Here is a 72,089-nt window from a genome sequence, read left to right on the forward strand (position 1 = left end):
TTATTAATTGAGTATTACGCTTTTGATTGTATTTTTAATTTTTCGCAAATAAACTTTTTAATTTAATATATATTTATTGTATTTGATTGTTTTAAATTCTATGCTTATTTGACATTTTACTTTCAGCTTTTTGGTGGCTTTAGTTACTAGAGGAAACTTGGTTAGCCTATGTGTTATTTGTTATTTTAGTATTATCATACTGTTTGTTACCGGAATATAAAAATGTAAAAATAGAATTATCAAAATATAATAAAAACAACTAGACCATCATACGAAAAATGTTTCTTAAATAAACTAACGAATCATTACAAGAATAAAAAACATCATCATCTTCCTGCCCTTATCCCACTTATGTAGGGTCGGCACAACGTGTTTTCCTCTTCCATTCCTCTCTATTATTCGTCACTTCAGTGCTTACTCCTTTCTTTCTCATATCCTCACTCACACAATCCATCCATCGCTTTTTCGGTCTGCCGATCGCTCTTCGTCCTTCGACATTAATCTCTAACATTTTTTTACCAACATAGCGTTCATCCCTCCTCATTACATGCCCATACTACGCTAACCTATTGCTCCTCATTTTCTTTGTCACGGGTGCTACTTTCAAACATCCCCTTATATACTCATTTCTAATCCGATCTTTCCTCGTTACTCCACACATCCATCTTAGCATTCTCATCTCGGCTGCGTGCACTCTTCTTTCATCCGTCACTTTTGTTGCCCAACATTCCGATCCATACATTACGACAGGACTTATGATCGTTTTATAGATTTTCCCCTTAAGTTTAAGGGGCATTCGTTGATCACAAGCTGTTCCAGAGACCTGTCGCCATTTCATCTATCCCGCATTTATTCTATTTTTCATGTCACGGTCTATGTTGCCGTCATTTTGTATTAATGACCCAAGGTAGTGGAAGTCGGAGCAGACTGGTAGGGGTACACCATCCAAGGCAATATGGGAAAAACCGGACGAACCGCTGAAATCGCAGAATAAGTGCTCGGTTTTAGACCTACTTATTCTCAATCCCGCGCCCTCCAGTCTTTCCTGCCATTTTCCCAGTTTGCTCTGTACCTCAAGAACATTATCTCCGACAAGATCAACGTCGTCAGCAAACAGCATACACCAGGGTGCTTCCTCCTGTATGTCTGATGTTAGAACATCCATTACTAGAAAGAATAAATATGAGCTTAAAGCCGACCCCTGGTGCAAACCTACAGCCACACTGAATTTGCCAGTTACCCCGGCTTCGGACCGGACGTGGGTGCTAGCTCTATCATACATCGCCTGAACAAGTCGTACATACTTCCCTGGCACTCCTTTCCTTTTCATAGCCCACTACAGAACCTTACGGGGGACCCTATCGTATGCCTTTTCCAGATTTACGAACACCATATTTTTCGCAGAGTTGGCGGAGCGCAAATATGGCGTCCGTAGTTCCCCGGCCCGACATAAATCCAAATTGGTTCTGTGTGACCTCACATTCTTCTCTCATTCGTCGCGATACAAGAATAAAAAACAGATGCTCGTTAAATTTTAGAACAAAAAACCAGAATGAGATTTTGTATGTTACAATCAGTAAATATACATTTTAAATTGTTGAGCAAGTCTTTTGACACTTGAAAATTCTGAGGATTTATACCAAACTTTTTCATGTGATATTACGAATGCTAACCGCACCATCTCGTTAATATAAAAGAATAGCTGTCACTTGCGGCTTCGATCCCGTAGAAATTGATAATATTTAGTAAGAGGGATTAAGATAGTGTGAAGTAATTTTTTATATAAAAAATATATAACCTCTTTATATATGACATTTACGATTTACCTTTTGTACGCTAGACTTACCAGACTACTCCCAGATCTCCTTTTCGATCACACTTCATGGAACCGTCGTTCAAAAAAGGTTTTCCTTTAGGTCTTCTCAAGCAAAGGTAATTTCAGTAATAAAAACGAATCGAATTTACTTGCCATTATTGGTGTTTATAAAAAAATTTCATTTTCTCATTATCTCTTATTTTACCACACAGAATTTCCGCAAATGCTTATTAATATTGCAAAACAAAAAATCGCGCTTCTAAAATTACAGACAGTAAGAAATTTAAAATAATTGAGTTGTTAAATTTGCGTGAAGACTAAACTAATTATTTATTTATTTATCTTTAATCAATACCTAAACGGTTCTAAGAATAAATGTTCAAAAATTATTTATAATTTCAAAAGCAGTTCAGGAATAAAGGTTTATATAAAAATAAGACACAACCATTTTATGTTATAAATACAAGTATTTATAAATTATTTTTATACAAAAGTCCGTATTCAAGTTTTACCAGTATCGGATTTAAAGTCTAGATGTAATAAATCTGAAAGCTTTTCATTTGTACGATGTTCACGTACAAGACCCTTTCTTGACATGATTTGAAATAATGAACCCCGGAGCATGTTAGACGTTGCAGGACGTTCATTGTTGAAAATGACAAATTTTATAAACACCAATAATGGCAAGTAAATTCGATTCGTCATAAAAATAAAAAGTATATTTTTAAAAGTACATACAATAATTCTATTTCATATGAAAATATTGCTATTATAGTGGCATGCATGATATGAAATTAGAAATGGAACAGATTAAAAAAAAAATTAAAATTATAAAAATACATTTACAGCGTCAGACTTATTGAGCATCATAATTTATTAAATATCATGTAATCTCTATACAACAATGAATAAAAAAAGTTTGAAAAAAGAACATATATAGTTGTGACACATATATTTACGAGTATCTATATAGACACATTCCTATATATGGAAGAAGTGGCTTAAAGCCATAAGAGCCTCTGTACAATGTCTGCAATTTTCTTAAAACTGTCTCTTTTTTTTGTGATAACCAATAAAGTCTGAATAAAATAAAGAAATAAAGACAGAATGACAGCACGAATTTCAGAATATTGGAAGACAAATTATTCGCAATCAAAACAGTAAACAACTTGATAGCGAAAAAGTAAATATAACATTGACAGTAAAAGGTTCAAAGCATTTTAGATTAATTGGTTTCATTTGTAGGCCTCGGAATCTTTACAATAAATGTATCATTAATATCTTCCAAGTTGTGCACCTGTCTAAGTACCGCCTGTTGCTTAAGATCTGTTTACATACGAAATTTTCAATTTTATTTAAAATTTCAACATTTTTATAATATTTTGCTGCTTAAGTAACTCCTACAATATTTATTTTTAAATAACTATGTCGGCAAACAAGTGTACGACTCACCTGATGGTAAGCTCTAGATGTGTTTAGCGTAGCTTGTAGATGCCTGCAACCACCAGAAGCATCGCAAGCGTGCTGTCTACCTTATGCCCAAAATCAGCGATAAATTTATAAAATAAATAAAATTGGGTGTCTGTTTGTAATATTAAAATAACCGATCTTTATTTACTAAACGCATATGGATGTATACACGGTACATATACCAAAATAACATTTTTTTACAATTTTTGACTGTCTGTCTGTCTGTCTGTTTGTTCCGACTAATCTCCGAAACGGCTGAACCGATTTTCACGGGATTTTCACTGGCAGATAGCTGATGTAGTGACGAGTAATTTTAGCTACTTTTATTTTAGAAATTTATTTATTTTATAACTCTGCGAACTGAAAAATAACCTTTAAAATCCACCATTTGTTAAATTCCACGCGGACGAAGTCGCAGGTACAGCTAGTCTATATGAATTGCTTATGACTTGTAAATATGAGTTATTCGAAAAAAAAAACTTATTATTTCTCTTTTGTACGAAATACAAATGAATAAATTAATTTAAAATCTTACTGGATTATTTGACTATTTTTACAATAATATTTTATAATATATAATTCTATTCTATCGTAAAAAACAATAAAACATGTAACTATTTGATACAATGATAGAAATATCTTAAACATGATACATTAATTAATAAGGAAATGCTTGACGATACACGCTACATCGGTAAGCCTGAACGTTCTCTTGCTAAACAATACCAAGTACAGCAAACTAAATTCATTTAACTTGGCCCCGAAACTGAGAGGCACAAGCCTCAAACACTCGTTAATCGCACTATCGAATAATTTCATTTGTTAGTTACCGAATTTTCGATTGTTCTGTCAACATTGCTCTGTCATGAGAACAACACTAAACCTCTAATTATTCAACAGTTCACGATCAAAAATTAATTTTCCTTTAAATGTTATAATCGTATTATTTTGAGTTTTTCACGTTTGGAACTTACCTATGGTAACTATTTCTAATTTTAAATGCACATATTTGTATAAAAATAATCTTATGTAGAATCCATAATTATATTCAGAGTTCATAAGTAACACGTATGATATTTATGCCAAATTTATGAACTGTAAAACTAATTGAATTACTAAATTTAATTATAAAAAAAAGTATGAAAAATATATGTTAGCTGTAAATTTATGTATGCTTCTAGTTTAATATTTTGCAACACTTAAAAATTATATGAAAATTATTACTGATCGCTGACTTACTGTCACCACTACCTTCAGACTAGTCCTTTACTATGTGCAAAGGACTAGTCTGAAGGTAGTGGTAACTCTTTTCACTCTTTTACAAAATGTTGACTAAATTTTCAAATGTGTAATTCTTTATTTTCATCCAGACTCAGCATATTGACTTCCGTTTCAAGCCTATAAGATCGTTCGGAAGAGATTGTTACTTAGCGATATCACTTACGAGTAAATAAATATTCAACTAATGTTAGGTTCATTTTTCAAGCAAAAGCGCTTTATACGTATTTTTATTCATGATGTAGAATGGAAAGTATGTCAAATATATGCATCAACTACGTATATAAAAGCTATTAAAATAATGATTCATCAGTATAACAAAACCTATAAATCGTGACAGTGACTGACGGCGACATTAATCAGAACCGACCTAGTCACATTCGCTTCGGACATTTGTTCTACTATGAGTTTAGTACAACTTTGAAACAAAGCGACGTAGGTATTATAGGCACATATTTCATACATCATTCCTATTAACATGGATTTGTGTCTGTAATAAAACTGTAACAGTAAATGATATTTCACAAAATTACGAAACTTCTTATAAGTATGCGAGCAGTAGATCACAAAAATGCAGATGAAACATCTTATACGTTGAGTCGAAGAATGAAATTATCACATAACTCTTATATGCTACATGTATATGAGATGCTAAATCACCCAACATAAATAATTTGATTCGAATTCGTAGTGTCATCATTGCCTTAGAGTATTCCTACAACAATATACCTACACCTTTCTAGACATTTAATGTGTACAACGATATCTATTTTTTTATAACTAATATTGTAATAGTTGAAGAAAAAATGCCTCTTAAAAATCTGAAATATACAATTTAAAAATAATAATCATTACTTCGTTAAGAGCTACACTACCTAGAAATAGAATAGCTTATAACGTGGCTCTTCGTAGCAACAATAGCTATAAATATCAAACACGGGCTAAGCCGCGAAATACATCTCTGGCAGTAAATGTCGATGATCATGATTTAGACGATTACTGTGATAGAGTAATAGACCAGTTCTTTTAACTTTTGAAACCAAAAAAAAATTATAATAGGCTGACACCCATTGGAAAAGAAAGAGCATACAACGAAAATGAAAGGAAAAATAAATTACGGGCAATCTGAGGTTGGGAAGTGGTAGGGAGTTTTAGGGAGGTTTATGGATAAAAAACAGTTTATCTTTCCAGCTAAACTACAAGACCTATGGCAAAAGGTTAGTAGCAAAATTGTAGGTAGTAAAAAGGTCTACAAAATTTGTATCTATTATACTTTTTTCACATAACCTCAAAAATCATGTGAAAAATTCAAAAAACCCAAGTTTTGGATTTTTTATTTTTACCTTTTACAAAAAAAAAATTACGAAATTTGGTGAAAACTTACCTTTTTATGTCTCAAATGTACAGCGTATTTGTGTTTAATAAGTGTACATATTTAGCATTTTTTTTTAAATACTTTATTAGCCGGTCATCTAGTAAAATATAAAGCAGTAAACATAATATTATATCTATTCGTTTGATATACAAATAAAGTAGATATAGATATATAATTATATAGGTGTATTTATTTAAATAATATGGTAAATAATATGAACCAAGTTTCGAAAAAGAACAAAACGCAAATTACAGCATTTATGCAACCAAAAACAGGTTTCGAAAAACACTAAAACTCTATGAACACTAACAATCAAACTTTTACATCAAGCATTTAGCCATGCTACGTGTTAAAAATTGTTTGCTGGGTTAGAGAGACACCCACAACTCCTAACACGAGACACAAGAGAGAGAGTAAAAAAAAAATCCTACAAAATCTTAATCTTCTTTTTCAAAAACTCACAAAATCAACTTCCACTTAAGCAAATCTTATACCATAAGAAACTACAATGACTCACCCACAATTAATTGCACTCAGATCTTAAGACGGCGAGAGAAACCAACCCAAAAAAGAAAAGAGCAAAGAGAGCCGCAAACACTCGCCCTGAGGCTTATATACAGCAAACCCAGCGCGTCGCGACACAACTACCCCCTAAGGTGAACCGCAACGTAATACGATACGAGGGTATTCCAAAAAATTAAATCAGTCGCCTAGAAAAAGTAAATAGCAACGCTAATGCATAACTGTGCTATTATACATCAGCAGGAACGAAACTACGTGCTATTAAAAATATATGATACAGCCACCAACGGGCCTATATAAATGGAGGAGGCCTTTACCCTATAGAGGCGTTCTCATTTATTTTAATCTAATTATTTTAATTTATTAATCAATTTTTTTTCAATATTTTCTACTCATTATATCTTGCAATTATCAATCAATTTAAGTGCATATTATATCGTAATTTCAATTTTTTACAAGAATGCAATTTTGAATGTAACTTTTTAACATTAATTTTAAAAAATTTAAACATTTTATTGCAAATATGATTTAAATTTAATTGATAGAGATTATTTTTAGTGAATTTGCTTAAATGAAATACAATGAAATAAATTATATGATAATAATTATATACTTTGTCAACGATAATGTATGCTCAATGAAATGAGAAATAAAAGGCTTATTTATTTATTTATGTAAGTATGCAATGTAGTGAAATGTAAGTAAATAACAGAAATAAATAAATAATAAATAGATAAATATTAATAATAGCTATATATAATGATGATGATGATGATAATGATAGACGTAGATAAGAAAAGTAATAATGATCAGAAATTACGAATGAATGAACGATGTGTATACGTTTCCATAAAAAAAGCCGTCAGCGTCGGACCACGTCCTTCTTTTACTAGGCAAGTAGGCAGTCACAGGACTGTAGATTTGTAGTTGTAATAAAAAATCGCCTGTGGTAGTAATAAATGCATGCATGTTAACAAAAGGCATGGGTATTTTGAGCCCGTGGATGTAAATATTTAAGTAATATATATATATATACATATATGTTATTAACCGCCTTAACCCCCCCCCCCTGTAACTTAGGTGGATGAAAAATAGATGTTGTTCGATTCTCAGACCTACCCAATATGCACAGAAAATTTCATGAGAATCGGTCAAGCCGTTTCGGAGGAGTTTAACTACAAACACCGCGACACGAGAATTTTTTATATTCGATATTATATGTATGTGGCTGATCAAGGCCAGACTGTATTCCTATTTTAAGTAAAGCTTGCGACCAACACTGGCACCAGCATGCTGTTATCTTCAAAAATGTTTTAAATTGTTTTTATACTGTAAGCAATTTCTAAGTTGCTCATCATAGTTTCCGTAGTTGAGCGGTTATCACGCGTGCTTCACACGCACAAGGTCCCCTATTCGATCCCGGGCAGAAACATTTCAACTAAATATTTATGACTAAATAATCGAAGCTAGAAGATGAAGAAAGATCGGATTATAATAATATTGGATTAATTTAACTAAAATGATTACTTTTTTGACCATAGTATAACGTTTTAATATTTTGTAATTCAATTTAAGACTTAGTTCGTTTTTACAATAAATTATAAAACAATAACATTCTTATATTAAAACTACCAATGAAAAAAAAATAAAAACATTATGATGAAATACAATCAGACTTTGTAAAAAATGTTCTATTATATGTTTAATATATATCGTATCAGGCGAGTAAATTACCTCGCTTAGAAGATATCTCAACAATAAACTATTACTTCAAGCCTCGAGTTCATATAACATCGTATTACGCCGCTCTTCCGACAGGAGTCGAACAAAGGGGATGCCTTTTATTTAGTATCACTATGTTTGGCAAACGTTTATAGAAGCTAAGCACGCAAAATCACATGTCATATAAAATGTATTGTGGTCAGTAAAGTACAGCTGATTTTAAGTACTACTAGCTGTTCCCTCGACTTTTTCCGCGTGGAATTTAACAAAAAAATTTATTATTTAGTTTGCAGAATTATAAAATAAATTTTGTAAAATAAAAGTAGCCTAAGTCACTCCTTACTACATCAGTTATCTGCCAGTGAAATTGCCATCAAATTGGTTCAGCCGTTTCAGAGAGTAGCCGGAACAAACAGACAAACTGACAGACAGACAGACAAAAATTGTAAAAAATGTTATTTTCGTATATATACTATGTATACATACATATGAATTCAGTTGAAAGCAGTTATTTTAATATTACAAACAGACACTACAATTTTATTCATTTGTATAGATAACTTTTTTTATGTCAGGTATTTAGATAATGAATTTTAATTAAGTTTTTACAATTTACTTACTACCATTTACATTACGATTATAATGTTTAATCAATCAATCAAAAATCATTGTTTCATGTATTTTTTTACAAGTAATTAAATATATATATTTTTTTTTGTATTGAATTTTCGAGTTTTGGTTTTAGTCTATACAATCAAAATTAAAATTTTAGTTAAATTTTAATTATTTTAATACAAATTTGTGCCTTTTTTAGAAAATAATATAATAGTGATGTATGCAGTGATTACCAATACAATTATATAATAATTGTGTTTGCTAGTAGATCGACGAAAAAATAGTCAAGTAACGACGCGTTATCAAAGATTACTCAAAAAGTAGTTATCAGATCTCAATAAAATTTATATGTGACCATATGACAAACATCAGCTTTCGATTAAATTAAAAATTATTAAAATCGGTACACCCAATAAACAGTTATTGCGGATTTTCAAAAAGTTCCCTCGATTTCTCTGGGATTCCATCATCAGATCCTGGTTTCCTTATCATGGTACTAAACTAAGGATATCTTCTTTCCAACAAAAAAAGAATTATCAAAATCCGTATATCCGGTAGAAAGTTATGCGGTATAATACATCGCAGGTCGACGAAAAAAGCGTCAAGTAAAAACGCATTATTAGATATAGCTCGAAAAGTAGTTGTTAGATCTCAAATAAATTTAAATGGGACCAATTGGCACACACCACCTTTCGATTAAAAGAAAATTTCTCGAAATCGCTCCACCCAATCAAAAGTTCTGATGTAACATACATAAAAAAAAGAAAATACAGTCGAATTGAGAACCTCCTCCTTTTTTGGAAGTCGGTTAAAAAAACTACGATTGTTCTTGATGAAGCAACCATGTATAAAATATTAATACTGCATATTCTGGAGATAATACCCTCATAATACATATATTCTGTATAAAAAATATATGTCGGTACTTTGCTTCGATTACATTTTTAGTCTATTGTTTTAATCAAAAAAAATAAATATGAATAAAAAAAAATTTTTACTTCAAAATTCAAATCTTTGACTTTAAATTGAAAACAAAACCGATATCGTAAAATATAATTTAAAAGTATATTTTGTCCTAAATTCACAATTTGTAATAAATATTAAACGAATGAATGTTGACAAAAAAAAAAAAAAATTAAGATCATAGGTATACAGTTTTCTAATTTTAGCGCGAATTTCACTCATTATAATGAAACAACTTTTGCTAAGTTGCTGTAAAGTATCCGAAACGTCGGCCATTTAAAAAACTTAATAAACCGCGATAAAATCCGAAAAAGTTGTTTCATTACAAAGAATATATACAGCTAAAAAGAAATAGCAGACACGCGAGTTCAAGATAACCTTGTCAAATTTTTAAGATTAAAATATTCTAAAATATGTAATTAATATTTTATCCTTCTTTCGAATGTAACTATAATACTGTTGGTCGAAGATTATAAAGTGCAGTTCTTTTAATATTCCTATTTTTACCAAGAGCGCTATTGATAGCGAAATTTTCATTTCCTATTGGTTGACAAAATTTATACTTATTGCTAAATATAGATATATTTTTTTATGATTTTTAAAGTCAGTTCCATCGCCAAAAACATTGACTTGAAAACTATAAATAATTCTCTCACGTACGTATTTGGGTAACTGCAGATTGTAACGCTGCCAAATTTCAAGAAAACCTCAACTATGTAAAACCTAAGATAAAAATTGTTGCCAAAGGAAATGGACGGGTAGCTGGTTCGCAGAACGAAATTTTAAAAGACGACAAATTAAAATCAATGTAAATCGACATACTTTTGTAAAAATGAGAATTAATTCTTACAAACTTTGAACAGGGAATTTAATACAGAATAAGTTGTTAGAATTAGTTTGACTTTAATCTTCTCTCTTAAGTAAATCGTTTCATTTCCTTAACTTGTATTTTCAACTAAAGTGAAATGTTCACATTCAGACTGCAACGTGCTGAAATACTTAAGGCACATTTTGAGTAACTTCGCCAGATGTCGGCTACGTGATATTTCTTCTTAGCGCTTGCTCTTGGAAAATAACTGAGTGACATACGCGTTGCAATGGACTATGGTGTTATTTATTAAAGTTTTGTAAGAATATATTATGCGTTTAATTATAATGTATTTTCTTCAAAATAATTTAAGAGCCATATGGTTGTCTACTGTGTTATTTTGCTGATACACAAGTAAACAATACTTATTTCATAATGTTAGTTTTTTTTTTGTATTATTTTATATAACTTTTTGTATTATTCGATGTATTTTTAGAGATTGATTCAAATGTTATTTTAATGGTTTGTTGAATAATGACAGCTTTAGTTTTATTTTTATTTAGTGTAAAAAAATTGTTTAATGTGATTTTTTCGTCGTCAGTAAAGAATTTGATTTAAAAAAAAATATACATATATTTTTTTAAAGTATAAATTTTGAAATAAAATTAAATTTAATTGGAAAGCTATGAGCTATTGACGCTTAACAATAAAATACACAGAAGTTTTTGTTCTTCTCATTAAATTTTATGTAAACTCAAAAAATATTTGATTCCCGTACCGGGAATCGAACCCGAGCCTCCTGGGTGAAAGCCAGGTATCCTAGCCACTAGACCATACGGGAGATACATAGAAAATAAATTTTAGAAACATTTATTAATCATTCATAATATTATACTCGGTAAAGCAATATAGTCATGCCTTACTAACATTTTTTTATGTTGTTTTGCTCAAAAAGATTAAGACACAGAGACTATTCTGATCATCATATGATATTATCAAATACCTATAAGTCTTTTTATTATCACAGTTATTATGTCAGGTTATCGCTTTCTGTATTTATCGCTTTTATTGTTGACATTCCTCGCAATGACACATGGCGGAAGAACATTTATCTAAGTATCTTAACATGAGATTCTTAAAAGAACCTCATGATTACTGTATAGAGATATATAATCCTTATATTTTGTTCGTAACCCTAATATTGTCAATTATTAAATACCTATTACAATCTACATCTATCCTGCAATACCAGTGATATTGCAAGTAAATTGCTGTAAATCTCTCGACATTCCCGATACGGTACGGCTCACCAGATGGTAAGCGATTACCGTAGCTTATAGACGTCTGCAACACCAGAAGTATCGCAAGCGCATTTTCAACCCTATCCCCAATTCCCCCCAGGAGCTCTGGTCACCTTACTCACCAACAGAAATACAACACTGCTTAAAAACAGTATTATCTTGCTGTGATCTTTTGTAAGGTCGCGGCACTACTTGCTTCCTTAAAGTTCCTGCTGTGCCTTACCTCAGTTATTACACATACGCAACACTGCTTAGTAGTATTACTTGAAGGTAGTTTTGTACAAGATCGAGGTACTTCTCGTGTAGCTACTCCGGGTTTTGAGAAGGAAATTCCTTGCTTTGCTATTATTCTAGAGATTCTCTTAATCTAAGATGAAACAAAGCGTACATTTAAATGTCAAGATTGTCAAGGTAACGTAGATTTTGTTGTAGCCTCTGCGTGCACTGCCAATTTTAAGACATTTTTTGTTATTTATAAAACAAATTCTTCTTTCGTTTCTACGTTAAACGGTGAGATTTGCATTTCAATTTTATTGCCTAATCATTACTCAAATTATAAATATGTAAAAAGTGCTAAAAAATTTTGTTTTGCCCTTATTTTATCCCTAAAATATTATTGTCTTACATGATGAATGGTACAAATGTGTGAAATTGTTTTTGCGCTAAATGTTGCACTAATTGAAATAGATTGTACGTTAAAATTTTAAAAAATTATTACGCTACGCAACTTGAAAACAGACAAAAGCGTGAATAAATAATGTTAAAAATTATACAGTGTTCAAAAATTATTACTATTGGCCATGATAGTATTAGAATATAAATATGAAAATTATTATCATATTTTCCTCTGTCATCTGTATAAATTGAATTATTTATACCTGTAAACCTGTAAACGGTCACCAACCCGCCTGCCCAGCGTGGTGACTATGGGCAAAACACATGAGTTCACGTTATTTTTGGCGTAAACTTGTGGAGGCCTATGTCCAGCAGTGGACTGTATAGGCTGTAATGATGATACCTGTAAAAAGCTTTATTCTCTATATATTAGCTGTGGAGCCTAAGTCATTATGCTGAAGAGCCCACCGAGACCAACCATTCCCATACAATAAGACCAGAAGCAAATATTTATACAAATGCAAATATGTGCACTGAGCGATCGTTAAAGACGCCATCGCTAACATAAAGGTGAAATGAAATGATACTATTTATTTTACCATTAGGTGATTACACGCAATTAATCTCAAAATAATCTAAGTTCTCAAAAAATATGCCAACAAATCTATACGCCATAAATATAAACAGCTGAATTAGCAAAAACATTAATCAGTTAAGAAATTTTCTACGTCTAAACACTGTACCTACTTATTGTTATCCAGCAACATAAACTTAGTCACAATATTTAATGAACATCTACATTCTAGTGCCTCGGTTTACATTACCTTCTTATTATATCCTCGGCTCTATTACATACTAGCTGTGCTCTTTCACACACATTAACTTGGGAAAAATAGCCCATAGTCTACCTTGGTAAATGAGCTATACAACAATAAAATACAATATAAAACAATAATTTATCAATTCGAATCTTTAGTTCCTGAAATAAACTTTTTAGCTTCTTAATATTATAGTATAGGTTACAATAAATAATTTAAAATAATGTCCCTTGTATAGGGCCGAGAGATATAAATTCTGGAGGAAAAAACTCTCGGTGACTACACACACCATTAAACCAAGCGGTTATTTGAGAGAAAACTTAAACCTTATTGCCTGTTAAATTATTATTCACCAGAACACATTCAATTTACTCTAAAATGCCCACAATCAGATTTACGAAAACATCATTCATATATTTTGGAAATTGTATTGTTGTAATTTGTAAATGTAATAAAAATAAAAATTTTAAGATACCAACATACAGTTTCGTTTGACGAAAGGTGTTAGCAAATTGTCTTTATTGTAATTTACATTAAGATTACATTTAGATAAAGATTTCTTTACAGAAAGAAGGAGATATAAGGTAGTAAAAATAGAAAGAGTGATCGGGTGAGGCGAACGGAAGTTGAGATTGAGATATAAGATGGTGAAGATAGAGAAAGAGAGTTACGTTTCGTATATAACACTAGAGATAACTAAAAAGTTTTACCAGTCGTGTTCAGGTCTAAAGCACACTCGTATTTTTTTAATATCAACAATGAATTTAATGTTTTTTATGTGTTTATATAATTATGTTCATAGGATCGGCAGAAGTCAATTTATCAGAAAATAGTATATACTTTATTAATTACTTTTACTTTACTCGTTCGATTACTATTGATTACCATTTTTTGTAGTTTCCGCCCACATTTAAATTAATGTTTATCTTTCATTATCGTCATCTTTATTTTTAATTTAGTCTTATTAAAAAGTAACATTTTATAGAGAATACTAACGAATTTGAAGACAATACAGTAGAAATTAAACACGATAAGCTGTTTAAACAAGTTTGACTTTAATCTTCACTCTTAAATGTAAAGTAAATCGTATTATTTCTCCAATACCTTGTACTTTCAACTAAAGTGAAATGTTAACATTCCGAATACAGCGCGCTAAAAGACTTTAAGGAATATTGTAAGCGCCTTAACGTTTTCTGTTTGTGAATAGCAATAGGTATTTAGTGTTTTCGATGAAATTTTTTGTTATGTATTATGGAAATTTTCAAAGATTACTGTCGTAAATTGTAGAGATCATACTCTGCTAGCATGTAGACTATTAAAGTCTAGGTTCTCATTTCGACTGTATTTTTTATGTGTGTTAACTTTTTTCTGGGTGTACCGATTTCTTACATAAAAATATATTATTACAAGGAAATAGTAAAATTTAAATTACTCATAATTTTAATTATTTAGCAGTAAAACAATACTTTGAATTGTAATTAATAATTAAAATGTATAATAAAGCTACTATAAAATCAATGTAGAGAAAATTAAGATAAAGAAAGAAATTAAATTAAATACAGGCTTATTTCACTTAGCAACACTCAAAAACATAAGTTCACGTTTTTAATTCTTGAAAAAAAAAACAATAGTTTCCCGTACCGGGAATCGAACCCGAGCCTCCTGGGTGAAAGCCAGGTATCCTAGCCACTAGACCATACGGGAGATACACTTTGTATCGAATATAATATACAAATACAAAAATACATAATTATATTATTAATAATATCATGAAATCATATTTATTTTATTCTCTAACTATAGATTAAGGTAAGAAAAAAATTATCAGCAACGAGTGATGCTATCGAGATCTATGGACCGGTTTTATTACCGTTATTATTTTATCAGATTATCCCTAATGCTATTTGTCCTTCAAATATTATCTTTAACTGCCTTCGATATAATAAGTTATTCACAGAAAAACATTAGTGTCAGATAACAAATCCTAAAAAAAATATATTTAAAGTCTAATTTATATGAAGACTAGCTGACTATGTTATTAACACCCTTAATCCCCCCCTCCCCTTATAACATAGGGGTATGAAAAATAGATGTTTACCGATTCTCAGACCTACCCGATATCCACACAAAATTTTATAAAAATCGGTCCAGCTGTTTAGGAGTGCTGTAACTAACATTGTGACACGAGAATTTTATATAAGATTTAACTTTTAAAAGTTTTAAAATCTACATTTTATCTTCCTTAGTATATTATGTATTTTTAACCGACTTTAAAAAAAGGAGATGGCTCTCAATTCGACTATTTTTTTATGTATGTTACCTCAGAACTTTTGATTGGGTGGACTGATTTCGATGATTTTTTTGTAATCGAAAGGTGTTGCGTGTCATATGGTCCGGTCCATTAATTGAGATCTGATGAGTAATTTTTGAGTAATCTTTGATAACGTTTATTTACTAGACTATTATGTCATCTACCTACGTTGTATTACTTGTCGACGTAACTGAAGTCAGTTTTCTTTTGCGAGCAAACACTATTTTTATACACCACAAAGGTAAGAAACAAGTTTATACCACTACTTTATAATTATTTTACCTTCACGCGTTTGGCAGTTTGGGTCATTTAGTAGATAAATAAAAAACATATATTAAATACGTAAAAAATTGTCATAATAAAAAAGTTTTTGAAGTAAAGTTAGGCTAGTCGCTAGTCTCTAAAGCCTCGGTATACCATTGTTCTGGATATTCTCTAAATCTAAGTTTAAACGAAGCGTAGGTACATTTATTTGTTGCGGCAGCAATGGTTTTATTACCGCCAGTTTACACCGTGATGTTAAATAACAAAAAAACATATTGTTCGTAAAAAGTTTATGAGTTATACAATTTATTTATTTATTTTTTAAAATTACTTGTTTCTGTTAAAAAACAAATGAATAAAAGTGTATTCAGGAAAATAATAGATACCTTATGTTGTATGTATGTGTAATGATTTTATTGTTTAAAGTTTAAACATTACTAAAAAACCAAATAAAAAAATATATATGATGACTTCGTCAATATATGGGAGCAACTGGTACGTTTCCCGCTCGGGATGGATATTTGTATTTGTAAAAATATTTCTTTATAGTTTGGATGTCTGCCCTTGTGGGTCTTCCCACCATGCCTCGGACACCACGTTAAGCTATCGGTTCCATAAGTTATCATAATTATATACTTGATAGCGGTCGTTACTCGTAGTAGAGAACATATCCGCCAACCCGCAGTGGAACTGCGTGTTGGATTAAGCTCTAATCCTTCTCCTACATGAAGAAAGAGGCCTATACCCAGCAGTGGTATTATTTAGACTGGATCGGATGCAACGGACATGACGTGATCAATGATGAAGCATTAGTGCGCAGACGTCAACGTATATGGTTGCCGGACGACCATATACGTTTTACAAATGTTCGAATCAAATGTAAAATTTAATAAGAATTGGAATTGAAATAATAATAGTAAAAGGGCTCTGAAGTAAAGCAATTTCAATGTATTATTTAGTAATGTCTGTTCTTGATTCCAAATCTTACAATATTATACATATTTACAATTCACAACCTAAGAACTAAATACATATTTAATTGCGTTTAAATGATCCCTAAATTATAATAAATATGAATATAGTTTTATAGTAAATAATGCCTTAGAGGCGAGTTAATTTTAATTTGTTAAAAAACAAAAATGTTAAATTGTTTTACTATCAAATGTGGTTGTACATTCTTTGGTCATATATATGCACATACGGTGTATATATACTAGAGATGCCACGAATATTCGGCAATTATTCGGTATTCGGCTATTCGGCCTCTTTTTTTCGCTATTCGGTATTCGGCCGAATATGGTTAACCATTTGGCCGAATACCGAATAGCAATTTTTTTATTACTAACTAACTGTTTTTCCGCGACTTCGCGTAAATTATAGCCCATGTCCTTTCTAAGGCTCTAGAGTATTTGTGTACCAAATTTCATTTAAATCGGTTCAGCAATTTGGGCGTGAAATCATGATAAACAGATTTACTTCCTTATTTATGATAAAATACAGTAAATATTACCAAATAAATTATGAAAAAACTCAAAATATTACTCACAAAGATATTTATTTAACCAAAAAAAACTAACAAATTAATATTTAAAATCTACCAGTGGTAAGAAACAAACACAACAAACAAACTGCCAGTTTATTTGTCTTCACTATAAATTGCATAATAGTTCCAAATAGGCGATTTCTTATTAAATTGATTCATTTTGCTTTTTTCGAACAAACGGTGATATTTCTTATGGTAATCAATCAAAGTTAATGTTATATTTTAGTATACAGTACGTACGATGCACTAACGATCAACAAATTAAGCAGGTTGTGTCACGACCGTGACCTAATCACAATCACAAATGAAATTATGAAACAAAACCGCCCGCGCCTACCAAACGTATTAGGTACTTCAGCGATGCAAGTTTAAACTCGTACGGTGACGAGTTGTGTTTTGTCGCCCACGAAAAGTACTAAGTGTGGCCGAATATTCGGTTGCCGAATGTTCGGCGCTTCGGCCAAGAGCCTCGCCGAACATTCGGTATTCGGTATTCGGCCAAATTACTATCTGTGGCATCTCTAATATATACATTCTTTACAATTAATATTTACTTTTTTTTTCTTTTTTTTTTTATGTCACTAGGTCGGCAAACAAGCGTACGGCTCACGTGATGGTAAGCGATTACCGTAGCTTATAGACGCCTGCAACACCAGAAGCATCGCAAGCGCGTTACCGACCCAATCCCCAATCCCCCCAGGAGCTCTGGTCACCTTACTCACCAACAGGAACACAATACTGCTTGAAAACAGTATTATTTTGCTGTGATCTTCTGTAAGGTCGAGGTACTACCCCAGTCGGGCTGCTCCATATTTTGAGCAGGAAATTCCTGCTGTGCCCTACCTCAGTTAAAACTGAGTTTGAACTGTTTACTTATAACTTTTCACTTTAATAATCCTAGTTTTAATTTTCGTACAAAAAAAAACCGAAACTTCCCGTACCGGGAATCGAACCCGAGCCTCCTGGGTGAAAGCCAGGTATCCTAGCCACTAGACCATACGGGAGACAGAAAGAGTCTCAAAATTTACAATCTAATAACACTCAGTACTAGATTATCGCGTTTTATAATATAACTAGTGACCCGACCCGGCTTCGCGAGGGTACTGCTGATACAAAATATAAAATAAATATACTATATAATATATGCACAAAAAAAGTATTTATTTACGACATCACGGTAGAAACCTCTAAAACTATCAGTGTTCCTCTACTATATTATGCATGTTATTATACAAATAAACCTTCCTATGGAATAACACCAGAAAAATACATACAGCCCTAAATTTTCACCCTTCTACCACCAACCATTATTTTGCCGTTTAGTGGCAAGACAGCGTTTGCCGGGTCAGCTAATTTTATTTTAATATTCTAAAATTCGGTAATCGTTGTGTGTCCCGTATGGTCTAGTGGCTAGGATACCTGGCTTTCACCCAGGAGGCTCGGGTTCGATTCCCGGTACGGGAAAATATATATTTTTTTAATTTTTATATGAATCGAATTAAAAAAATAGATTTTAGAAAGTGAAATCGCATAAGTAAAATTAATACGAAATATCTATTATTTGAATCATTGGGTTGATTGTTGATCTCTCTCTTAGTTGATTAAAGTTGAGTTGTTGTATGATAATGATTAATCATTTATTACACAACACAACTTAGCCTAGACGGTCTCGACGTTAAGTTTTCCTTTTTGTGTTTCGGTTTTCTGAAAGGAATGCCTAAATAGTATAAACTCTGTCCATTGTACCTCATGATTTAAAAAATTTAATGTTTCGGTAACCCCTAAAGATAATTAATAAAATTATCTAATTTAAGAGCAATGTCACATAACTGATATTTAAAGATGCTCAAAATGTGCGCTTATAGTATATTTTAGCACATTTTAGTTTATAGTATATTATAGTAGAAATAATATATAATATCTTTGATAACAATAAAACTAATTTGGAAACTTATTCAGGAATAGCTGTGCCCGCGGTTTCACACGCGTAAAATTAAAAAATATTTCCTCCTAAATAACTCCTCGTTAAATAGGCTATCTAACACTGAAAGAATTTTTCAAATTGGACCAATAGTTCCTGGGATTAGCGCGTTCAAAAAACAAACAAACTAATTCTTCAGCTTTATAATATTTGTATAGACTTTAATTAAAAGTTATTTAATATTAAGTATTTTAGTTTTATATTTTAAATACGTATTTCTATCGCACGTTTATCTTTTTCCGTATCCAGATATTTTTCTCTGAGGTTTCGCATAAATTATTAAATTTGGCACAGTCCAAATGCGCATTACACAAACATGTACCCACATGCCTGGAGTAAATAAGTTTTGTGTATTTTAAAAAGTTACTTTTGATCTCAGTTTGTCTTCATAACTGCATTTTCTGTTCGTAATATTTTGTTACAATTTATATGATTCACATACGCTACTTATTCTAATAAAATTTTAAATTTCACATAAAAATAAAATTCTTCGCGGACGAATTTGTGAGCACAGTTAGTCTAACAATAAGTCTTTACTTACGATTCTATAGTTCTACAAAACATACCTTAATTTTCTCTACTTGGATATCGTTTCCGTAGTGTAGCGGTTATCACGTGTGCTTCACACGCACAAGGTCCCCGATTCGATCCCGGGCGGAAACATATTTTTACAATAAAATATGTGTGTTTTTCAATTACTAAGAAGTACTATATTACGAGTATTACTATTTCAAAAGCAGCCTGCAAATACATTTGCATTTAGGACCAATTTTTTTTTTTTTTTTTTAAATTTGAAATTATTAATAAAAGATTTTTCTCATAACAATTTATGTAAACCATATTGTAAACCAAACAACTACAAAGTTTCTTGAAGTATCATATCAGATTGACACAAAAAAAACTTTATAGATCTTCAAGAAATCTTTCTTTTCTACGAAAATACATAATATAACTCCTATATATTGACAGTACACATGGCTGACATTTTACTGATTTTTGTTTTGAAGGAATGACGATATGACATGATTCCAGAACATTAGCAACTTGCCAGATATATGTATCTTATTTCTCATATTGTGTCACTCAAATTTGGCAAATAAGATACTAAGAATTACAATGTGAGATATATTATTATTATTTTTTATTTCAACGGTTCAAAATTATGCGCGACAAAAAATCGTTGACAATGAAATGCTGGGGTCGCACGTCGACACCGTGGTTTTCCTGTAATATAATTTATTGCCACCCATTTGGAACTAGAGTTGTCGGTTGAATAGTCCCTACTTAAATAAAGGATAACGTATATACGTTGGGTCGCTACCCATGACGGTTTTTTTTTGCATCCTTAAAGTCTCTTTACGAAGTAAGTAAGACATGAGATATTTTTAATTTATATTGTAGTTCGAAAATTATGAGATCGGGGTAACTTTGATTGACTTTGACAATCAAATCGCAAAATTATTTTTTATTTTTTACGTTGTCCACATTTAGTGCGTAACATTATATTTACAAAATTTGTTTACTTAAGAAACTGCTTAAATGAACTCTCTCCAAAAAAGAAACTTTTAAACGAAGTTTATGTCAAAAACTTTGCTAAGAGTTCGGCGCGCAATTTTTGTATTTTTTTCCGTGGTAAACTTTTTTGATAACTCGACAATTTTGCTACTATCAAGATATGTAAAAATATAATACACCCTTTCATATTTCCTACGTGACATTAGCGAAATCATCTGTACTTATTTGGCACTATTGAAAGCCATTTACCCTAAAGAGGAAGAAGCAGAACCTTTAATATGTCTATTTTAAAATCTCATCTGTGTCAAAGCTACCCATAAAGGGGTTGTATCTTTGACACACAACAAAATTGCCATTTTTTTATACATTTAATGTTTTTTTTTTTTACGTTAAATAACTTGAGAGTAGGAAAACCAACCTGAGAGCACATATTAAGTTAACTCTTGTGTCTCATATTTAACATTGTCAAAGTTAGGTTAAAAAAAATATAGTAATGATCTGTCAAAGTTACCCCGATTGACTGTGCACGCAACAGACAATTTTTATCAATGAAGATTAACAGCCATTATCATTAAGCTATCTGTCTCTGTGGTTACGGCATTAAGAATATAGCCACCCCCTCTCTTCCCGTGGGTGTCGTAAGAGGCGACTAAGGGATAACACAGTTCCACTACAATCTTGGAACTTAAAAAGCCGTCCGATGGCGGATAACCATCTAACTTCTAGGTTTGAAATACACAGACCGAAGACGGGCAGCAGCGTCTTCGGTGCGACAAAGCCAGCCATGCGGTCACCATCCCGCCTGCCCAGCGTGGTGACTATGGACAAAACACGTGAGTTCACTCCATTTTTGGCGCGAACTTGTGGACGCCTATGTCCAGCAGTGGACTGTATTAGACTGAAGTGATGATGATGATAATAATCTGTCTCTGGCTTACGTCAAAATTTCATCTCCAGTAAGTAAATTCAGAGATAGAATATTAAAACTGGGCGTAAAACACTCATAGTCTATATAGATATAAATTGTCTGTGGTTCGAAATCAATATATCCAATCAAAGCAACAGTACAATATTAAATGTCTCTGTAAATACATCTGTGACGCAAATTGAGCGGTAATTCTCTACGTGATTCGTTCTCGATTCAGAGTTATAAGAATTATTACGAATAAATTTAGAGAGTATAATTAATGTATTAATGTAATTAGTAGAGACCAATATTGTAAAACCTCAAGTTTGTTTGGTTGAATACGCTAAATTTATTTGAAAAAAAAAAAATCGAGAAAGTAATGCTTCTCATTGAAAAATCCTTTGTTCTTGGATAGCCCATTAGTCCAGGCTGTAGGCTATATGCATATACATCTAGTATTCTACATATTCTCAACTTACATTAAAAAATTGCATCTATTATTAAATATTAATGTTTTAGAATACAACCAGTTAGCACATAAGAATGTGCAATCATACATCGCTTTCTCGAAAAATTAAACAGAATACAATGAAATTTAATTATTCGAATGAAAATATAAAACTTTTATAAATCTAGCGCTCAAAAAACCGTACTTTTATTTGTAGTGGCATCAGTGAATTTATTATTGGCCCTTTGTGCACCGCAAAATTTCAACGATGCCAATGTAAACATCTGAACAATAAAATCACTTTCACAATTAACTATATACACACGCGTTTATCTCGTCCTAAAGTAGGCTCCTTAACGCCTATGTTATAAGTAATAGCTGACATAGATACTGATTGTTTTAAAGTAACTTTTTTCAATTAACTTTTATATATACCTTCAAGATGAAAACACGTAAGCAGAAAAAGAGGAAAGCGGGGCCAACTACTTCAAAGGACTAGTCATATTATTATTTTTTTAAATATATCAATAGGTCGGCAAACAAGCGTACAACTTACCTGATGGCAAGAGATTCCCGTAGCTTAGAGACGCCTGCAACACCAGAAGCATCGCAAGCACGTTGCCGAACCAATCCCCAATCCCCCCTCCAGGAGCTCTGGTCACCTTACTCACCAACAGGAACACAATACTGCTTGACAACAGTATTATTTAGCTGTGATCTTCTGTAAGGTCGAGTTACTACCCCAGTCGGGCTGCTCCATATTTTGAGTAGGAAATCTCTGCTGTGCCCTACCTCAATTGTTTCAATTAAAGCTTTAAATGTAGTGTACACTTTAAAAAATATATTTTTAAAGGCCCTTTTAAGTTATTTGGCGAATGATGTATGGTATGTAAGGATTGCAATAATGACCATTTATTTATTACACATTACTGATATTTGTTTTGTTTTTGTATTAACAATTAAACACTAACTATTTCTAAGACATTTAACTATTAATTGAGGCTGTAGTCGCAATCCCAGGGAATAATCTCCTTCGTACCTTATCCATTGTACGTGACATTGGCAAAGTCATTCATATGTGCTACTTTGGCACTTTTTGAAGGCGTTATTTCAAGTGAATGAATACCAATATCTACATATGTACATTATGTAGCCGCTCATTAATGGTCTTGTATGGCATTACGAAACGGTCGACTATAAGCACCGCTAAAAGACAAAGAGCTTATATATCACTTCGCGTGGACACCTTAACTTTGGGCGTGCGATAATAAAAGCTAAACGCGTATTACTACGTGCCAAAATATTGTATTTTTTATATTTTATTTATAACGCACGAGCCAGATTAGTTTGCAAGCTTCTATGATTAGGGTGGGCTCGAAGATTATTATTAGGCCTCTGCATCATCATATGTTTGTATGTATATAATACTAACTAAACTTGTTGTGTATCTTTATGGTTTGGTTACGTTTGTGTTCAACAAATTATTTTCTACTTGCTATACTTAGCTTCGTTTCAAATCGCACATTTTAACTTTCATCTTCTCTTCCAAAAGAAACGTTGTTTTTTTTTTGGAGTTTTCTCCTTAAGAATTGATTTGTAGATAAGGCCCCCGGTACGAAAAAATATGAGGAATAAAATCTACTGAACGAATGACCTCGTTACCTTTCTTGTAACGCCGTCTATCAGCCTGATAATCTATTGTGCCTATTCGGGAGTCAATCTGATGGATTAAACTCCAGTTGTGCGTCGGAGCTGACACACACACTTTTTTCGAGTTCAGTATTGGTTACGGAGTACCCTCGAAAATTCCAGGTTGCCATATACCGAATTGTAACTATTACAGTTTTATTACAATGATAGTAGATGATTTGAGTTTTTTTCAACACAACAACAACAGTAGTTGTTCATTAATGCGTAAAATAATCATAACTGTCATATTTTATAACCCATATCTGCTAACTATCTAACACGAAATAAATGTAATTTAATCTCTCACAAATTTTTAACACTAACAAAAAGTAAACTAATAAATTCTCTAGTTTTATTGTGTTAAAATCACAAAATATCTTTTTCTGAAACAAATAAGTGTGACTAAACAATTTCAATTTTATTATTTTTAATTTAATATGTTACACGCGTTTACTATGGGTGGAAGTGTGAACAGCTGTTGGATTATTCATTGTGGTACTAATAATATCCTCTAATATTCCCCCTATTAAATTTACAAAAACTAATACCAGTATAAATTGTAAAATAAAAAATTTATGATGATACGGTCACTCGGGATAACTTTGATTGACCAGGTAACTTTGACAGTCAAATAGCAAAATTATTTTTTATTTTTTACGTTGTCTACATTTAGTGCGTAACATTATATTTACAAAATTTGTTTACTTAACAAACTGCATAAATAAACTCTCTACAAAAAAAGAAGCTTTTAAACGAAGTTTATGACAAAAACTTTGCTAAAAGTTCGGCGCCCAATTTTTGTATTTTTTTCAGTGGTAAACGTTTTTGATAACTCGACAGTTTTGCTACTATCAAGAATTGTAAAAATATAATACACCCTTTAATATTTTCTGCGTGACATTGACGAAATCATCTGGACTCATTTGGCACTATTGAAAGCCATTAACGCTAAAGAAGAAGAAGGAGAACCTTTAATATGTCTATTTTAAATCTCATCTGTGTCAAAGTTACCCATAAAGAGGTTGTAACTTTGACACAGAAAAAAATTGCCATTTTTTGATACATTTAATGATTTTATAGACGTTAAATAACTTGAGAGTAGGAAAACCAACCTGAGAGCACATATTAAGTTAACTCTTGTGTCTTATATTTAACATTGTCAAAGTTAAGTAAAAAAATATAGTAATGATCTGTCAAAGTTACCCCGACTGACTGTAATTTAAACCGTAAATTCACATGCACATGGAAAACAAGAAGTATCTTGCACTAAAACTGAAAAAGCCCGATTCGGGCAGCACCTCAACCTTACACGACTAAATACCACTGCTTTCAAACAATTTTCTGGTCCTGTGGTGAGCAAGAAGCCAACCTGGAATGGGTTGGGGATGAGGTCGGTAACGAGCTGGTAATACTTGTAGTATTGCTGACAACTGTTAGCTACGATACCCGTTTACCATCTGTAAGTTTGTTTACGAACTTTGAAATAAAAATGGTACATATCCACCCATGACTGTAGCGCGTACAATAGTGGCGAAACATCGGCAACTCAAAATGATCAACAACAAACATTAATGACTAAAACTTTACTACAATTTAAAACTTTGACAAAATATAAAATAAAAATATAATTTATTGTTTGCCACAAATAATTTATAATATTTATAAATAATACAACAAGACATCATTACCGTTTAAATACATTTAGATTAGGGGAATGATCTCAATTTTTCAATCCTACTTTACCCTGAAATAACCTGGTGTTAAAATTCGAAATTTTAACTTCACGTAACATACGTGCGCATTGCGACTTTGCCAAATTTCAATCATTTACAACGTCCGTCAAAAATTACTGCAACGTATGCTGGACAGACTTCGTGTTGACGTGTTACTGCAAATTTTTACTGTAATAATTGTAACATACACGGTTAATATAGCGACAAAAGTTTTCCTCAACTTTTGTTATTAATCTAGTTAATTCGTTTTGCAAACATATATTAAAAGTGAATCGATGTTTGTTAAAAATTCTCTTGTTTTGTTTAATATTATTTTCTCCTTGACCCTTAAAAGAGACAAAGACTTTAAGAAGGATAAATTTTGCTTTCTCTTTGCTTAAAGTTAGTTCGACTACAATTTTCTCCGTCAAACTTTCTATAACCCTTTCATTTCTATCGCACCTCGTATTTATTACTAAAAGTAAAAAGTTTACTTTCAGACCGCAACGTGCCAAAAGCTCTACATCATAGAATTATAATAAGACTGATATTTGGAGAAAAGCCGTGTTACCAGATGTCGGCTACGTGATATTTCTCCTTAACGCTTTCTCTTGGAAAATAGCTCAGCGATATACACGTTGCAATGGACTGTGGTGTTATTTATTAGAAGATTTTTCAAGAATAGGTCGCTTAGTTTTTACTAAGCTATTATATTTGTCTGATATTTTTTTTAATATTAATATCGAAAATAATCACAAATTTAATGCAATAGATTTATCGAAGTAAGTAGAATTTTTTTTTGCTGTGCTCAGCAAAAAATCTCCAGCTCAAAATTTGGGCCAACCCGACTGGGAAAGTGCCTCGATCTTACAGAAAATCTTATTAAAATTATATCACAGCTAAGTAACATTGCTCTCAAGTAGTCTTGTGTTCTTGTGGTGAATAAATCACTGCTTATTTGCGCCTTATATTAATTATTTAAGCTGCAAACGGCACAGATATATTTTTTCTTTGTATTCAGGTATACTCATGGGTCATATTGTTCTTAAAGTTAAGAGCTAAATCACTACATAGTATAAAACAAAGTCGCTTCCCGCTGTCTGTATGCTTAGATCTTTAAAACTACGCAACTGATTTTTGTGCGGTTTTCTTTAGTAAATAGAGTGATTCCAGAGGAAGGTTTATATGTATGATACGTGCATAATATAGTAGAGGAACACTGATAGTTTTTCAACGAAGCTGGGGCGGTTCGTTAGTAAATTAATAAAATGTAGTAAGCATGTATATAGGTGTTTGATGGGAGCCCTAGCCGAAAACTTAAGCGTTCCGTATTCTCGTATTCATCACCATCAATCACTTCAGCCTATCGCTGTCCAATGCTGGACATAGGCCTCCACAAATTCGCGCCAAAAATGGCGTGAACTCATGTGTGTTGCTCATAGCCACCCCGCTGGGCAGGCGGGTTAGTGACCGCAGGGCTGGCTTTGTCGCACCGAAGACGCTGCTGCCCGTCTTCGGCCTGTGTATGTTAAAACCAGCAGTTGGATGGTTATCCCGCCATCGGTCGGCTTTTCAAATTCCAAAGTGGTAGTAGAACTGTGTTATCCCTTAGTCGCCTCTTACGACAGCGACGTGAAGAGAGGGACTGGCTATATTCTTTACTGCCGTACCCACACAGCTTATTCGAATAACAATAGCAATAAAATAATTATGTATTTTGAGGTTAACCGAAGAAAAGTCGCACGCAAGCGAAACTCCATTTAGTTCTACGATGTATGCAACTCTGTCACGACATCGAGTCAAAATTAAAGGTATGTAAGTACAATTCATAATAAATGTTACGAATATAATAAATTGTAAAATTTTTAAATATAAGCATCAACTTAAAAATAAAATCAGAAATTACTTTACAGTTCACAGTCAACGTCACAAAGGGCAGCTGACAGGCTGATATCTTCCAGTTCAAAGGATTACTCTTTAGCTTTCGTTAAAATTAAACTTTTGGCAAAAAAATAATTGGCTTCGTCAATCTTCGTCGAATTTAAACATTTATAAAAAATTGGTCTGATGAACATAATGATCATTTTATACTTAGTTTCATGCAGATGTTTTACAAAAATTAAAATATACTTTTTAATTAGTACCTACGTTTAACATTAATATATATTATAGGTATGTATGTATGTATGTATGTATATGTGTATGTATGTATGCAAATTTGGATCTGTTTATGTATGTTTATATGTTGATGGTATATATATATATATGAATTATTTGCTCATATATATACTAAGCCACTAACGTTACTTTCTATTTCCTCCCTTTTTCTTCTTTATCTGAATTTTACTAATACTCGATTTTGCACACCTACAAACGTCAGTTCTTGTACGTCCTAAGGTTGGCTGGTAGAGAATACTTCTAGCATTAAACCCGCCTTTTGTACCATTATTTATTGTATTGTGCAATAAAGTATTAATAAATAATATTGTGATGTGACTTAATAATGATGGTAACAAATGAATGTTTTTTTCCCTTGTAAGTCTTCTTATATTGTAAATTGTAATTACTGTTGTCGCATATTTGTCAGCATGGATATTGAATTCTAACCTCTCTCAACCAGCGCAGAAACGAGTTTTTGGTTTTTCTTGGTGACAGAAGTAGGCACAGAGGCGAGGTAGGTATAATATTTTCATGTAACGATTGATCAGCCTTTCACGCTAAAACTTTCACTCGTGGGCCTTACTTCGATTCGGTCCTCTGTAAATATTCGGTATCAAGATTGAACCTTTATATATTTTATAATTAGTTGCAGTGTAAACGTACACTGAGTGTTTATAATTTCATTCATTTGTGTTCATGGTTCAATTCAGTGCGAATAAATGTTTTTACTTGTGTATAAATTTTCTGTCATACTTTTCAGAGAACGAAGAAAACTTAAAAATATATATAAAAAATATCCATTAACTAGCTTCTCTCCCGCAACTTCACCTGCATGGATTACACGATTTTGACTTTACCGGTTTCGCCCTTTAAAATATACCCTTTTTCAGTCACTAATAACTTGACATTCTACTTGTCAAAGTATTATTAAAATTGATCCAGTTGTTTTTGATTTTATCCTATACAAATACATCAAAATAAAATCTTTAGCTCTATGTGATTCTTGAACCTAGTTTCGAAACAATTATTTTGCTTCTACGAGTATCAATAAAAAAATTCCGAAAGATTACGATTTTGTAAAAGTGTTGAATAAGAAAAACCAGCGGCGAACGGTAGGAAAATCGAGGAATAATCGTTATTTTCGCGAAGAAAGCGCAAAGCATGATTTTGACGCATAATTAGACTAAGTACCTGGGTGACCGAGCTTAGCTCGCTATTTTTAGTAAATCGTGTTTTTTGGAAATCATGTTTAAGTACGAATTACATATTTATAAAATATGAATAGTATTTTTTTTACCGACACTAATAAAAAATATAAATAAACATAAAAAAAATTTAAAAAAAAATATTTAAAAAATAATAATGATAAAATATGTATAATATTTTTCAATTTTACCGACATAATAATAAAAAATAAGAGCTGATTATTTAAATAAAAAATAATGAGTGCAATTAAAAAATAATAACAATAATCGATCTGGAAATTTGAGGATTTGAATCTTGGTCTTTTCTGTCGATCGCGACCGGCCGATTTCACCTCAGCTATTACAACTTTATTGACAAGTGCGAAATTTACCTTCGTATTCTAACAATATTGTAGCCATTTTTTCACTGTCTAAAAACTGGGATAAAACGACATTTTCTAAAAATGAATCCTAGCTAGATTTATTTATCTCCCCCGAAATTCCCTGCATACTAAATTTCATAGAATTCCTCGTATGTAGTATGTATGTAGGATTACATAAAAACAAAATAGTAGTAAAAACAAAGTAGTAGTACTAGTATTACATAAAAACAAAAATGATTCTGAAGAATGGCTTGAACGGTAGCCGTGGTACTAATACTGAAGGCTTATTAAATTTTGAGTAGTAATAAAACATGTAATAAAATATTGACTACATTTTTTATCTTCTGAATGTATAAAACCTGCATTCGACATTTTATCACCGTACGAAATTGTAAAGTGACTGTCAATGAAATGTTATTATCGAGCATCTACGAAAAAAAATTACGTCTTTGTTTTAAAACAGTCTTTGATGTGTGAAAATTTAAATTTTCCATACAAAAGCATATGACTTTTTTCATTAATAACAATTTCATCGTAACACATAACATCTACGCAACATATATACGTTTCAGGATTCTTTATAAAACTAACATGAGTGGTTTCGTCCTTATAGATTAAATAACAACATATGAAAACTAATTTTCGTGCATTGTACCTTCTTGAACTAGTCCTAATTTTTTTTCCATAATACTAAATTATAATACTTTCGTTAAGACGGGACTTATCGCAATTATCAGCTTGAGATTTCCGATATTCCGACGACGTAGTAGACGCAACCGTCATGGGAGGACAACGGGACGTGACACCACGTCTCGTTGTCATTTTATGATGATTATATCAAAATTATTATGTATACAAAACTTATTCTTTAAAAAAACTTATAAAACAAGTATTGCTTACTGGTTTTCCTTTTTTATAATTATTACATTGAACTTTCTTTAAGCTTCGAGTATCCTACTTGAATTTTTTTTTATGGAAGTGTTAATCATACACATTTCAAGACAATACTAAATGCAGTAACAGCAAAAAAGTCACTCACAAATACAAACAAGTTAGGATTAAGACTATTAACTTATTTGATTCGTCTACCTTCAAAACTTAACAGAACTTATAATCTTGACCGCACTTATTCACATATCTTCCGTTCTGGATTATTATCATCAATGAAGTAAGAAAATTAATTATTTAAAGTACATATTATATACACTATTCGTTAATAAAGTAAATAGAAATTCAAGTAACTCCGTATACAAACAAAATAGATAAATAAATAAGATAAAGTATTCAAAAAGGGTGGAGGACAACTAGAAGATAAAGCTATACTAATAAATAAAGAGCCAGTTTTTTTTTTTTTGTTTGGTTATACTGCGAAAATTACTGAACCGATCGGAATAATACTTATACCATAAGATGCAGCGTGTTTCGGAGAAGATTTTAATAGATGATATGTTGGTGAATACTTATCGTGTAAAAAAATATAAACAGACAGAGGTCGCTAGTAATAATAATAATGTTAATACAATTACTTTTTTTAAAAAAACGTAAGTATAAGAATATTATTTTCAATCATAGAATATTTCATATTTTGATAACAACAATCTTAGATAAATACCGCGCTGATTACTGTCCATAGTTTTACTACTTATTTATAAATCACTTACGATGTTCTTTTTTGTTGCTAACTATAATTGTATAAAAGTTAAATTATTGAATCTTTCTTTATGTAACAATCTTTAGCACTGTCAGAATATTAGTCCATCATCAAAAGTTATAGTTGTACACTTTTTTTTCATAGGTTAGATATGTGAATTGTATTTGCTGTTTGGAGAAGTTAAACCTACTTCAGTTTTCATTTTAAAACTAATATGTTTATTGCTATTTTTGCCTCTTTTTATTTTCTTATTTCAAGAGTTATTTTTATCTCAATTTCAACTTCTAAAATGTAAAAATTCTATCATTTTATTTTTACGTATTAGTTTTACGTATTTAATTTTAACAAACTTTTTTAAATTAAAATCAAAAATTAATAGACACAATATAAGTATTTTTATTTCATTAAAAAAATTCCGTAATATATTCGACGATTTCATGAACAAAAAAACATCAATTTTACACGCTTGTAAAACTTCTTTAATATATTTGATTTAGTAACCTACTTTCAAACTCCAACATTGTACTACAATCTTAAAAGTAACTACGACACGTGAGATTTATTATTTTTGTCTATTACTGGCTGGTTACAAGATTGAAATTCTTTAAATTTAGAATAAAAAATCCGAGAAAATTTTTCATTTCGCGGATCATTGAACAGCATAACGCTGTACCGTAAAATTCAGACAAGAGTGCGTCTTACATTTTCCTTGGAAATACAACAATGTGTTAAAATATCAAGTAAAGGGCTAAAATTCTGAAATTTCACTGTTGCGGATTAAGCTTCAGGTCCTGTTTAGTAAATAGGTATTTACGGAAAAATCTGGACTCACGGATTAATTTTAATTCTTAACAAATAATATACGTCACATACATGTATTAGTATACGTAAACCTCTTACTCAACATAATATATTAGCTTCATTTATAAAAACGGGTGAGTCATATACAGCAGATTTTCCTTTTCTACCAAATTGATCTGACATGTTCCAAATCACGAACTTTTTCAATACGTCATTGTCTGAGAATATAAATTGAATTTTTCCATTGAGAAATAATGTCAAACAAGGTATAAATGAAAAAAAAAAAAACGTTATACATTATTTTTTTCAAAACAGACAGTGCTTTAACTTTTCTAGTAGTGTAGGTAAATACTAATAACGTCGTGAGGGTAGTCTCTTAACTTTATAACACAATAATTACTTATGACTTAAATTTGAAAACTACACAATTTTTTCCCTTTTTTCTCGTTTTTTGCCTGAAAAAGTGACAAAGTTTATAATGAGTTTCTATTGAATGTACTCAAACCTACTACATACTGTTACTTTTTTTTTAAATAAACATATTACTTAGATACTGAAAGTGAAAAAGAACAGACAATAATATTGCAGAATATAAATTGACTCTGGTCGCCATGATATCAAATAAGAATAAAATATAGTCCAACACGCCGACGTTGGCGCAACGGTTACAGCCATTGGTTGTATCTACCTGTTGCGCTGGCGGTTTCGGGTTCGATCCCCGCACATAACAAACATTTGTATTGGCCATATAGGTGTTTTGCCGTGGTCTGGGTGTTTGTGCAGTCATTGTGGGTCTCCCCATCGTGCCTCGGAGAGCACGTTAAGTCGTCGGTCCCGGTTGTTATCATGTACACCTGATAGCGATCGTTACTCATTGTAGGAAATACATCCACCAACCCGCATTGGAGCAGCATGGTGGATTAAGCTCTGATCCTTCTCCTACATGGGGAAAGAGATCTATGCCCAGTAGTGGAATATTATAGGCTGAAGCGAATAGTCCAACAAATAAAATGAAGAAGCGATTTTCATCTTTATTTTTGGTTTTAACTGGATCTTATGAAATTTAATAAATTATTATTGTCAATTATTAACAGCAAAGAGCTCTAGATACTCACTTGCGTGAAAATTGATAACGCGATAATTATATGAATTATATTCAGGTATCAAAACAACCTTATTATTGCGTAATTGAAAAATTTGTAATGAGAAATTTTAATTTAAACCATAGATAAAATTTACAGGCGCCGATATAGTTGATATATTCAGTCTACTGTTTGATTACGGCAGTAAAGAATATAGGCACATCGACACCTAAGGAAGGGGCTCTTCCCTTGGGTGTCGTAAGAGGCGACTAAGGTAAAACAAAGTTACACTACCACCTTGTAACTTATAAAGCCGACCGATGGGATGATAACTAGCGCGCTCAAACAATCAAACAAACAAACTCTTCAACTTTATAATATTAGTATAGATGTAAATCTATTTAAATGATATCTGTGTTTGTCAAGCTATCTTTTCTACGCGACGTATTATTAAATTCATAAGTAATTAAATTTAGTAAGTGATATTTTGATAATGAGATAATCATTAATTTTTTTGTAGGTTTACCAACAGAACTACATTTAATATCCTTTTGTATCTTCATATCACATATAATATATTAGTGTAAAATGGTGAGTCAACGGTGGTTTTATAATTTACTTAAGTTACTAAATTTTGTTTTAAATATAATTTTAAATTATATAGCTTAATTTTTTTGTAGATTTTAAAATAAACAACTATTTATTTAGGTCTGAAAGGTCTAACGTACTAATTCGACTACTGCTGTAAAGATAGCATTTTACGTTTGTAATGAAAAATATTTCATTTACCTTTTGATTTTAATCTTAGTACCTACTTAAAAACAAATGAATGTATAGACAAAGAGATATAATAATAATTATATTATTACATAATATGTACATGTGTACAGATAAATGTATATTAAATGTATACACTTCAAGTACAATAAATATGTATGTAAGCTGCAAACTGAATAAATAAAAACAAATATAGCAATGTTAGCGCGTTTTACTCTTGGCTCCAAGTGAAGTAAGCCACGGTCTAGCCACGACAAAATTTCCGGCGGTAATACGAAAACTCTACTTTGCAACAAAATTGCAAACACGAAAATCACATCCGAACCCACTTAGGATTACCCTAATTCTGAGATTCTCGCCATGTCATGTACTAACTTTATAAATATGAATGAACTATGTTGACTTAACTTTAAATTCGCAAAAATATGAAAAAGTGTTAAATTTTAACTTAAAAACTAAATAATCGTATAAATAATAACACGAACTCTAATAATGGTATAAATTGATACTATTTTTTTGCGTTTGTCTCTTTATTTCTTGAGATATAATTCTGGTATTTTTGAATGGTAATCACCATATATCAGCACCAGATTCCAGCTCATATCATATTACGTATTACATTCATGACACATTTAAGTAAAGTAAAAAAGTAAGATCTGGTAAATAATGAAAAATAAACCATTTAAATATCACTGCAAAATATTTGTCAGTCGGTGAATTTCAGTTTTTAATAGTAAATAAAAAGATTCTCCGATCTAAAACTATGTTGTCATTGTTAATTTATTTACTATTATATAATAATCAATAATTAACATCTGGTACTTTTGTGCCGTCTCCAGAGTAAATACTGAATAAATTTGGAGACGCGAAGAAAGAGCAGTATCCTTCTACCTTGATAAGCCTCATGAGCCACTAACAAACCGAAGTAACGGAAGTAAGAATAGATACCCGCATTTTATTGCGCCAAAGTGAATAATTTTATCATTTTGCAGCACACGAAACTTCTAAGGTCTATCTCTAAAAATTATATAGTAAGGTTTGCCAAAAAACTATAACGAACTAAAGGAGGCATCAAATTACGATGATAAAGAAAATAATTAAAAGTGAATAATAACTATTGTTTATTTTACTTGTCTATATTATTAACATAGTACATTCGTCATCCTCGTATATGTTCACAATATTTTTAATAAATAGATACATAATTATAAATATTATATAGCGTCTATCGTTATATATAGCGCCTTCGGTGCGACAAAGCCAGCCCTGCGGTTACCAACCCAACTATGGTCAAAACACATGAGTTCACGCCATGTTTGGCGCGAGCTTGTGGCGGCCTATGTCCAGCAGTGGACTTTATTAGGCTGAAGTGATGGTATAAATATTGCATCCAAACTACAGAACACCTTGATACGTCACTGGAGCCGACAGATTGGTCACTTAAATCTTAGTCATATGGTGTGTATATAACTCCCAAATATATTGATTATTCCAAATAAAAGTAAAAAAGTTAACATATATTTGTACGTTTGTTGTAGCATATCCTTAACCATTTGAATCAGATTCAATGCTCGATGGAAAATCGATAACACATTACATTAGCATATTTTTTCCACCAAGGGCCCCAATTATAATTAGATCTTTGGGATAACAAAGACCGTGACTATACGTGCTCTCTGATGTACCCTGGAGACCGTAGGCGTGTAAATAAAATTAGTGTAACCTGAAATATATTCACCTTTGTTGGTGTATTATTTGAATAATTGTTACGAATGTGCCTTGAACTGTAAATAAAGCCTAAGCTTGTTTTTAATACGTAATCGCTTAGAAGTCGTATAAAGACTAATGCAAGCTATCGGCTACTATATATTTAGGAATTATTTTCTGGCAAATCTCGTTAGTAATATTTTTTCATTATTTTTCTGGAACACTTACTAAGTTTTTATGAACGAATTTTCTACTTGGTATTTTTTTATCAGTGTAAATATATTACCAAACCAGGGACGCTGCTATCGCTATATCTGGCCAATCAATTGGACGGGGATGTTAGGTTATAAGTCTCCTGAGCTTACAGATTCTCCTCACAAATGTTGAAAATTCTTATAAAATACTATTTAAAATAAACCAACATCGTTTTGGGGATTATATAAATAAAAGTTATAATAATTATATAAATAAAATGAATCACCGAAATATATTTCGGTATATATAACACGCGTAAATTCCGAACGACAGAATAGAATAATTCTTTTTTTTGTGTTCATTACAATCAGGACAAGTTTTTTATGAGAGAAAATCGATACATTTATGAAACAAAACCAGGCAGTACGAAGTTCACTGGTTAGCTAGTTTTAAATAAAGCAAAATCATTTCAGAAATTAGGTGCATATATGCATAGCCACATCACCAATTAACAAATTCAATTTCCTAATTATCTAAATATGAAATTTATCGGTAAACCCACGAACTATAAAATATAATCTGTGCATTAATAATAAATAATTCATAATTGGCAGCAAAAATTCTAGTTGGTTTAGCCAAATTTGTAAATTATCTTACTTCACACAAACGGTGTTCGTGTCAGTTAACCGCGGACAAGCTTAAGGGCTTTTGCAAGTAAATATAATTTGATGTTTGCTTTTCTTAATGTTACAAATAAATAAAATAAAAAAACCAAAGACTTTTATTGCTTGATCGTTTGCAAGTATTTTAACAAATGGTTGTAATTGATTCTAAAATCTGATTCTCCTTGTATCTCCCGTATGGTCTAGTGGCTAGGATACCTGGCTTTCACCCAGGAGGCTCGGGTTCGATTCCCGGTACGGGAATTTAATACTTTTTGGGTTTAGCTAAAATTGAATAATTTAGCATTTACAACGTAGAACTAAGTGAATAAACTACACTGCAATTGATATTACATCTCTATTACAATATTATAGCTCTTTTTTATATACTTTAGCTGTCGATAACGCTCTCCTGTAAAAGCATTAAATATCCTTTGTCCGTTTTAACAATGGTCATATTTTGTAAATGAGCCACGGGTTCAATTCCTGGTAAGAGAATATTTGTACTTTGATTAATGATGAAGTTGAATCATTTAGAATGTCCTATTGATGAGTGATTATTTTATGATATCACTCCCTATGATTTATCGTATTTTTTATTTTATACTTAAGCTGTCGGCAACGTCTTACTACAAAATATTTCGTAATAATTATTTATTTTAACAAATAGATTCCTCTTTATTTAAGTGTGTGCGCTATACATCATAAAATCTATATAAAACTAGCAAAAAGCACAGATTTACAAGAACTCGCGAGATTATTTTAACTTATTATAATAATTTTGGAGCATTTTTATGATATGAAAAACTATTTTTGGATACTTGATGTAAATAATAATTATCCTTCTAAAATAATTTTTCAAAAATTCTTTTCTTTAATTTTTTTTTTTTAATTCGCGTATATTTTAAATATTCCTATTTTGCATAGCAATCCCGTCAAATTAGTCGTTGACTCATACTATTAAATGCGATAAATTGTAAGCTGTAATGTTTTCCAAATCTGCCATCTTCATACAGTCAGTCAGTTCAGACTTGCAGTCCACTGCTGGATACAGGCCTTCCCAATTTTGCGTCAGACATCCCGGTTTTCCGCAATCCTCATCCAGCCTTCACCAACAAATTGCAATCTTATGTAGATCATCGGTCCAACGAGCCAGAGGACGTTCGTGCGTTTGCCAAGACGCGGTCTCCAAGTGGACACCAACGAACGGATTGATCCACTAGTTTAAAGTCACTCAACGTGCAATGGGACGGGATGTGCTTGGTGTTTCTCTCAAAGATTAATTCTCATAAGATTAGAAATGAGACTACCGCGAGAATACGAAAGTAACTAACATAGCCCAGAATTAGCAAGTTTAAGTGGCAGTGGGCGGGTCATCTGTGTCGCAGGCCGCTGGAGCAGACGCGTCCTGGAGTGGAGACTACGTGGCATACGCAATTTGGGAGCCCACTGAATCAACGATCTACGTAAGTTTGCTGGTGGAGACTGGAAAAAAATCGAAAAGCGAAATATTTGGCGGAAATGGCGATAATTTATTCTAAAAAAACTATTTTTGAGATAGTATTAATATAATGAGGTATTGTAAAATATTGATATGCTTTAAATTACTAAACAGAGGCGTATATTATTTAAAAATACATTCAAATGGACATAGGTTACTAAACAACACGGTATGTCTAATAGAAGTGATAAAAACATCAATGTAGCACGTGTCGGAGCCCAACGTGTGAAAAACGACAATCTAATATTGAAATAAATAGCTTGTTCCTTTTAAATAAATTCACCTTTACGAAGCCTTCGTTACCTTTTCGCTTGATTTTCTGAACACGTTTCAAAGCAATAATAAATATTAAGTTTTCACAGATAAAAATGGATTTTAAGTAACTAATGATGGTCTATATGTATATGGAAGAGTGGGACAAAACTGACGAAATTTCTTCAGTAATAACCCCTCAGATACATTACTTTCTCATGTTACTTTTATTGCAATGGTTTGTTTTCCCCCACGGATTAACAATGTTTTTATTGATATGAGCTTTGTGAAAAATCGTTTGGACGAAGTTAGACTTTGGATAAATACGTTACCAAAACATGACTATTACTACGAACATTACAGTAATTTTATGCCTTTTAGGATGTTGATTATTAAAAATCTTATTATTTTGTTATTTGACACTAAAAGCGCAATTCTCGTCATGTCACAGGAGGATTATAAAAAGTAGCACAGAACCTCAATAATATAAAACAGTTATGATTAATTATTTATTTTTAATTGCATATTTTTCGACAGATTCTAAGCTATATATAACTATTAGTTATAAGGACAAAGAATACATAACATATATTATTGTAACAAACATAAAAAACTATAGTCGAATTCAGAACCTCATCTTTTTTAGGAAGTAAGTTAAAAAGGGGGAAATGCGACTGCGAAGCACGGCAGTCACCAATGAGTTCATAAATCATACTATACACTCTAGGGATTGTTGTCTCACAGTCAGTATAATAGCTATATTATACAGCTATTATTTATTAACTGACATTATATACACTTTACCACAATCCCAAACTAATAAAACAAAATCACTTAGGGGGTATTACGTAGGATCTAATGTACTAGTAACTCCAAAGATGGCGACCTCGTGCAGTAACTTATGCCTTACTCGTTGGGTAAAAGGGCACTTGGACGATACAATGATATTACTACTTCGTAAAAAAGAAAAGAGCATTTTTATCCGTTTTGGCATACCTAAGTAGTAGTCATATTATAGGAAATAATATAACTACCATATCATCAGTTCAGCCTATGGCAGTCCACTGCTGGACATAGGCCTCCCCAGTATGGTATAACTACCATATACCAAGGTCAAATTAAACACTTTTACTATCTTCTTGGGTGAACGTATTTATCTTTATATCAAACTAGCTTTCCGCCGCGGCTTCCCCCGCATAAACTACATGATTTTGATTGTTCCGCTTTTTTTGTTAAAATAAAGCATATATGTCACTGATAACGTAACATTCTATTTTTTATGGTTTTTTTTTTTTACAGGCTTGAGTTTACTCAATGTCTTATCATATTATTCGTACTCTTTATAATATTATAGATTAATATAATAAGTAAGTTTTTGGGAAGTAAATTAAATAATTGCCTTGAAAATATACTAAATTATTATTGAAATTTTTATAATAAGTTTTAAAATATGTATGAAGCAAATTTAGCCGCAATCTGTTACCACAGTAAAAATTACACTTTTCAATATTCGGTCTCGTAAAGAAAAACTGACGTTAGATCTTTTCATTAAATTTTCTTATACTTGCTTGTTCAAAATTAATTTCAGGTTGTTGAATTAACTTGAAATATCTCATTTTCGGATCAAATAAAAAGGTACTCCTTAAATATATTTTAATTTCTAAGATAACGAAAATTTTTTTTGGCTTGAGTTAATTATAACTTTTTTCTTCTTCGTAAAAACAAACACTTAAGTAAAATCTCAGCTATTTTTAGTACTAATAGAAATTAGCATTTTTTAAATCGATTTATATTTATCTTAGAAAAAATAAAATACCCTTATAATACAGCCATATCAACGGTTAAGCAATTATGATAGTCAGCTATACTCGTATAAAACTTTATTTTAACACCCTAAAACGTGTCTCAAAACCTACTTATCGTAGGTTGTCCGCTACTACAGATATCTAAGGTGAAAGGTAAAAAAAAAAACGATTTTTTGAACATTTTTTTGCAAATATCGTTTCCTATTGGTTTTATATTGATTGTACTTATTATTTATATTATACAGGATTAAATTTTCTACAACTTAAAAAAAAACATAATATCTAGAACCTGTCTAGATAGTTTTCGAGATAGAGGACAGAGAGTGGGCAGTGTTGAACTATTGACAGTATCGTTTAAGGTTAACCGGTAGTCCCGATTAAAAACACAACGTATAAAGTCTATAAATGATTGATAAATATATCGTTCTGAATAATTTGCATTTTTTATTACCTATTTGCCTTGACTTTTTTGCCTTTAACTAGCCCGTTTGCGCAGTTTGTAGTGACCCTGCTTTCTGCTCCGGGGGTTGTGGGTTCGATTCCCACCCCTAATCTGGGTGTTATATATATATTTATTTATATATTTATATATGTATTATTTATAAGTATGTTTATCGAGAAAAAATTATGTAGCTATACCAGTCAGCTGTTACCTATAACACAAGCATTAAGTTGCTTACTTTAGGAAAAGACGATCGTGTGTGTATTGTGTAGATATTTATTGATTACATCACTTATATACTATTACGTACCTAATATTTAATAGTTTTTTTGTAGTAATTGAGTATCCATTAATTTCATAACGGTTACCTACACGTGATAATACAGCTGTATTATATAAATAAATATATATATAACTATAGTTATATATAAATAACTATATCAGCTACTGATGAATCGATACATGAAAAAACTGAAATTATAATAGGAGTAGATATAGATTCACTTTAAATTTTAAGTAAGCGTACCCATCTCATCAACTAGATTTTTTTAAAAGTTGGCAAAGGAAATGTTAAAGCTGAAATATACTCTTCTAAGAGGTTTAATGAATATCCTCGTTCTTAAAAAAAAAACACATTTTGTTTCTGCGTGCAGAACATGGCTGTGATACGACTTCTGCGCTCTTTAAAAAGGAAAAAAAACCTTTTAAGAACACTCGAGAAACTGCTGAATTCTGATCAACTTGCTGCAGCATTTGAAGAAGAAACTGCTCGCCTCAAATATTATTTGATCATTGAGTGCAACCCTTTTTGGCAATTAATAAAGTTTCAAAATTTAGAGAAAAGTATCGATCGTCATCGTTATACATAGTTCATCGCCTTGGGCTATTGATATAACAGATCCCATTAACTAATAATTATATTACTGGTGACAAGATGGCTGCTGCATTTTTGCCCAGATAATCGGCATAGCGATTCAACGGGGATGGGATGCTGCCAGCATTCTTGGCACAATTCCACGCGGACATGATTTATACCAAAACTATGTGTAAATATTTAGTTCTTAATTTGTGAATTGTAAATATGTATAATGTGTAATAAACTATAGTGTTATTAATATATAAAATATATAATTATATAACTGAGACATTTATAAAAAAAATACTGATAATTTAACACGTTCACTGCGACACTATTTTTGATGGACTTTCAGCCAGCGCGAATGAGGTCTTTTCGAGGCAAGGTTGAACATCTTTGCAGTGCGAATGAGAGCTCCACGGCCTCACAAAATATTGTTTCTAAAAAACGCTTAAATATAGCTCAAAATTGAAAATATTTGTTTGAAACTTTACCATCATAAAGTTAAATAGATTTTCAAGTTGAATTTAGCTTCGCCCGCAGTTGTGATATTTCGGTATTGAATAAATGAAAAAAATATTTATGTCATCGGTTCTGCCTCACATCACACTAAAAAGAAGTTCGATATTAAGAAGTATTTTTGGTCGGAGCAAACTTCTGTATCACTTTTTTATATTTTAACTGCTTTAACTCTTCTGTTTCACTTGACGAATCTGAATCACATAATATGAGCCTCTTTCTGCTTCGTTTACGGTTTGAAAGATCCATATTACACTATAACAACTACTTGCAATAACAATGCGTAAAAAATTAGGGAAGTCGCGTGGACGAGAAGCTTGCTTCGGTATCGATACTTGTCGCATGACTATGCTAGGATACACGGTGCCCGCGACGCTCGCGCTTCACTCCGTGCGTCTATGAGACCTACAACTTTTGAGATAGATTAGACCTCACTTCGCACAGTAGCGTAATTAATTTCTATTCAGTGCGTATGAATGCTTTTCAACCTCATATTTTATTAACTGCACCATTGGGCTTGGCTTCGCTAGAGAAATAATTTTATGTACACATATTTGTCTCTGTCATACTCAAAGAAATGTCAAAATAATCACCTCCCGCACAGAGTGAAAGAACGCAATTTTGACTGCCGCATCAGCGAGAGTCACGCTTGTGACTTTTAGACCTCATAATACATTATTACGTTAGTGAACGTGTTAACGGTACAAAAAGAAGTACCGTTTGAATATTTCAAATATTAAATCTTACCAAGTTCTCATTTGCATGAATTGAGTTATTCAATCAGATAAAACAGCGATTTATCAAAATATAATGAATACCAATAATAACTCAAATTCGAAATATCGTTATCAACAATTTTCGTGCTTTTACGTATTTTAACAGTTTTTACTCGTTTTTGTGTGGATGCATTTATGACTGCCATTCGCTAATTTCATTGTACGGACACGGTAACATTTTATAACAATGGAAACAAAAAACAGAACGATTTGAGTGAATAACAATTTCGTGGTTTCCCATCAGGAATTCATGACCGTGTAGAAACTAGCTAAAACCTTCGGCTTTACTCGCCTAAGTCTCTATCGCGTAAGGTTTAAAATATACTATGGATTATACGAGTCAAGCTATCTACGTATGTTGCTTTTTACTGAATAAACAATCATCATTTACGTAATTATAGTACGTTTATCAAAGACTCAAATGTATACTCTAATAGAACTAGAAAATTTCTTCTCTCGGTCTAGAACACATAATTTATATTGCAATTCAATAACTAGTACGAATAAGTATACCTGTAGTGTAGTTTAAAAACACGTTTTCTATATTAACTACGCAACGAAAAAAAGTTTGAAATCAAAGCTTGTTTTGTTAACTCAATATTTATTTACGAAAAAGGAAAAGTTAATACAAAAAAAAAATCGAATTCAAAACAAAATATTTGTACGCCAAGTCGACTAGACTCAAAGTCAACGTGGCGAGGTCAATAAGCCGAAAGTTTTGAAAGCAAATATTTCCCAATGTGTCAAACGAATGCTAATTGTACCGGAGTCAATATTGGCGAGGAAATGAACCCCGCCCCTGATATCCGATTACGAACGGAACACACAAAGCCTATCAAAATAAATGTAGATAGGGGTATTTAAGTCGTGAATGTATTCATAAAAATTACAACGCCTTTCGTATAGAAACGTTTACATGAAATTATTCACGTAATTATTTTACAGGAAAATAAATATAATTTTATCCCATATATATTTATTTAATTGGGATAAAATTATTTTTTTTATTTATTTATTTAATAAATAATAAATAAATAAAAATAATAATTTTATCCCAATTAAATAAATAATAAATAAATAAAAATAATAATTTTATCCCAATTAAATAAATATATCTAAGCTGAATTGAAAAGAAAAAAAAGTTGTAATTTAATCCGCCAAGTTGCTCTGCTATCAGTCAGCGATTAAATTCATTATCAAGTCGTTAGTCATCTTAAGGTGTCATAATAACTGATACAGCTTTACGTACTCTAGGACACGGTAAGAAGACTTAGAAGGGTATACCAGAAATAATAACATACCAAGATACCAACAATGAGTCTGATCTGAATCCGGAATCGGACCCGTATCAATCGGTTTTGCATAACTTGCCTCAACTTGTTACCATTATTCCCTTAGAGGTGACGGATTCAATGGTACCTTGCTTGGTATATTTTAAACCTGTACCTACAAACATGGCACTAGCAATAGTGCGAAATATTGAGAACTCTAACCAATAATAAACACCGCAAATTTTCCATTTTATATCCTAATAGTATTATTGACAACAACATCACATTTCTATTTTCATAAACTCGTATGTACACATGTATAGAAAGAGACTTCCTTTAGCAATGGAGCATTCATGCCATTTTAAGTGAAGCCAAATTAAATGTATATTTATTTTGAGACCTGTTCATGTAAAACAAAAGATACAATTTTAAAATTAATATTTTGTTTATTAAGCGCTAGTAAGAAAATTGTGCTGGATGTCTGGCTCGATCTTGAAATTTCCATGTACATTTAAATTAAATCGATGTATGAAATAAAGACTATTTAAAAGATGGCACGCGATATTTATGGCGTTAAAAGTAGAATCCCTTAAGTAAATAATGCTAGATACGGAATTTTTTCGATTTGTACTCGAAATTATCTTACTTAAGCTTTATTTTACTATCGCTTAGTAACATTTTTCTCTTTTATTATAAAATGGTGAAAATTTTACATTGTCCTTCAGTGTCCATTAACGAAATCAATATCGAACCAACTCACGCCCGATCCGATTAATTTTTATTGAAATACGTCGTTAGATTACTCGCGTTCAATCGCGTTTCAATATTCGTTGAATGAATTATTAATATAAAATGAACTGTAGTTACCATTTAATTAAAATATAATGGAATGGGGGCCCACTAACATTTTTAAACACTTAATAAATATCAGTATTCGTTCCGGCGACAGTCAGCGTTAAAAAAACTTACGCACCACCAAATGAAAACGGTATACTTACTAGATTTATTGATAAACTTGTTATTTTGTTCTTTGCTAATTACTGAGAGCATACCATTTCATTATTATCAGAAGATTATGGATTACAGAAGAATCCATTCCAACCTAAAAATCGTGCACCTTGAACCAATCAATTTATTACTCTGAGAATGTTTTTCCGTCGATCCATCATAATAGTCGATTAAGGCAAAATTAAATTCCGTCTACTGGAAAAAAGCGGTTATCAGAATTTATCTTGACATCCAACAGAAGCTGATTGAAGTGTGGATCGTACAGTTTATCAAGTCAAACGGGAAAAAATGGCTTCAGGATGACAGCGCGGATAGTCTCCTTGTCATGCCGCAAGGTTGCTCGCAGTCCATTATGTTTTGTTTCAAAATGTGTATCGTTTTTGTTTTAAACAATGATTTTCTGGTGAATGTCTGTAAATAATAATCAGTAATACTCTATATGTAGAGTTTCATAACTTATTAAAAATGGTATTTATACAAATGTATTCCAATATTTTAACATTTAACACTATTTACGTATTTCTATACTTAACAATATTATTATACTTATATTAACTTTAAAACTGTACCAAATAAAAAATTCCCATGTTTCTATTTGTTTCGGGCAGTGAGTCCAAAAACTTTTCCAATCTCACGCGCTGTCTTCTACATAACTCAATTTATACTCAATAAACTTAAGCAACATGTGTTTAAGATTGTTTATTTATGCGTATGTACAACTAATAAACAACGAACACTGTTTGCAAAACATGTTTTAATAATATAATCTTTAATAAATTTTTAATATTTATCTATTTACTTTTTTTAACCATAACGTACATTGTGTGTTTTAGATGAGTAATCCATTAATTTTAATACGATACTACCAAAAAATTAGACATAAACTGGTTATTTTTAAGATAACCTAGTAAATATGTTACTAATAAAAGGGTGAGAGAATATTCAACAACAGCGCTTAACTGGGGTTAAACAGACAATAAGAGAATCGGGAAGATCAGCAATAACGTCAGTGTGATGGCGTTTAATGTAATTTTACATAATTAGAACAATCGTCACGTCAAGATCAAAATAATGGAGTGTAGCCTTCATAATTGTAAGGAATTGCTTGAAGTATTTGACTTTTCTTAACTAACTGAAATAACTAACTAACTAAATAAATGAAAGTCTTTAATTATGTTAGTGTAGTCGACGAACTCGTAGGCAAACTTCTGCAAGTGAAATACTCTCGTACACAAGTGTCCAATTTCCAAATCTCAAAATACTTCAATGCTAAAGCAGTAATTGATCATCAAATAATGATTTACTTAAGGTACATAATACGTAGATACTACATATTATATCGTTAATGGATACCCTTTCTCATGCACTTTCTTTCTGAATATTGTAAAGCATTAATCATATATTTCATTGTAGGTATATACGCTTGGGACCAAAGTAGCAATATTTCTTTTATCTACAAACAAACTAATGACAATTTGACATACCCTTCGATCACGTATATGGACTTACTTACATTTCATTATAGAGAAAATTAGTAACTGTGACGAGTCACGTAATTTATGAAGATAAAAAAAACATCTAATTTTGTAATCTCTTCAGTCGAGTCAGAGAGTCTGTGTTTTTGGTAGTTATAATAAACTCCTGTAAAAAGAATGCTGAGTTTTATCATAAGAAGACAGATACTAAAACCAAAATTTGACACAAATTTTGTGCTAAGATTAGAGAAAAACCCTTAGCTTTAAAAAACTGTAGTCATATAAAAAAAGGAAGTTTTGCACGCTAGTGTATTAGTTTAAATTTCCCAAATTCGTCGAAAGATTGTTTAGAATCCAATCTAATCGAAAGAACAAATGTTAGCTCTATTAAAGTTTCAGTCTCTAGTGGTTCAAAGTTTTCCTCTAAATAATAATCTTCATGTTCTTTTAGTGACTAGTTATTTATTTATTTTTTAATTTTTTTTTCCTTATAATCTATTTTTATTGTTTAAATATAAACTCAACTCTGTTGTATTTTAAGCAAGAAACAATCGTCATTTAGGAATTTATTTTTATTTTTAACCGACTTCAAAAAAAGGAGGAGGTTACTCAATTCGACCGTATATGTATATATTTCTTTTGTGTATGTTCGAGAATAACTCCGTCGTTTATAAACGGATTTTGATAATTCTTTTTTTGTTGGAAAGAAGATATTCCTAGCTTGGTACCATGATAAGGAAACCAGGATCTGATAATGGGACCCTAGAGAAATCGAGGGAAACTTTCGAAAATCCGCATATATATTTCATCGAGATCTGATTAGAACTTTTGGAGTAATGTTTGATAATGCGTAAATACGCATAATAGTAAATACTTGACTATTTTTTCGTCTACCTCGATCGATATAATTGAAGTCGGTTTTTCTTCGATTGCCTGCAAACACAATTATTCCTAATTCGTTTGATAAATTAATACCGTGTGTATATCAGATTGGAAGTTTTAAAATTTATTATAAAAAAACAAATACTTAAAAACAATGCGATCCAATTAATTAAAAAATCAATTCAATTCAATTCAATTACTTAAAAATAGAATACCTATTCTTTTTCTTAAAACATTTAATTTATAATCGTACAAACTTAAAAAAATTATGACTAAACATTTTCAATTACACTATCAATCAAATGGAAGCTTTAAACCTTTACTGAAGAAGTTACTCCGCGTTATGTTAAACGCTAACTTTATATCTGGTTTTCACTTCACTTACTTTGACATAAGTTGGGTATTTGGGTTTGTATACAGTTTGGGTAATTTTCCAAATATTTCCGTCCCTAAAAGTAGGTTACTAACCAATTCTAACTTATACAGAACAATATGTTGCTCAATTTCACAAACCGACATGTTTAGACATTTCTCGAGCGAATGATTTATGAGATAAAAATACTCTATGTAAATTCAGAACATATGTAATATATTCATCTGTAATTTAATCCGGATTCATTGATCGAGGATTTAGGGTCGGTTAGTATGAAGTATTTCTTATTTTGCTTGTAAGAGATTGATTTACACATAACCGTTCTGGTGTAGTGATGCGAGTAGGCATCTTAATCAGTCGGTCTCGGGTTTGGTTTCACTTTGGGTAGATATTTACAGAAATGTTTATTTCTGGTTTGGATGTATGTTCTTTAAGTATATAGGAGATATCGAGGAGATAGGCGACGAAAAGATTTATTTTTAAAATACCTTAACTGAATTCCAGCTCATTATACAATAAACTGCTTCTAATTTATCTGAATATACTCTTTTATTATTCTTATTCCTAGTTTTTATTTTATTCCTATGTATTGTATGATTCTGAGTTCCGTGGAGTGAGAACCGGAAAGCTAGACTTCCGGCTACGGCCACTTCTGAGAGTGGTAACCAGTTCCTCACAAAACGATGTAGCGTGAATTTGTGCATTTTATCATTATAAGTCAATTTGTTATGATCATTTGTGAAGAAGTAATTAACTATTTTTACTTAAGTCTCCCCACCAAGTTTAAAATAAATGGTGATAATGGTCTTTACTTCGAGAACTGAAGTTATGCGCCAACACGCTATCGAACAGCGTAGTAGAGTTATCCAACCCTTAGTGGGCCTTTTACGGGCTGATTAAGTTCAGTTTAGTTCAGAGATTAACTTATTAAGTTTTGGTTAAAACCTCACGAATAACAAGCAGAATTTAAGACAGATAACAAAAAAAATCAGCCAAGCGCGACTCGGATTCGCGCACCGAGGATTCCGAATTATAAAAAATATTTTTATTATTTGATGTAACTAAAAATGTTTGTTTGCTTTTCGCAACTTTTTCTTTATCTGTGCTATAAGACGTTGCATCGTACCAAATTTTAAGATTCTGAGTTCACGGGAGGGTTTGATTCCCTTGCGAGTGTGGAAAATTTGCAGCATCAACAGCTGTATCTTTTGATTGCGTGGGCTTAGAAGTTTAATTTTTTCACAGCTCACAGTAAGTCGATATGCTTAATATGAATTTAAAAATAAGAATAATGAATAATTATGTAATGTATGTAGCATTGCAATAGAACACATGAAGAAATACATTCATGATAATCGCAGCCCTGCTAGCGAAGTTCATCGACCTTATAGAAAATCACAGCCACTCAATACTGCTGCCACGCCAAAACTGCTCTCAGTTAGAGTGGTTTTCCTGTGGTTAAAAAGATAGCCAGAGCTCTTAAGGATTTCCTGTGTTAAGAGCGTGGGTAATTTCGCAACTTGCTTGCGATGTTTCTGTTGTTACAGGCGTCCATTGGCTACGGTAACCGCATAGTATCAAGTGGATTCTGTGTTTGTTTGCAAGCCTAACAATGTGTAGGTACCTAATAAAATATAAAATAAAATGATTCACATTCTATTTGCACTTAAGTTCACATTCACAGTTAAGTTTCTCTCAGAACAACCAACAAGTGTTTCAACACTTCTGTGTTTTACTAATGGATCCCGCACAAATTCCAATTAAAAGAATTCGGCTGTTTCGAAATGCAGCTAAGAATGAACAAAGTTTTAATAAGTTTAATCAGTGGTTCAGTTAAATAGGGAGGACCACCAGATTGACTTAACTCAAGTTTCTGAGACCATTACGAACAATCATTAGCAAACTTTATTACTTCTTTAAAACAGAAATATAATTTGGTTTAATATTCGAATAAATGTGAAGCTCGAAAGAGATTGATAATGAAACATTTGTTTTCAAAATCAATTGTTTGATAAATAATGGTATTAATTCAATCAATTAATTTGATTGCAAAGTTTTAAATAGGTTTCGTAAGTTTTGTATTGTGTGAAAAAGAAGAAATAAATTTAAAAGTGTGTCGGAACACAAGCTTTTACGTCTCAAAAAACGTAATAATCAGTTTGAGTGTAAAGTGTAAAAAAATCAAACCAAAATGAGTAGCTTTACTTTTATTTTATATCCAACACACATTTTACAATTTCACATGTATTTTATATCTTATCAATATACAAATTACAAAACAATGTTGAACAAAAAACACGAGCCTCTTATTAAATTAAACACATAGCATGTATGAGTAATAAATATTTACAATAATTATGATTACAACAATGATAAAAGATATGATTATTATTTGAGATTTTTATTTGATGTACCTACATTATCATCCCTTTATATTTCCTTTTTTTTACATTTTTTTTTTAATTAATGAATATTTTCTAATACATTAAATGTTACAAAATAATAACAATAAATACATTCTTACAACTACTATTCTCTCCGTCTCTGCACGATTATAACAATGAAGAATTAAATACTTAACTATTATGAAGTATTAAAATACTTAAGCATTTTTAGTATATCTGTCGATCGTTTTTATTTACAAGTATAAAAATCACCTAAGACACACATTTTATATTACTTTTTGAAATTAATAAATAACGAAATACTATAAATTACTTTTATAGCAATGTTTTGTTATATCACTGGCAAGAGAATATAACCAAGAATGTTTTATAAAAAAAATAAACTGCTATGCCACTATCACGCATTGTGTTACTTTATACGATTGAGCCTGTAACATCCCACAGCTGGGCATAGGCCTCTTTCTCCGTGTACTGCTACATCATGTATCATGTTGCTTTCAACAAAATTATACTATAGTTGATTAAGAATAGACCAAAGATTTAAATTTCTTACAATTCGATTATTTTACGATTGCGTAGCCGTGGCACTGTGAATAGTCTGTTCTAAAGTTGAATCAGAAATAAGCTTGAAGATGTAAAGAAATATTACTACATAATTATGTTTGCTCGCAAACGAAAAAAAAAACCGACTTCAATTACATCATCAAGTGATACAGCGTAGATCGACGAAAAAATAGTCAAGTAACTACGCGTTATGAACGATTACTCAAAAAGTAGTTATTAGATCTCGATAAAATTTCAATGTGACCACATGATTAACGTTGATTCATGATAACGCTTTCGATAAAATTAAAATTTATCAAAATCGGTACACAGGAATATCGGCACAGCAGGAATTTCCTGCTCAAAATATGGAGCAGCCCAACTGGGGTAGTACCTCGACCTTACAGAAGATCACAGCAAAATAATACTGTTTTCAAGCAGTATTGTGTTCCTGTTGGTGAGTAAGGTGATCAGAGCTCCTGGGATTATTGGGGATTGGGTCGGCAATGCGTTTGCGATGCTTTTGGTGTTGCAGGCGTCTATAAGCTACGGTAATCTTTTACCATCAGGTGAGCACTCACGCTTGTTTGCCGACCTAGTGACATAAAAAAAAACCTAGTAAAAAGTTATTGGGGATTTTCGAGAGTTTCCCTCGATTTGTCTGGGATCCTATCATCAGATCCTGATTTCCTTATCATGGTACCAAACTAGGGATATCTCCTTTCTATCAAAAAAAGAATTATCAAAATCGGTACATCCAGTAGAAAGTTATGCGGTATAATATAACGTAAGTCGACGAAAAAAGCGTCAAGTAAAAACGCATTATTAGATATAACTCGAAAAGTAATTGTTAGATCTCAAATAAATTTAAATGGAACCAATTGACATACACCACCTTTCGTTAAAAAAAAATTGTCGAAATCGGTCCACCCGGTCAAAAGTTCTGATGTAACATACATAAAAAAAAAAGAAAAAAAATACAGTCGAATTGAGAACCTCCTCCTTTTTTGGAAGTCGGTTAAAAATTGGACTCGAGACATCATCTTTAAAATATACTCATATTTTGCTATTCCTGATAGCACAAATTCAGACAAAGCTGCGTTTTCAAGTGTAGTTAATAATTTATTATTCTAGCAATTTACTGTTTATTGTTCCAGAGATTTTACACAGAACTCCGTTTTTATTCTCTATCGAAATATATTATGACTTAAAAGACTTGTTCGAAATTATTAATTCACAGTCTTAATATTGTTTACAACAATTACGGACTGTTACTCTACTATTATTGTATACATATATGTACAGTAAAAATTTATTTTAATTTGACTTTACATAAATAATTACTAATTTTAATAAAACATTTTTATGAATATTACTATTGATATATAAATTCAAATTTAAAAAGCAATTTCCTTGATATCGTTTTATCAGCCTTCTAGTAAACATAATATTTTCATTTAAATTATTTATAAGAATAATGTTTCTTTAAACATAAATGACTATGAAACACACAATCGAATAAATTTGGAAAAAGAAATACTTTTACGCTCAAAAAAATTTTCGAGTTAAAAACATATTTCCATCGGTCACCGTCTTGGTCTTTATTACTATCGTATCATAAATAATTCTAAAGCAAACTCTTAGATTCTCTCCTTAGATCTTGATCTAGTTAGGAATTTTCTCATTTTGTAAGAATCTACAATATAAATCGTATGTCGTTTATAATCGTTTTTTATTTAAGATTCCAACCGCTAATTTAATGTTACTATTTGAAACTACTGTATTTCACAAATTAATTGAAATGAACGCTGTAAATAAAATATCGGACATGAAAGAGTATTAATAAGTACTCTAGTAAAGAATATAAATTTTTATTTATAAAAACAATATTAAATACGAAGAAACACTGTGATTGGTCAGGTAAAGATTTGAATTTTTTCGTGAACTCTGATTGGTCACTATTCACTTAGTTCATCCATATAGATCATGGGGGGTAAGAACGGGGCGCGGGCGATTCTCCCGTCATATCCACGTCCGCTCCTCGCCGTGCGTCTGGGCCTCAGTCGTGCCGCGGTCGCTGTGCATGCCGCACGCCCCGCGTTGCTGTCAAATGCTGCTCTTCAGCGGATTGTTGTACGTGCTATGTAATGAAATTCGAATTGTACCTGAGATAAGAATACGCTGTTATATTTAATGTATGTTTATTATATATTAAATTTTTGTGTAATTTTATCTGTTATAGAAAAAATAAAGCAATTGATTTGTATCATACCCACAAATTAAGCGAACTAACTTTCTTAAACATGGTTTGGAAGTATAAAATCCAAAATAGGGGCTAGTAACAATTTAAAATGTCAATAGTATTTTTCAGTGTAACAGGCTAATTTGGAACATAGTTACAACATCAAAGTATTAGTGTATTTCAATTATAATGCATATTTGAACAGCTTATGCTATGAACAAAGCGCTACAAAATAGTAAGAAGCAGTCTTCAAGCAAACGTATTTTTTGTTCATGCTAAGCAAGCAAGTCATAGTCATATACTGCGTAAAATAATTTTATAACCAATCCGCAGTGCAAGAAAAGCTTGCTTAGTAACTGATGAATGTCAAAATTTACCAATGTTTCAGGATTGGCGTATCTCCTACGTGTGTATTTTATTTGCGTGTATCAAATGAGGAGAGCCGGGTGGTTTATTGATGAATTTTGTAGTTTTGATGGTACTCTTCAATAAACCTATGCAGAAAAATACTTTTGTCTATAATTTAAAGACTTAAACTCGACTAGATGCCACAAATTAATAAAAGAAGCAAACAAATTGCAGAGAGCAATACTACAAACAAACCAAGGTTCTTCTTAATCACATCTAACATATATTCGAAATTTAACAAAAGAGTAACAACATCAATTATTAATTTGTTAAAAAAATGCAATTATAGAAAAATACTTGTAAACTTTAGTATATTATTTGCAACTAAAATATTAGCTGTAAATAACAGTGATCAGATAATCAATACAAATTAAGAAATTTTGTGAAATTTAATTAAAAATTTTAACTGTTAATTTGGTAACATGTGCTTAAGATGAAAATACATTTAAAATTATATCGTTAATAAAAGAATCTTAAGACATGAAAAGCTAAAAATAATCTAACGAAAACAACAAAGCACGGCAATATCATAACAATAGTTCATATTGAGGAAAATTTTAAACTCACTGGTGCCGTTCTTCCTACTGGGGGAGAAAGAGCGCATGGAACGATCAAGGCGGTCGGGCCCGAAAGCACGTCTACCGAAACCGCCACCAAAAACACCACAACACCAGAAGAATTGTTTGAAGCCTCGTCTGAACCTTTAAAAAAACGTTTAGTCACTCAAACTGCTACGATCGATAGCCTTATCTTCGAAATAAAATGCAATGAAATTAAGTCTTTAATTTTTCTGTGATTATTCACACTTAAAAAAGTCAAATAAACGCTGGAAAAAATCATAAAGATCATGGCAGCGAAAATAATTAACAATTTAAAATTTGACACTTTTTAACATTAGGTACATTACAAACCTAGGTAATGTATAAACTATATAATATACTAACTGATTATCACATTATTCAAGTCATCACATCATATATCGGTCGCTACTTTACAAACAAATGCTTATTTTTACGTATGTAGGTACACTATATTTTTATAAATATACAGAGATGGAAATTTCAGTATCAATGTATTCTGTATTTGTAATAATAGTTATTATTTATATAACACTTATATACTGATCTATGCATACAATTCTAGTTTGCTTTCCACGAAAATAATAAAAGGCAGATAAGAGAATTTTATCCAGAAAATGGTAAGCTCACGTATTTATTTTGACAGCCTAATCTACATTATCAACGCATAATAAATTGATGCTATCAAAAATTAATATCACAGATTCTTTTCCGAATTAATATTAGCAGCCTGCTAAAGTAAGAACAGCTAAACGTAAGTTAAACTCCCTTAAAATACATCTTATTTCATATTTGTACATTATATTGTAACATAATATTGTAACATAACGCTGTCGGATTGCCTATAAAATAAATAAATAAATAAATTATTCTAAACTAGCTGCACAGACAGACTTCGTACTGTCAATAGTTAATAGTAACAATTAAATTTGTGCACGCAATTTTTGTTTTGATTATTTTTTTATTTTTTTAGTATGGAAACCATCCATTGGCCTTAAGGAACATATAAAAAAATAGATGAGCCGAATTGGTCGAGCCATTCTAGAGTTATGCGTTTAGCAACATTCATTTTTATTTATATTCTAAATTATGCAATAGAAATGAACTTACTTGGAGTTCATCCAGCAGTAAATGATAGGATTGTACATGGAGTTACTCATCGCCAACCAGTATATGCCGAGGTATATTTCTTGAATGTAGCGATAGTTGACAACCTCAGGGTAGTAAGAGGTGATCAAGAAGTAAACGTGGAAGGGTAGCCAACACACCGCAAATATTACTACGACGACCATCATCATTTTGACAACCTGGCCATTAGAAAAAAAAACCTTAAAAAATAGTCCCAAAGCTATTGCAAATAATATAGGTATAAAATAACTCATCATCATCATCATCCCAGCCTGTTGCAGTCCACTGCTGGACATAGGCCTCCACAAGTTCACCCCAAAAGTGGCATAAACTCATGTGTTGCCCTGGCTGGCTACGGCATTAAAGAATATAGCCACCGCCTCTCTTCCCGTGGGTGTCGTAAGAGGCGACTAAGGGATAACAAAGCTCCACTACCATCTTGGAACTTAAAAAGCCGACCGGTGGCGGGATAACCATCCAACTGCTGGCTTTGAAATACACGGCCGAAGACGGGCAGCAGCGTCTTCGGTGCGACAAAGTCACCTTGCCTTGCCACTGCGGTCACCAACCCGCCTGCCCAGCGTGGTAACTATAGGCAACACACATAAAATAACTAGACAATTAAAATACATATAACTAATTATGTCAATAGTATGATCCTAGTTTTGATCATCTAGCTATTTTCTAATGTCGTCTTTTATTTTACTGTTTTTCCGATATAAAATATAAAAGTGCTATAATTTCAATTCAGCACAATAATTGATAAAATAGCCACAAATACTCAATATTTATCATGTTATTTCATTTATTCGTTTTCTCGGTGGTACACATAAATCTGTATTATCTACATGACTGGATATTCATGGTCTAATAATATTCTTATAGAGATAATATACGGATCAGCGGACATAATTAATTGAAACAAAATTTGGACAAGCTTGAATACATTTGTACTAAGCTTGGAATATTCAATCTTAGTAGGTGATATTACAAAAACGTGATATTTTCATTTAAAAGAGTACAATAAGTAGGTATAACTCGAAAATGAGCCATGAAAAAGGTAGGGCTAAATAACGATTTCTTAGGATTTTGACCAGACCATCGTATTGTGATTTTATTAGAATCATTTAGACTAAAAAGAAAAATCTAGAAAGAATTCGACTTTAACTTTTCAATAAAATATTTTAATATTAATGTTGTTCTGAAATATTTTTTCATGCGTAATATTGATATTAATAAAAGGCAAAAAATCATTTTTAATCAAAGTCTAATTTGAAACAAAAATTAAAATAAGAAAAAGTCTGAAAAAAGAAAACGAAGATGAAGGTCAAATACTCATCTGGAAACAATCTAATTTTAAACTTCATTTTGATAATTCTATTTATAAAAATAAAATTTTCCAGCCTTGTGTGGCTGACTGGATGGACGTGGTTTCAAAATCTTAGATAAGGCAAGGTAATACAGTCAACTTTTAAAAATTCAAATAAATTCTACATTTGATACACTGAGACGTAATATTATACCTTCACCTATAAGTTAAAAAAAAAGTGTCTAAATATTTATAAGTACCCTCCGTTTGCTCTTAACGTTGTCTAGTTGACGCTGTGTGCACTCCCCGATAGACTTGGAACCCCATAGCTCCACTCCGACCTTCGCGTATGTGTACGTCATAGATATTATGGGCAGGAAGTACGTCAGTATCATAAACGTTACGTTGTATCTGTAAAATAACTTCTTTTGTAATTTCTAAACATAGGATTAATTTTAACAAGGTTTTGCTTTTTTCTCCATTTATGTGAAATTGACGAAATCAGTCGTGTGCAATTTTGGCGCTATTGGAAGCTATTAATCTAAATTAACTAACAAATCTTAACAAGTGTATTGTACAAATTTTTTCCTATTGAAACAAATCATAAAGTATTTCTGAGTTGGGGTTGATGTATAAAAGTGTGAATAAAGTGAAAAATATTTTACTGTTTCAATTTCTCAAACTATCAAATTTAAAATAAAATCACGTACCCATATTCGATATTAGAATACGTTGTGTTGCCGTCGGGCCACTGGGCGAAACACACTCGTCTAGAATAAATAAAATAAATATATTAATCACACCAAACTCAAAAGTCACAGAAAAAGAAACACATATAACATACAGTCATATAAGACATCAGCCGCATCAATTTGTGAATCTAAAACGTTTTTCCGTTTAATTAATTTATTAAAATTGGTTTTATTACAGCAACGGGATTTTTTTTTTGTTTTAATATTAATAGTACTTTTGTTTCATACCAAGTTATTTTAATTTGTTTTCCGTACTTCTTGTAATATTGTAAATCTATGAAATCAGAATCACCTGTCTATTTAAACATTTCACGTATAAGTGATATTATCAACCGTAGACATAAAACAAAAAACATTTTCATTTATATAAAATAAACACTTTCGCGTATTTGATAATTTCCTACCTTATTGATCCTTTTTTTAATTTTAGACAGATAATTATTATTTATTATTTATTAAAAATACACAGAATATTAACTTAAAACATTCGCATTCAACGGTGTGACATAAATCATTGTTGATTTACCCGCACACCGGCTTTCGACATCGTACGCGTACAATATCAAAAATAAGTCAATAGCATAATTGACAAGAATTAAGAAATATTTTAATCAAATCGTTTTAACCATTGCATTAATTTTTATACAGTGACAGTAAATGATAATTTTTTTTTTAACAAAATCAAATAATCTGAAAGATAATTATTATTTACTATTATAGTAATACTATTAATTATTACTAAGGGAAGCTGAAAGCTTACCAAACTTAAGTAAAAAAGTAATGATAAACCAAAATTGAAATATAATTGATTCTGATCAATTTTAATAATTTTCGAATTTTCAAATAATATAATGTCGAGTTTTTATATAACACAATATAATTATAATGGTTTGTGATTTTCAATTTCCACAACGAATCAATTAACAACCTTCACATAAATTATATTAACAAAATATATAACGCTGATAGTTTATTACATGTCATTAAAGGGAAAATATATATATATATATATATATATATATATATATATATATATATATATATATATATATATATATATTTAACGAGTCTAAATATATAGTAATATCGGTAAAAAGAGACCACGAATACCTGTTTGTACCATCCTCGAATTTCTCCTCGAAAATCGTAAAGTAAATAAAGTTGGGACTGCTGATGATGGAACTGCCTGCCCATATAGCTGCAGCTATGCCGAGAGTCGCCCTCTTGCCCAGTCTTGGTCTGAGAGGTTTCATTATAGCAACATATCTAGAACAAGTATAGGAATCTCAGATATTTGAAGGCATGGGAATAAATCTTTGAAATGTAAATGGTTACAATTTTTCAGTCTTCCTTTTTATTTTTCTCACAAACCATCTATCTATATGCAGAACTTATGCAAATTAAAAAATAATATAACTAAGCGATTATTAAATAGTAGACACGATTTTTTATCATTAAGTTAATATTAATATACATAAATGTGACAGTAGAAGCTTTTCCTTGAAACGGTTTTCTAATACCAATCGAAATAGACGAAAATAATATTATTTTCATAAGAAACGTATAACAAATATTTACAATAACAAAAATGAAATATAAACAAACATTTAGAGCCCATTAAAGATGATTACTTAAGGAAAATAACATAGTAAAAACACATTAACAAAAATTAAATAGACATATTCAGTAACATTATTAAATAAAATTAAATTACATTACAAAAGAAACAAAATAACTATAAATACAAAAATTTTAACTTTGAATTACAAATTCCTGATTATTTCATATGATTAAGTCTCTTGTGGAATCCTTTGTAGAAAATTAATTTAAATTTAGATTAGATTACACAAAAGTAAATCGTTATGTAATTCAAATATAGTGGGGCGTGAAGATATTTAATATATTTTGCTAATATTAAATTTGCCTCATGTACCGTTACCACAAAAAAAACTACTTTGTGAATATTTTTTTTATTAATTATAAGTTCTTGAAGAAGTTGTAAACGCAGGAGTTGTCTCGAATTTAACTTACCTGTCATATTCAGAAAATGAAAATCAAGAAGTTCTTGATTCATGTAAGCTTAGGAAACACTTATGAATTGTCATTTTATAGATTATAATCATATTAGTGTTTGGCAAATTAATAATGTTAACAGTTAATATAAGACAAGTACCGGTTCTGTATGTAGAATTTGTAGAGGAGAATCAGCATAGAAATCTGTGGTTACTCTTTTAAAAGTCTATCATTTTATGTTCATAATATATTCATATAATCTTGATCTTGAATAACATGAAGAACAAATCGCTAAAGATGTGAACTTTACTTCGATAATTGTGTTTGCTCGCAAACGAAAAAAAAAACCGACTTCAATTACATCGAAGAGTAATACAACGTAGATCGACGAAAAAATAGTAATAATTTCTTCGTATTCCATATAACGCGACATTATAAAATTGTAGAATTATATAATGTTCTACTGTTATTTCTAACATTTTGTTAGCGATTGTAGGCAGAAATTTCATAAAAGGCCCGTCGTCGATTCGCGCGAAGCGCTGACATCGCTTATTACGGCGGGTTTTTTAGTTGAAGCGGATTTATATTGAATTACGGTTTATGTCTTTTTTATTAAAAATATGTAATGTTCATGTTTTCACACAGCTCCGATGCACGACTGGAGTTTACCCCTTCAGATCAACTGTCTAAATAGGCACAAAAAGGCTTACTAGTCTAAGAAATATATTATTACTAGCTGACCTGGCGAACTTCGTATCACCTTATTTTTTTCTGAAATAATAATAATAACATAATATATCAAAATAAAATATAGCCTATCTTTTAAGTTGGATCGAACTGCATATGGTGTGCGAATTTTATTATAATCGGTTAAGTGGTTTAGGAGTCCATTGAGGACAAACATTGTGACACGAGATATTAAGACTATATCAAATTGTAAATAAATGAATCCAATAACGCCATCTATCGGAACCTAATTGCGTTATTAAAAAACGTCTGAACGCCATCTCTAACAAGGTCATTCGTTCAGTAGATTTTACTGTTCAATTTTTTCATTCGGGGCCTTAAATGAAAATCGATTCTTAAGGAGAAAACTCCAAAAACAGTCAAGTAAATACGCCATATCAGATATAGCTCAAAAAGTTCGAGTCAAATCTCAATTATATTTAAATGGGACCACATGACAAGCACCACCTATCGATTAAAAAAAGAATCATCGATATCGGTCCACCCAGTAAAATAGTAATGATGTTAATATAACGTTGGTCGACGTAAAATAGCCAAGTAAATACCCAGTATTAGCGATAACTCAAAAATTAAAAGCTCAAATATATTTATAACGAATAAACTGCTACTCTCTACTCTAGTGGAATATTGTAATTTGATCGATAGTGAACGAAGTAATTTCATTAAATTTTGATAGATGGCGTTGTGGCAAAGTATTGAACATAACCACAGTCGTCTTAACATCGTCATGTAAATACGTGTCATCAAAGATTACTCAAAAATTGCTCATTATATCTCAATCATATTTAAAACGGACGACATGACAAGTATTAGCTTTTGATTTATACAAAAAAGATCAAAATCAGTGCACCCAGTAAAAAGATATAACGTATCATACAACGTAGGGTGACGAAAAAACCGTCAAGTAAATACGCGATATTAGATATAACTCACAAATTACTAGTCAAATCTCAATTAAATTTGAATGGGACCACGTGACGAATAGTAGCTTTTAATTTATATAAGAAACGTCAAAATGGGTGCACCCAGTAAAAAGTTATGAGGTATAATACAACGTAAGGTGACGAAAATAATGTCAAGTAAATACGCGTTATCAAAGATTAATCAAAAAGTAGTTATCAGATCTCGATGAAATTTATATGTGACCACATGATAAATATCAGCTTTCGATTAAAGTAAAAATTATTAAAATCGATTTACCCAGTAAAAAGTTATTGCGGATTTTCAAGAGTTTCCCTCGATTTCTCTGGGATTCCATCATCAGATCCTGGTTTCCTTATCATGGTACCAAACGAGGGATATCTTCTTTCCAACAAAAAAAGAATTATCAAAATCGGTACACCCAGTAGAAAGTTATGTGGTATAATACAACGTAGGTGGACGAAAAAAGCGTCAAGTAAAACGCATTATTAGATATAACTCGAAAAGTAGTTGTTAGATCTCAAATAAATTTAAATGGGACCAATTGGCACACACCACCTTTCGATTAAAACAAAATTTGTCGAAATCGGTCCACCCAGTCAAAAGTTCTGATGTAACATACATAAAAAAAAAAATACAGTCGAATTGAGAACCTCCTCCTTTTTTGGAAGTCGGTTAAAAATACGACGCGACGTAATTAAGAAAATGAGACACAAAATGTCTCCACCCTTATTATAAGTCAATTTTCATTTATTTAAATTGTATTCTTTAAGTATCTTGTGTTTCATATACGCATAGTCTTGAATAAAGGTTAAAATTTATAAATCCAATTCTTTTCAATTGTTGAACGAAACCCGCCAGACCGCTGCAGTGTAGCGTGATGGATTAAGCTCTAATTCTTCTCCTACACGGAGAAAGAGGCATATGCCCAGAAGTGGTATGTTACAGGCTTAATCGTGTGTATCATGTTAAACTAAACTGAGTCAGTCTTTAATGTTGTACTAACTAGGCATTACAGGCTTAGCTTTATCCATTGACAAGCATAAAATTGTTAAGCATATTATATAAATAAAATGATGCCTACTAAAATCAAGTATCAACACCAAAAACTGTAGATATAATGTTTTACGGTATCATTTGCGTGTGCTCATACTATTCTACCCAAACACCACGGGGCTTTTCTAGATGATTGTCTCACTAGACCCTTTTGATAATTTATTACTTCCCTTTTCCTATAAATATAAAAGAGGCAAAAGGATTTTTTTGTTTGCTACCCCATAAATATAAAAATTTAAAAATACAACTCTGATTTTTATTTATTTATCTTTGGTCAAGAAAAAAATAACCCTTTGATGGTTCTATCATAAATAGGATAATATAACACGGCTCGACTTTATATGTGTAAAATATTATTCGCCAATTCGCATATGAGAAAAAGGATTTGCCCAGACGTGAAACATTTAAAACCTTTTCAGTAAAATAATCCACATTGATTTTGTAGTATGAATATACCGACCAGAAAAAAAGTCAGGCTCAACCAAATCATGTATCTAGACCAGATCAGGATAGAATGGAGTATGCCAGATCCGGCAAGCCCTATCAGGACCAGGTCTGGTCCAAACAAGGATAGCCTTATGTAAAATATAATCAAGTATGGTTAGGCATACTGGATCAGGACCCGGTCTGGTCCAGATAAGGATAACCTGATGTAAAATATAATCAAGTATGGTAAGGCATACTAGATCAGGACCCGGTCCGGTCAAGATAAGGTTGGCCTGATGTAAAATATAATCAAGTATGGTAAGGCATAACTGCATCAGGACCAGGTCTGATCCAGATCAGGATAGGCTGAAAGAAATTACGCGAACTGAGCCTGAATCACGCTATCGATGCCTTTAAACACACTTAGTATATATAAATATATATATATATATATATATATATATATATATATATATATATATATATATATATATATATATATATATATATATATACATCCTGCTAATAATTAGGCGTCCCACATGGGCCGAAATGCATCTAAACTGGCGTCCACCTCCTTTAGACGTCCGCATATCGGAAGCCACTTTTTTAATCGATGTCCCATTAGTCCTTTTGGCTCTAGCTACCTGTACAACAAAAATCGCCGGAAGGCAAAAAATCGTTGAGACATTTGCATTTGTATAACTAAACTTCCGCGAAATTCCGCACCAACGGTGCAGCGCTAGTCTAGCGCGTATATCGACAGAGCGTATACTCTGCTAAAACTCTTCCGATACAACCGATTATTTGACGTCCTATTGCGACGTTGCCAAACTGACTGTATTTGAAGGTTTTGAAATATTCAATTAAGTCAAAACAAATCATTTAAAAACAGTTTGCCGAAGTTGCTACGCACGTGTCGCTGCTTATTTGACGCTCGGTTGCAAAATACTGCTTAAGTAGTAAAATAAAATAAAAGTACACTTAAAAGGAAAAACTGAGGCTTTAACGAATTTACGAATTGAATTTACATATTAAACGGAAAAGTGACACTATTTTGTCATAAAAATAAAAATATTTCTATAAGTTAACTAGCTGACCCGGCAAACGTTGTCTTGCCGCTAAACGCTATTTTAAAATAGGGGTTGGTGGTAGAAGGGTGAAAACATAGGGTTGTATGTATTTTTCAACGCCAAATCATAATAAAATAAAAAATAAAATAATTTATCTAAAAATTAAATTTAGGGGTGGACTACCCTTAACATTTAGGGGGATGAAAAATAGATGTTGTTCGATTCTCATACCTACCCAATATGCACAAAAAAATTCATGAGAATCGGTCAAGCCGTTTCGGAGGAGTTTAATTACAAACACCGCGACACGAGAATTTTATATATTAGATATATATTATCTATACTTTTTTGCATGAATATGGAAGCCAGGCTGGGTAGCAGTCTTTGAATCTGAAAAAACAAAGGTTCTGTTACATTTAATACATTTTTGCAATGATTTTTTATTTGGTTACTGAGCGCCCCTACTGAAAATTTGTGTTTTTTGTTTAGTGACGGTTTGGTCATGGACGTCGAATATGTAGTGGTTCGAATAGTAGGTATACAGATTTACGACGTCCGTATATAAGGTAAGGGCTACGCAATACGTAACACATATACGGACGTTAGTTTGACGCATACTGTTATTAAGGATACGAAGTTTTTTTGCAGCTGTTCTGGCTTTTGACCCAATCCAGGCTACACACAATGCCGTCAAAAAACTTTGGGACACTTTTAGACAATGAAAGTTTTAGAATTGCTCTCGGTCTCCGGTTGGGAGCGCCACTGTGCTTTGAACACAGATCTCCGTGCGGAAAAGAGGTCGATTCTTTCGGACTACACGGCCTTTCCTGTAACAAGAGTTCGGGTAGGTTTTCCCGCCACGGTTCCCTAAACGATACCATAAAAACTCTTGCCACCATCGACGTTCCTGCTCTTATCGAGCCTACTGGAATTAGTCGCAATGATGGCAAGAGACCTGATGGATTGACGTTGGTTCCCTGGGAAAGGGGACGGGCGCTTTTGTGGGACGCAACCTGCGTTGACACACTTACTCCTTCTCATGTCAGGGAAACAGCCTTAAAAGCGGGAGCCACAGCGGAAAAAGCTGAAACGACTAAACGGCACAAGTATTCGTCATTAATTTCAAATTACATCTTTGTGCCATTTGCAATCGAAACACTTGGACCTTGGAGTAGCAGTGCTAAATTTTTTTTAAATGAGATAACTCCTCGCCTTATTGCCTCCACTGGTGACAAGAGGGCTGGTGCATTTTTTTGCCCAGAGAATCGGCATAGCGATTCAACGAGAAAATGCTGTCAGCATTCTTGACACGATTCCACGCGGACATGATTTATACCAAAACTATCTGTAAATATTTAGTTCTTAAGTTGTGAATTGTAAATATGTATAATGTTTAATAAACTATTGTTATCCACTTAAAAAAAATTAGAAACCTACTTAAAAGATATACTTTATATTTTATAAGTAAATATTGTTTGACGACGTTTAAATTTGCCAGACGACGACTTAGGTAAATCATTCTAGTGAAATAGAGTTAAGTAGTTAGACTATTTAGTCTGTATAAAAAATATTTTAGCCGTGAGACATTTTTATATTGAAAATGATAATAATATGTTGTTTGTAAAAGCAGGCAGCACAACTCTTTGTGGCTATAAAACTTAATTAACCTATAAGATTCGTCAGCGAAGAAGAAAAAATAATATCCTCGTATTCTTGGATGCCCAGTTACCCATGTTCTAAAATTACTTGAAATCCGTTTAGCTGTTTTGGCGTGATGAAGACACAACGACACATACAAACATATAAAAAAAATGTTCGATTCAGTAACCTGTATTCCTAGACCGTATCACTTTTTTTAAATATCTTCTATGTACAGAAAGTATCCGTGGCAGGATAAGGGAACATTATTTATTATTATTCTTTGACGGTTCGCAGGAAAGTGGACATAACCTGCGAACCGTCAAAGAATACTTATAACAAATGGACACAACGATAAATAATTATTTATTATATTATTATTCTGATGATGTGCTACGTCGTCAATAATTAAAATGTTAAAAGCCTAAATAAAATATATGTTGCAACTCATTAAGAGAGCTATTATAAGATAAAAAATTGGAGGTGTTCCTATGACCGTTACATGTTAAAATTTCAACGAGCGTAATAGAATTATTTCTTAAGTTAACGATAGATGATCACACCTACTAGATAACTGGCAACGTCGCATTTCAGCTTACTTCTCACTCATTTCGTCATTACTTATATAGGACGCTAAATAATCGGTGCATTAAGTGAGGCTATATGGATATATGGAGGAAGCAATAACATAAGTATCATGAAAGGGGTTCATAAATGATTGGGCACAACTGTAAGCAGAATATTCTCAAAAAAGAAATTTAAAGAAATTGATATAACCCACGGAATTCAAAATGAAAAAAATAAGCAACATTCGCAGAAAAAACATATAAAATGTAAGCATAACTGAGGGACGTCGTAATAACGCAGTTTGTGCTTGACGCCAAAAATGTATCTGGATGTATATATATATATATATATATATATACAGTTATCAGGACAGTCTAGCAGGGAGTCTATTTATATACAGTTGAACAATCTTAAGTGGTAGGAAGTAGTTAATTAGTAGTTAATTAATAGAAGTTAATATATAAAATTTGATAATTAAGAATAATTAATTAATAATATAAAAATAATTGATATTTAAAGTAAAACCAAAAATAAATAATCCATTGGAAAAAATAAACGGAAATAAATATAATAATAATTATGTTAAGTAACATATTTATAATATCAATCCATTTTTTTTTTAATTAAACAATTTTTTCACGAATATACATTCGTGTTTTTTTAAAAGGACCGGACCGGGCATACCCGACCCGGACCAGGCAAGGTATGTAACGCAGATGATTGATCTGGACCCGATCAGGAAATCTCATCTTATCTTGGTCTGCTTTTTAAGTTTTAAGGTGGTAGTGGAACTGTGTTATCTCTGAGTCGCCTCTTACGACACCCACGAGAAGAGGGCTATATTCTTTACAGCCGTAACCACACAGCAGAGCAGCTCTGTATCGGTCACAGAATACTAAAAATAGCAAACGTAAACTCTCACCAACTATTCATCTCCTCTTTCGTAATTTATTAGATATGCGTAGCTATTGTTAAAAATTCATGGAATTGCTCAGCTATTACCGATGCTTACCGGATGCATTCCCAGAGGACATCTAAATTTTTTCCTTAAGGAATGTTGGAAGGTCGGTCGTGAAAGGGTGTGAATCGATATTTTAGCACTATTCTCTATCACTTACTATACGTTTTGAATGTTCTATACGTTATACAGTTTTAATTTTTTTGTTTCAAATAGATATCCAATATAATTTTATGCATAAATAAATTTAGCCTATTATAGTATATTATATATACTTTAACTTAAGTTATTTATTATTTTTAATTTCTTTGAAATAAATTTCAATTAACCGAAATAGCTCATTTTTTTCTGGATGAAGGCACATAAAGCAAGCTTATGCAAAACAAAGTTTAAAGCTTAATACACCTCAATAACTATAATAATTACAACAGGGACGAACACATTGACGTGGTCCCCGAAACATAGATGGGTAGAGAGTAGTAATACACAGACCAGAAACATGTATTTATTAAATTATCTTATTCAAGCTGAAATCGCAATCTAGACCGTTAAGTGTGTAATAATGCCAACTTCTACTACATGTGAAGGTACATATAATCCTATTATAATTTTACCGCACAAATATGTATTGATTAATCAGTCGACGCGAAGACAAAAGCTGTTCTCTGAGACCCAGAAAGTTGATTAACAATGAATATGCCTAATGATATTACGCGGAGCTCCAAAGCGCTCGTAATTAAAATTCTTTGAGCAATTTAAAGTATTATGATGAATATATACGAGTCGGAATTTATCTTCTAGAACTAATTATTATTATTATATAATTGCCGTAAGCTATGTTTTCTAATTTCAGCTGAAGTTTTGACTTTTAATGATACTCACAGATTAATACGAAGACCTAATTCACCTAACTAATAAATTACAACTTACGGATTCAAAGGTACTAAAAACTTATACTCGTAGAAATATATGAAAATAAAATTGAATTTTATTTAATCGACCGCTTAATTTAGCATCAGTCGTGTACAAAATTACATATTTTACTTCGTTTTAACACCTGTGTAGGTATAAGGAACTAGTAGGTACTTGGTATGACTCGAGTAACTCCAGTACTCAATTTGATTGCCCAAATTGATGGTCTGAGATGTGTATATTGTCTTATCACTCAAAATTAAGCGAAAATACGTAGGTAGTAAAAAATATAACGTAATAATTAATCTGCTGTGCGGCTACGGCACCAAAAAATATAGTCTTCCCCTCTCTTCCCGTGGGTGTCGTAAGAGGCGACTAAGGGATAACAAGGTTCCACTACCACCTTGGAACTTAAGAAGCCGACCGATGGCGGGATAACCATCTAACCGCTGGCTTTGAAACACACAGGCCGAAGACGGGGAGCAGCATCTTCAGTGCGACAAAGCCAGCCCTGCGGTCACCAACCCGCCTGCCCAGCGTGGTGACTATGGGCAACACACATAAGTTCACGCATTTTTGGCGTGAACTTGTGGAGGCCTATGTCCAGCAGTGGACTGCAGTAGGCTGGAATGATGATGATGATGAATGATGAAAAAATATAACATTACTTGACAATACAGATGATGTTTGGTAAACAACCTATTTTTTTATACAACTAGGCAGGCAAACAAGTATACGGCTCACCTGGTGGTAAAGTGAATACCGCAGCTTATAGACACCTGTCATACCTGAAGTATCCCAAGTGCGTTGCCGACCCTACCCCCTAATCTCCCCAAGTGCTCTGGTCAGTGAGCTTACTCATCACAGGAATACAACACTGCTTGAAAGCAGTATTATTTAGCTGTGATCTTCTGTCAGATCGAGATACCTTCCCAGTCGGGCTGCTCCAGATTTGAGCAGGATATTTCCTACTGTACCCTACCTCAGTTAATATTCGTTATATTCGTTTGAGTGATGTGCAGCATCAAATCAATCGAATTTTGAGTAATTTTTAATACAAAAAAGGAATACAAGCATTTTATTGATGCTTAAACTCTAAATTTAATTAAAATTTTATTACTGTAAGAGGCCATATCAACGTAATCAATGAAAATGTAGTCTCTTGTTCATTAATAAATAGGTGTTGTCGTATACTTGTTTTGATCCTACCGGTAAACATCATTAGAAGTTTTAATGATCATAATTAACATTTAAGGGAAACCGCTGTGTGATTTTCTAACTCATTAAGCTTTACATTTGTTTTTATTATTAATTAATTTTAATGGTTCGGAAACCTACCATCTTTGTTATTACCAATGCTGAGGTGTTCCTTTTAGAGTTACCTAAAGACTTTCTAGGAAATTGCTTACATTTTTCTTTATACTTAGACTAATATTATCGTTGCTACGAGCCTTAAGATAAAAGTTTATATTAATCCTAAAGACAAGACTAACACATATTTTTTTCAAACTCTTTTTTGCATCATTTCAGTCGCAAGTGTATTGCAACGCCATGACATTGTTGATTTCTGTTTTTATTGGTCTTAAACTAAACTTAGATTTTTTAAGTTTAATTATTTAAATAATATATATTTCCACACAATTAACTTTTCAACTGTCAATAATTTATATGATTAAGGACATAGTAAAAAGAGAATAGTCACCAGTAGTTCCCGATGGTAGATCCGATGGTTGTACATTGCAGAACATAGCTATTCCTTTCTTTCATCCCTAGATTTTCAACTTTCATCATCCTACGCCATCTTTTTTTTGTCATCTGCTAAGAGATGATAAGCTTTGTTTTAAGGTCCATATAAAGTTAATGACCTTGTCTTGAATAATTGGGCGAAGACTTATGTCTTAAGACAGCAGAGTAATTTATAAGAAGCGTCACGAAATTTTTAATATGTCACGAATGACACCTAGATTTAAAAATATCACTTTTGTAGTTGAAATCTAGACAAATAATGTATCTTAACAATATGGCACATTTTTATGACAAAATGAAATTTTAATTATAATGTTCACACATTTTAATATATATAAATCTCGTGTCACAATGTTTGTCCTCAATGGACTCCTAAACTACTTAACCGATTTTAGTCAAATTTGCACACCGTGTGCAGTTCGATCCAACTTAAAAGATAGGCTATATTTTATTTTGATATATTATGTTATTATTATATTTCAGAAAAAAAATAAGGTGATACGAAGTTCGCCAGGTCAGCTAGTATGATTATAAATTACTCAACTTTTTTATTCTGTTTGCTACTAATAGTTGAATTGTATACAAAATTACACATAATTTTGTTTTGTTTTTTAATATTATTATTTTCCGATTACTGACAGAAAGCCAAAATGAAGTTGAATAGATCTTATCCAAATAACTTCGTGCGTACGGACGACCTGGGAAAAGTTCACCGAACGCAGATCCGTCGTCGATAACAGCTTTCAGCCGACTGAATTCGCCGGTACAGGAGAACGGTAATGAAGTTAATATGAGGAATTGAGCTGTACACGTTTTACTGTGTGTTTACCTTTGTTTCATTTTCTTTTTAACTTTAGTAACGCTCTTTTTAATTAATGCAATAAGCATACCACTAAATTAGTCTATGAAGGATTCAATCCATCTTATAAGATATTGAAATTCACAACGTCCCACTTTAGCTTAAAATTAAATAAAATTAATGTGACGCGGTGATACCACAAAAATTGTGAACGATATTATTCGTTCAAAAACTACGTTTTAAATTGTTTCAAGATACAGGATATTTATCAAATTATAAGTGAAATACATTTTAAACATAGAAATAAAATAACAAACCGGATACGTCCGATTTGGACACGTGCCGTTGTCACGTTTCGTGACCTCATAAAATGTTTATTAGTACTAATGTTTAAGATCAAGCCATGTGATAGACAAACAAGGAATCTCATTAAAGTGGTTGTCTTATCTGGGTATTATTACCGTACAAGCAAACACAACTTATAGTCTGAGTGAGATAACTGTTGATACTTCTATATTCATTACAGTTGCTTTTGACATACAAGTAATGATAGCGTATGCTTCAAGTTATAATAGAATTTTAATAATTTTACCGAATGCTAAAAACTATATGAAAATACAACGATATTAGTAAGCAACTTTAACATCAATTGGTATATCAAAAATCACCATAATATCGAAAGATTCCTCTGTTGTAAGCCTATGAAGCATGAAACTGTAATTACCTAAAATCTATCAATGTCTTGTATATTTAGTTACATCCAAACCTTGCTAAACCAAGGTTCAGAACCTTGCATCATAAATCTGAACTTCACCAGATATTGGACAAACATTAACAATTTAATAGTAATAAACGATAGGAAATTCATGTTAGTTTGTATCAACAGATTGCTCCATAATCTGTTACGTTTTTTCGACCTCGCTCTTTGTAATAATAAACAAATTCTCACGCGTTCAACAGAAATATGTATTTTTCGGGCGTCTGTTATAGTAAATTTTAAACTGCTTCATACATTTATTTTATATTATTAATTGCGTTACTCTGGTCAAAAATGTTTTAATTCTCTTTGTTAAGAGTTCTTGGTACACAGATTACTTTGGAACTATTTGCTATTTTATATTTATCAATATTTTTTTATGTATGTGTATAAAGGATTCAGATTAAAACATATGTGTGTATTAAGAAAATATAAACCATACATGTCAAAAGACAAACAAATGAAAACCAATAGACAATTCTGCATCATCCATCTGCATATTCTTTTTCAAATTAACTGCTATATTGTGGAATTACTGTTCAAACAAACGTGTCTGCCTCATATTTCATATTTGTTTGATTTAATACTTAGCAGATTGATTGACCCGGCGAATTTTGCGAACCACCTCAGAGCTAATACACAAAAAAAAAAACGCATAAACATTATCCACGAAAAATAGATATACGTACTAATTTACAATTTCTGTACGTAAGGTGCGTTGAAATTGGACAGCTTTTCTTCAAATTTTCTTACCAAGGCTTAATCTTCCTAGTACTACTACAAATAATTCAAAACCAAAATTAGCTGAATCAGACGAGCCGTTCTCGAGTTTCAATAAGACTATCAAACGTCATTTTATTTTTTTATATGCTACTGGTCAGTGACGAGATGTATGAAGCTGTAAACTTATCATAAACCAATTTCCCTCGAAAACCTCTTATCTCCTTTAGATTCTTATAATAATAATGATAATAAATATTCTTTATTGTACACCAAAGAAAAATACAATATATTAAGATTAGTGTAAGCTTTGTACAATAGGCGGTCTTATCGCTGAAAAGCGATCTCTACCAGGCAACCGTGTTGCGTAGGATATTATGATCAATGAACACAGACAGACATAGGTGTACTTATAATATATAGAATAATATTATTGTATATTTATATAATTATATAAGAAAATAAAAAATAGACATAACGTACATATTTCTTATAATACATATGAGTGACTAACAAATATGTACAAAGTAGAGTTTTAACTTTGTTCATTTCAATTTTTGTATAAATGATTACATTCATTTATCACTTTGATCTAAATTGAAGAGATGAAAAATATTTTTGTATTAAGAGCCGTTACTTAAAGTTTTTGCATTGTCTGATATTTTTAACCAACTTCCAAACAGGAGGAGGTTCTCAATTCGATTGTATTTTTTATAATGTAATTTACTGATTACGATGATTTTTTTAATCGAAAGGTGTTGCTTGTCATGTGGTTTCATTCAAATTTGATTGAGATCTAATTAATACTTTTTCAGTGATCTTTGACAACGCGAATTGACTTGACTATTTTTTCGTGACCCTACCTTGTATTACTTGTCGATCTAACGTAGTCGGTCTTTTTTTGTTTGCGAGCAAACACAATTATTAAAATTATTGTAAATTTAATATAACGTATA

The 72,089-nt window shown here is 31.6% G+C and overlaps 1 protein-coding gene and 6 non-coding genes across 7 annotated transcripts in view; 3 read left to right on the top strand and 4 right to left on the bottom strand.

Annotated features, from left to right (window-relative positions):
• Positions 1-11,338: 11,338 nt before the first annotated feature.
• Trnae-uuc lies at positions 11,339-11,410 on the bottom strand. Its single transcript has one exon. It is a non-coding gene; the product is annotated as a tRNA-Glu (tRNA).
• A 3,525-nt stretch (positions 11,411-14,935) lies between these two features.
• Positions 14,936-15,007, bottom strand: Trnae-uuc. Its single transcript has one exon. It is a non-coding gene; the product is annotated as a tRNA-Glu (tRNA).
• Positions 15,008-18,353: 3,346 nt separating this feature from the next.
• Positions 18,354-18,425, bottom strand: Trnae-uuc. The gene has a single exon. It is a non-coding gene; the product is annotated as a tRNA-Glu (tRNA).
• Positions 18,426-18,813: 388 nt separating this feature from the next.
• On the top strand, positions 18,814-18,885 carry Trnae-uuc. Its single transcript has one exon. It is a non-coding gene; the product is annotated as a tRNA-Glu (tRNA).
• Positions 18,886-19,992: 1,107 nt separating this feature from the next.
• Trnav-cac lies at positions 19,993-20,065 on the top strand. Its single transcript has one exon. It is a non-coding gene; the product is annotated as a tRNA-Val (tRNA).
• A 16,402-nt stretch (positions 20,066-36,467) lies between these two features.
• On the top strand, positions 36,468-36,539 carry Trnae-uuc. Its single transcript has one exon. It is a non-coding gene; the product is annotated as a tRNA-Glu (tRNA).
• A 15,673-nt stretch (positions 36,540-52,212) lies between these two features.
• LOC123655221 (tachykinin-like peptides receptor 99D) overlaps positions 52,213-72,089 on the bottom strand; it is a 25,705-nt gene continuing 5,828 nt past the window's right edge. The window contains exons 4-9 of the mRNA XM_045591050.1: positions 57,911-58,066; positions 56,759-56,818; positions 56,309-56,459; positions 54,722-54,918; positions 53,601-53,734; positions 52,213-52,548 (exon numbers count right to left, since the gene is read on the bottom strand). Coding sequence (XP_045447006.1) covers positions 52,490-52,548; positions 53,601-53,734; positions 54,722-54,918; positions 56,309-56,459; positions 56,759-56,818; positions 57,911-58,066 — 757 coding nt within the window. The 3' untranslated portion in view covers positions 52,213-52,489. The remainder of the gene's footprint in view (positions 52,549-53,600; positions 53,735-54,721; positions 54,919-56,308; positions 56,460-56,758; positions 56,819-57,910; positions 58,067-72,089) is intronic.

This window comes from Melitaea cinxia, chromosome 7 (genome assembly GCF_905220565.1).
Source record: "Melitaea cinxia chromosome 7, ilMelCinx1.1, whole genome shotgun sequence".
In the NCBI taxonomy this organism is placed as follows: Eukaryota; Metazoa; Arthropoda; class Insecta; order Lepidoptera; family Nymphalidae; genus Melitaea; species Melitaea cinxia.